The sequence below is a fragment of the Apium graveolens genome, chromosome 6, assembly GCF_009905375.1.
Source record: "Apium graveolens cultivar Ventura chromosome 6, ASM990537v1, whole genome shotgun sequence".
NCBI lineage: Eukaryota > Viridiplantae > Streptophyta > Magnoliopsida > Apiales > Apiaceae > Apium > Apium graveolens.
Window position 1 is genome coordinate 7,550,431 of NC_133652.1, and position 72,089 is coordinate 7,622,519.

The 72,089-nt window shown below is 34.7% G+C and overlaps 3 protein-coding genes across 10 annotated transcripts in view; all 3 read left to right on the forward strand.

Moving 5' to 3' along the window:
• The first annotated feature begins 12,066 nt into the window (after positions 1-12,066).
• Positions 12,067-19,021, forward strand: LOC141666553 (uncharacterized). 4 transcript variants are annotated; one of them, XM_074472615.1, is made up of 10 exons: positions 12,067-12,477; positions 12,617-12,751; positions 13,667-13,871; positions 14,510-14,712; positions 15,017-15,262; positions 15,495-15,590; positions 15,679-15,756; positions 16,277-16,492; positions 17,290-17,358; positions 17,458-19,021. In XM_074472615.1, the coding sequence occupies exons 1-10, from the start codon at positions 12,361-12,363 to the stop codon at positions 17,620-17,622; spliced, it is 1,530 nt and encodes a 509-aa protein (XP_074328716.1). In that variant the 5' UTR covers positions 12,067-12,360; the 3' UTR covers positions 17,623-19,021. The 4 variants fall into 4 exon arrangements, with proteins under 4 accessions (XP_074328716.1, XP_074328718.1, XP_074328717.1 ...); XM_074472616.1 differs by having other exon boundaries at positions 12,068-12,477; positions 16,277-16,384; XM_074472617.1 differs by lacking the exon at positions 16,277-16,492.
• Positions 19,022-48,219: 29,198 nt separating this feature from the next.
• Positions 48,220-54,936, forward strand: LOC141667137 (uncharacterized). 3 transcript variants are annotated; one of them, XM_074473514.1, is made up of 11 exons: positions 48,226-48,609; positions 48,749-48,883; positions 49,764-49,968; positions 50,771-50,970; positions 51,273-51,518; positions 52,229-52,324; positions 52,413-52,490; positions 53,011-53,223; positions 54,020-54,088; positions 54,188-54,343; positions 54,857-54,936. In XM_074473514.1, the coding sequence occupies exons 1-11, from the start codon at positions 48,493-48,495 to the stop codon at positions 54,860-54,862; spliced, it is 1,521 nt and encodes a 506-aa protein (XP_074329615.1). In that variant the 5' UTR covers positions 48,226-48,492; the 3' UTR covers positions 54,863-54,936. The 3 variants fall into 3 exon arrangements, with proteins under 3 accessions (XP_074329617.1, XP_074329615.1, XP_074329614.1); XM_074473513.1 differs by lacking the exon at positions 54,857-54,936 and having other exon boundaries at positions 54,188-54,615; XM_074473516.1 differs by lacking the exons at positions 53,011-53,223; positions 54,857-54,936 and having other exon boundaries at positions 48,220-48,609; positions 54,188-54,615.
• A 17,030-nt stretch (positions 54,937-71,966) lies between these two features.
• Positions 71,967-72,089, forward strand: part of LOC141667114 (uncharacterized) — a 6,697-nt gene continuing 6,574 nt past the window's right edge. For all 3 annotated transcript variants that reach the window (XM_074473478.1, XM_074473477.1, XM_074473479.1), the window contains exon 1: positions 71,967-72,089. This exon is cut by the window's right edge and continues 248 nt beyond it. The gene's annotated coding sequence lies outside the window, so the exon portion shown is untranslated.

Here is a 72,089-nt window from a genome sequence, read left to right on the forward strand (position 1 = left end):
CCTACTTCTCCCCCTATGTCCAATGGCTCTTCTTCACTATCTTCACCTTCATCTCCAAAGAAATCTGCTGAACCACCAGTCTCATAATCAACATCACCAGCTGTAGAGGGCAAAGCTGTGATGGCATCCTTGGCTCTTAGTATTGACTGTGTGGTGTACACCAAATTGAGCATCCTTTATGCATTGTCATTGCCCTGTTCAGCTAGAAGTTAATAAGCTGGAATAGGGTGAGTAAATATCTCAACATCAAGGGAGGTGGAATCTATAACAGCTTGAGGTTGCTGAGATAGTCCATCCCTGTCTGCATCCTGGATATCCATTAACTCACTTGTAATGACATTCATCCTTATAGCTCCTGTACCTGCATTTCTCTCGTGTTCTCTCTTTTGTTGCATCAAGGTCTCACCTTGGCTCCCCACCCTCACACACTCACCTTCACCATCTAAGGTGGGACTCCTCTCACTTTCTTTTGCCAATCCTGAAGAACCGGATTGCTTATTTTCACTCTTTTCCTCTCTTTTTTCCTGGGAGCAACCCAGAATCTCACTCATAACACTCTTTTCCCTCAATCCTAAGAGTGACTGTACTACCACTAAGTCTTCTGTACTTGAGATAATTGATGAAATTTTAAGCTGTGCACAGACACTCGACGGATAAGGGATATCCGTCGGGTTAGCAGTTTGACTATCCGACGGATAACTGCTGTTAAGCTTATCCGTTGGGATACAATCATTACTCGACAGATGAGCAATCTCCATCGAGAGAGTAGATATGAGTGAACTTGGAATTGAAACTATTGTGGACTCTGTGCAAATTGATGAGATTTTGGGCACATATGTTTTAACAGTTCCTGAAAGAATTACCAAGTGAGCCAACAAATCATCTAAAAGATGATGCTCACTTACATTAGATTTTGGCTTCCCAAACAGAGTTAAAGAAGGGGAATCAGGAATTGATGTGTTGATCATATCCATATCCAAAGAGTTTGTGGGAGAATTTGGTGTGTGAGGTGCTTCTATAACTAAAGATTTTGGTTGTGACTCCACATTTATTGGAGCCACAACACACTGAATTTGAGAGAGTGCAAGGACTGTGTCTTTAGCACCAGTTTGCACAGTGTGTGAACCCTGTGCATCCCCAAAGGTTTTTGATTTCTTCTTTCTGGCATAAGTTTGAGGTGAGCTAGTGTCCCTTACCCTTTTGGCCTGTGCTCTTGGCTGAGAGCTTTGTTCAATAGCCACATCCTTTTGGGAGGATGCAGCTAGAAATGAGCTTTTGTCCTTTTTAAGCACGGCAGTTTGTTGGGAAACTGCAGTGTGGCTAGGCTGGGAAACACTCACCTCTCCAACCTTATTCTTAGGGTTTCTTTTATGTTCACCCTGTCCCTCACCTACCTTACCCACCTTCACACTTCCCTCTTTGGGTTGGGTGGATTTTACAACTGATATCTTTTGAGAAATACCAGAGGGGGCTTTCTTTGATTTGGATTTTGAAATTTTTGATGGTTTAGTAGCTTGGGTAGGCAACTGTTGGGTCATTGACATAGTTGCCATAACTACACTAGAATTCAAAGAAATCTGTGAGGTTGGAAGAGTCGGGACATATGAACTTACCTCACTTACCTGAGGTGCTTCCATTACAGGGAAATAGAAGAGTGACACCTCCTTGTGATGGTTTGCCCTGTTTAAATTTGCAATAATTCTTCTCTCTTGAACCCAACAATCTAATTTGTTGTTTGGGTTCTCAAGCACAATTTCCTCAAAGAGGTGGTTAGCTAGCATCTTAAAAAATCTAGCATAGTAAATATTTTTACCTTTTTTGTTTAACTCCCCTAATTTAAACCCCAACTCAAACAAAACAAGATCACTAAAATTAAAGAACTTATCTGTAACTAGCATGTAAAACATGTTAAGCATAGAAATATTGACATAATCAAAATTACTGATTTTACCAGAAAAGACCTTGGTAACTACATCACACATGAAACTCCATTCTTTCCTAAGACCCAACCTCCTAATATCACTTAACTTAGAAGTAGAGAGTGCATAGTTCATGGAATGAAGCATATTAACAATATCAGTATCTGTGTGTGGTGAGGTCACAGTATTATCATGAATTTTGAAACATGCTTTAATAACATCACTATTGATACAAAATTCCTTACCTTTAATAGTGAGTGTGATGGTCTTATCAGTAGAGTTGTATGTAGCAGTCGTCCACATCTCTTCAACAACCTCACAGAAGATGGTGGGTGATTCTAGCATTGCATAGCTGAGTCTGCAGTTCTTCACAAAGTCCATCATTATGTGGTAGTCACTTGAATGTTGAATCCCCTTGTTTACTAGAGCCATGAGGTTGTTCTTCTCATAGAGGTATCCAGTTTGTGACATGATCTTGACTACTGGTGCCATTGTTAGAGAGTGGAAATTGCAGAGATAGAGATGATAGTTGCTTTAGAGAAAGAGATAATTTAGAGTAGATGGTTTGAGAATGATAAAAGAAGAGCAATAAAAATGAATTAAGCTTTTATACTATCTCAAAAACAATTGTCAAGAATAATAAAGTAGAATAAAGTAACCAATGAAAATTGCCCAAAATAGCCGTTTTAAAATAAACTTTAAAAATTCCACCAATTATCCGTCGTGTTATGCTTATAAACTGTAAGTATACTCGATGTATAATATTCAGGAAATTAACGGCTAGAATTCAGACAATTCAACGGATGAGGATAAACTGTTATCCGTCGAGTCATAAAATATTCCAGAAGAATAATTGATTTTTATTAACAAATAGTATTCCGACGGATGATCAAACTCGATGGATAAAGATCATCCATCGAGATGTAAAATTTGACTTAGCCAAAATTCCATCTAAGACTGAAAAACAATTAAATTTCTGGCTGCAATTCAACTTGCAAATTATCTCATAAAGATTCAAGAGTAATATAGCATACCTAACTCACTTACCAACCTTGAAAAGGTGGATTCATCCAGTGGCTTGGTAAAAATATCTGCAAGTTGCTTCTCACTTGGAACAAAATGTAGTTCCACAGTACCATTCATTACATGCTCCCTTATGAAGTGGTACTTGATGTCTATGTGCTTTGTTCTTGAATGTTGTACTGGATTTTCAGTGATGGCAATTGCACTTGTGTTATCACATAAAATGGGAATCCTTTCAACTTAGAGACCATAGTCTAGTAATTGATTTTTCATCCACAAAATCTGTGCACAGCAACTTCCAGCAGCAATGTATTCAGCTTCAGTTTAGAAGTAGAAACTGAATTTTGCTTTTTACTGAACCAGGGCACAAGCTTGTTTCCTAGAAATTGACAAGTTCCTGTTGTACTTTTTCTATCAATTCTACAACCTGTATAATCTGCATCTGAATAACCAGTTAGATCAAAACCAGAATCTCTAGGGTACCAAATGCCAAGTTTTGGTGTTCCCTTGAGATATCTGAAAATTCTCTTAATAGCTACTAAGTGAGATTCTCTAGGATCAGCCTGAAATCTAGTACACAAACATGTAGCAAACATTATATCGGACCTACTAGCTGTTAAGTACAGAAGTGAGCCAACCATGCCCCTATAACTTGAAATATCCACATACTTTTCAGTAGTGTTTAATTCAAGCTTAGTTGCAGTGGCCATGTGAGTTTTTGCAGATGTGCAATCCATTAGATCAAACTAATTTAAAAGATCATAAATATATTTAGTTTGACTAATGAATATTCCATCACTAACTTGCTTTACTTGCAAACCAAGAAAGTAAGTTAGTTCTCCCATCATACTCATTTCATACTTACTTTGCATCAATTTGGCAAACTTTTTGCAAAGTTTTTCATCTGTAGAGCCAAAAATAATGTCAGCTACATAAATTTGAACAAGTATACTAGAGCCATTAACATTTCTAAAGAAAAGAGTTTTGTCTACAGTACCTCTAGTGAAGTGATTCTTTAAAAGAAACTTTGACAAAGTGTCATACCAGGCTCTAGGTGCTTGCTTCAGTCCATAAAGTGCTTTCAAAAGATAGTAAACATATTCTAGAAAGTTTGGATCTTCAAAACCAGGAGGCTGACTGACATAGACTTCCTCCTCCAAATCTCCATTCAGAAAGGCACTTTTGACATCCATTTGATAGACTTTGAAATTGACATGGGCTGCATAGGCTAAGAAGATTCTGATAGCTTCAAGTCTTGCAACATGATCAAATGTTTCATCAAAATCTATTCCTTCTTGTTGACAATAGCCCTTAACAACCAATCTAGCTTTGTTCCTGACTACTATGCCATTTTCATCCATCTTGTTTCTAAATACCCATTTGGTGTCTATTGGATTCTTTCATTTAGGCTTGGGTACCAGCTTCCATACCTTATTCCTCTCAAATTGGTTTAGCTCCTCCTGCATAGCTAAAATCCAATCAGGATCCAACAAAGCTTCTTCTACCTTCTTTGATTCTTTCTTGGAAAGAAAGCTGCTGTTTAGAAATTCTTCTTGAGTTGCTCTCCTTGTTTGAACTCTAGAAGAAAAATCAGCAATGATGAGCTCAAAGGGGTGATCCTTTGTCCATTTCCTTTGTTGAGGTAAATTAGCTCTAGATGAAGAGGCCTCATTGTTGTCTTGATGTGTGATTGAGTTTTGATTGTTAGAAACTCCCCCTGAGTTAATTGATCTTTGATTTGAGAAAAGGGAGCTTTCTATAAGTGATCTATTCTGACTTCCAGCTTCTTTTGATGACCCGACGGATGGTGAATTTTGAGTACCGACGGATGAGGCTGGTTGTCTCCCGACGGATAAGGCAGATTGTCTCCCGACGGATGAAGCATTATGCGACTCGACAAATGTTGAATTTTGTGCTTCATTGGTAGTAGACTTTTCTGCATTATCCTTTGATACCGTGTCTTGATCACTTTCATCATCACTGTCATCACTAACCATCTCCACATTTTCAAATTTGAGGCTCTCATGGTAATCTCCATCTTGCAGTCCTTCAATCTTTTTATCATCAAACACAACATGTATTGATTCCACAAAAATGTTGGTTCTCAGATTGTAGACTCTATATGCTTTACCAACAGCATATCCAACAAAAATTCCTTCATCTGTTTTAGCATCAAACTTCCCATTTTGGTCAGTTTGATTTCTCAAGATATAACATTTGCAGCCAAAGATGTTAAGAAAATTTAGAGTTGGCTTCTTGTTCTTGAACAATTGATAGGGAGTCATGCATTTTGCTTGATTAACCAGAGAAATATTCTGAGTGTAGCATGCAGTATTTACAGCTTCAGCCCAGAAATATGTTGGTAACTTAGATTCTTCAAGCATTGTCCTTGCAGCTTCAATAAGTGATTTGTTCTTCCTTTCTACTACTCCATTTTGTTGTGGAGTTCTTACTGCTGAAAACTCATGCAAAATCCCATTTTCTTCACAAAATGCTCTCATGACAGAATTCTTGAACTCAGTTCCATTATCACTCCTGATTCTTCTAACTTTGAAATCAGGATGATTATTGACTTGCCTTATGTGATTGATGATGATTTCAATAGCCTCATCTTTAGACTTTAGGAATTATGTCCAAGAGAACTTTGAGAAATCATCTACAATTACTAGGCAAAATCTTTTCCTTGAGATGGACAACACATTGACTGGTCCAAACAAATCCATGTGTAGCAGTTGCAAAGGTTCTTCAATTGTTGAATCAAGCTTCTTTCTGAATGATGCTTTAATTTGCTATCCCTTCTGGAAAGCATCACACAGTCCATCCTTAGAAAACTCCACTTGAGGAATGCCTTTAACCAGTTCTTTCTTTACTAGTTCATTCATGGTTTTGAAGTTTAGATGGGATAACTTCTTGTGCCATAACCAACTTTTATCTTGACTTGATTTGCTGAGAAGGCAAGTAACAGATTCTGTATTTGATGAGTTGAAGTCAGCTAGGTACACATTACCTTTTCTCACACCAGTGAGAACCACTTTGTTGCTTCTCTTGTTTGTCACAACACAGACTTCTGAATTGAAGGTTACTGAATTTCCTTTATCACAAAGCTGGATGATACTCGACAGATTATGCTTGAGATCATCCACTAAGGCAACCTCCTTAATGATGACATTGTCTTTTGAAATCAAGCCATATCCCACAGTATAACCCTTGATGTCATCTCCAAAAGTAATACTTAGGCCAGCTCTCTCCTTGAACTCTGTGAGCAGGGTAGAATCACCAGTCATGTGTCTTGAACAACCACTATCCAAGTACCATAGATTCTTTCTGTTTTCCTGCACACATCAAAATCAAATCAAGTTAATTTTGGTACCCAAGGAATGGCATGCTATTAGTAAACATGTTATTCCAATACGGCATGCTAAATGGCATTTGTGGCATACTAAATGCAGCATAATAAGGATTAGGTGCAAATGGCATATTAAAAAACTGTGCATTCATATTCTGTGTAGACACAGCATTCATAGGCATAGAAGGCATGACATTCATGTTGGGAAAATGAGGTGGCACAGATATGGAAGTGGGCATGACAGTTCTGCAATTAACAGACAAATGATTTACACTACCACACTTGACACCGATTTTTCTTGGAGCATATTTATCAGGTGTGTAGTTGTTATGCTTGTTAAGTCCTACTTTACCATTTATATTATTTTTCCTTTTAGCCTCTGTTTTAACCTCAATCTTTTCCAGTCTGTCACTCAATTGCTTGACAATCATATTACCAACAGTAGCCTTTTTCTCCTTCTTCACTTGACTGGATTCTCCTGGAACAAAATTCTTGGAAACTGATCCATATTTCTCATTTATTTGGCTTTACTGACAGGCTTGCTCACAGTTGACGGATGAGGATTTATATCACTCGACGGATAACCCTTTTTGTTATCCGGCGGATGACCCTCATCATCCGTCGAGTCTACATCTGTTAGCAATCCTTCCACCAAATTGGATTCCAGCTTCTTCTTGTTCTTCTTCCAGGCTGCATCACAAAAGGACTCAATACCTTGAACTTTGGTGATTTGAGCATGAACATCTCTAGATGTTTTCCATGCCTTAATTACCTCATGTTCTCGTTCAAGCTGCTTCTTCAAGATCTCTTCTTTCTTCAAGGACTCGGTTAATTCATTCTCAACAATTTTACACTCAATTCTTAATTTTTCAAATTCAATGAACTGAGACTCTAGCACATTATTCCTCTCACTTAAAAACAAATTATTTTCTTTGATTTTAGCATTTTCCTTAGTAAGAGACTTAAGTGTAACACGCAAATGATATAATTCTGTAGACATGTCATTTATTGCATCATTACACTCAGCTTTAGATAAATGTGCAAGGTTAGTGGTGATTACCTGATTGCTTGAAGAACTTGTCTTTGTTTCATCAGACTTGGCCATTAGGGCTAGATTGACACATCTGACATCCACATCCTCATCCAGACCATCTGCTGCCCAGTCATTTTCTTGTGTAATGAAAGCCCTTTCCTTTTGTTTGAGCAACTCAAAGTATTTCTGTTTATAATCCACAGGCTCAAACTTCTTTTTGCTGGAATCTGACTTTCTACACTCACTGGCAAAGTGCCCTGCCAAGCCATATTTGAAACACTTGAATTTTGATTTATCCACCATGTTTCTATTTGGCTTACCTGCTCCAAAGTTTTTCTTGAACTTGAGCTTGGCAAATCTTCTGGAAAGAAATGCTAGATGTTCATCAATATCTTCCATGTCATCTTGGCTCAAAGAGTCTTCATTTTCTGCTACCAGCCCCTTGCCCTTATTTTCACAGACCTTTGAAGTTGATTCAACAGATTCCATCTTCATCTCATTCTCTTTCTCTAACTCAACAACTAGTACAATGGATCCTCCTTTCTTCTTTCCTCTTTCCATCCTCTCATCTTGCACTATTTCAAGCTCATAAGTTTTCAGGATGCCTTACAGTCTCTCCAAAGTAAACTCCTTGTAATCTTGAGAGTTTCTCAACGAGACTGTCATAGGTTTCCATTCCTTTGGAAGAGATCTAAGGAACTTAAGATTGGAGTCTTTTGTCTGATAGACCCTTCCATGCAACTTCAGAGCATTTAGTAATTTTTGAAACCTATTAAAGTTGTCAGTGAGAGACTCACTTTCTTCACTATGAAAATGCTCATATTGCTGAATAAGTAGTTGCATCTTATTTTCCCTTACTTGCTCAGTGCCATCACAGATAATCTGTATAGTATCCCAAACTTCCTTGGCAGTTTTGCAATTGATGATGTTGTCAAACATGTCACCATCAACTCCATTGAACATAATATTCATGGCCTTCTTATCTTTCCTGACTTGTTCAATATCAGGATCAGACTATTCATGCCTTGGCTTGAGGACTAATGGCTCATTTCCAGTTGCAGCTCTCATTGGTACATGAGGGCCTCTCTCTATGCAATCTACAGAGGCCTCATCTTGAGAAAGTAAATGGAGATGCAATTTTACCTTCCAATGATGGTAATTATCTTTATCCAGAAAAGGAATCTTGACTCCAACATCCTTCTTGTTCATCTTACTGTTTTGTTGTGATCTTTAAACTCTTTGTTTATTAAGAGCTTGCTCTGATACCAATTGTTAGTCCCTAACAATGCAACAAGAATTACAGAAGGGGGTTGAATGGAATTTTTGAAACTTTTTCACAAAGATATAAAATGTTCTATCTTAATAATATATAACTGTGTGAATTGATTTGCAAACTGCGGAATAATAACTTGGAATGAATCAAGACACAAGTAATTAAAAACACAAGTCTTTAAAAACTTTCTGGTGGATTTGAATGTATCCACCAAAGATATATATTATATCAAGAGAATTTTGTGTAGCAATTAGCTCACAACTGCTTACAAATTTGAACAACTAAGTTTATAGAGAAATGCTAAGAATACAACTTACAAATATTTCTCTGAGAATAATAATCTTGCTTAATTTCTTGTTGTTCTATTTGCTGCTTCTTGGTTTATATATCAGCAAGATTACAAAGTAATAAGACAAGATAATAAAACAAAACCTATCAAGTCTAATACTATGCTGCTTCATTACTTTATTCCAGCATCTTTGAATATATTCATAATAGCATGAAAATGGCAATGCTTCTTTGTTCTCTAAAACCCAGTTGAATAGGCTTCCACATTTCATTTGCATACACTCGACGCATGTGACTGTGTTGTCACTATCAACAGATGTTTGAATTCTTTATCCGTCGGGTTCATGATCATCCGTCGGGTTCATGATCATCCGTCGGGTTGCCTTGTTGATCATCCGTCGAGTGGCATTGTTGTTTATCCGTCAGGTAGCTATCTGGCACTTGACTTCATTTCATTTATGCAGAATTACAAGACATCATTTATGTCCAATTAATCAATCTATTCTGCATATCTAGTTAAAGTCAACATGACTTGAGTACTACTACAAAATATAAACAATGTGTATGCAGAATTGTGCTACAGACTTATTGTTACACAAGCTACTCACTCGATGGATAATAAATCATCATCCGTCGGGACCATATTGAGTCATTCGTCGGGACTATAATCCTTATATGTCGAGTGCTGCATTTTTCACTAAGTAAAATCTACCAAGGTGTTTTGTTAATGAAATCATAAAGTTCACAACATTTCCACAACACTATTTTACCAAAATGGAACTAGAGGTATTTTGTTAGTCAAAATAATAATGTCGGAGTAAAAAAAAATCAATATATAATTTGGGCTACTAAAATTTATACAACTAATCCAGGATAACGCAAAATTAAAATCATAAAATAAATAAATTAACTAAAACTTAAAAATATTTATTTTTATCCGGGCTAACGTAAAATATTTAACATTGGTCAGGTCTTAAAAAAATTAAACTAAATTAAATGTAAACATAATCGATTGAATTTGGTAGGTATAACTGATCTTAAACTAATAAAAAGTATTGTATGCAATTGATCGAACTATTAGAACGAAACTAAATTACTCCATATAAGTCCAAACTAAATTTAGTTTTTAATTAAACATAATTATACTTTGTAAAGACATCTTAAAATATTAATAATATTATATATTCCAATTATTAAAATTATTTTTAAAAATTACTTATTTTAAAAAATTACTAACTTATATATGTGAGTATATATATATGACTATTGTCAAACAATATGTATTTATAATTTCAAATAAATAAATTGAAAATCTTAAAAATATCTTTTCAAATTAAATTCAAAATATTATAAATTATTAAAAACAATCTCCTATATCGGAATTTTAAACTAGTATATATATAATGGCCTTTTTAAAAAGAGAACTCTCTTATATAGATACTTGATTCTATTATTAAATTTCATCAAATTTATTACGAACAATCGAGTAACTTTGGATGTGCTTAGTCAAGGCCTTTAGAATTTAGAGCATTTCCAACTCATTACACTATTTTGGTGTAAGTGTAAAAACTAGAGAAATTACTAAAAATACTAAATTTTAAATTGTTTTTTTTGCAATTTTATTATCTTATGATTTTTTTTGCAAAAATACGGAATCAATCAAAATCAACTAAATATGCAACTAGTTAAATGAAGTTTTTGTTTTTTGTTACATTTGATGTTGCATGTAGTTGCGGAACTCGTCAAAGATTGCATCCGGTTGATTTCAATTGCGTAAAAGCGTATTTTTGCAAAGAAAATAGAAAATAGTATTTTTGCAAATTAAAAAGTATTTTTGCAAAATATTTTTAAAAAATGACAGTAATTTTGTAAAAATAATTTTAGATTTGGGTATTTTTCAAAAAACCCTAAAAACTACGCTATTTTCTAATTCAATTCCAATCCATCAACACAAAATTTACAACTATATGACTATTTTATCACTAAAGTATAAAAATAAAATTAAAAAGTAAAAAAGTGGTGTGATATGAATGGAACAAATTTGTTAGATATAATGCAGGCTTAAAAATGTGTAACGGATTCCAATCTTAATAATTCAATTTACACAATTTTAATAACCGGATCGTCCGTTTGGGTTTATGTATATTACGGGTTTTTTTCAAGTTCTACGGTGTCCTTACTATTTTACCAAAATGGAACTAGAGGTATTTTGTTAGTAAAAAAATAGTGTCAGAGTGAAACCAATCAATATATAATTTGGGCTACCAAAATTTATACAACTAATTCAGGATAAAACATAAATAACTAAAATGGATTATTGTCTTATCTATTTTTCTTTTTTTTTTGTTTAAAAATATATCTCATATATTTTTTATTATAAAAAATAACTAAAATGTACATATATATATATTTTAAAAATTACGATGATATATTAAATCGATTTATTTTTTATTTTTCACTTAACAAAACTAACTTTTTAAAAAGAATTGTTTCAGATAAGCAATATTCATTGATCAAGATAATATTGTACAAATATTTTGAATTATTCAAATAAAAAGTTACATCTATACTATATCGTAGCATTTGATTCAATGCATTTTATACTATTTAAAGAAAAAAATATATATTGTTTAATAATCTGTAGAAATTAACTAGTTGAACTAATATTTATAAACTTTATCTAATTAAAATTGATGCATAATGTGTCTCGCACGGGTTATTATGCTAGTTAAATTAAATTAAATGTGAACATAATCAGTTGAATTTGATCAATATAATTGATCTTAAACTAATAAAAAGTAATGTATGCAATTGATCCAGACTAAAATAAGATTAGAGCCGTATAAGTCCAAGCTAAAATTTAGCTTTTAATTAAACATATAATTATACTTTGTAAACACATCTTAAAATATTATTAAAATTATATATTTCAATCATTAATATTATTTTTTAAAATTACTTATTTCAAAAAAATCAATACTTATATACGTGTGTGTATATTTATGATTATTGTCAAATCATATATATTTAAAATTTCAAATAAATTTAATATTTTAAAAACATCTTTTCAAATTAAATTGAAAATATTATAAATTATTAAAAATAATTCGTGTATAGCACCGATTTTAAAATAATTCGCGTATCGCACCCCCGAAACTCAAAACTGCAATAGAATTTTACCTTCTCGCTGTATAACACCCCCACCCAGATTTCAATAAACCAAAACCCTTCGACCGGTGTATTGGGCGGGTAGAACGAGTGATAATGTGTTATTTATGTAATTTTTTCTCAAAATCACAATGGAAAGAGGGATTTTCCCCTTTTCATTGTTAAATTGGTGTACCCACATCTCTCCGTGTCTCTGTCTCTGTTTCTCTCTAAACTCTCTCTCTCTCTCTCTCTCCCTCCCTCCCTCTCTCTCCCTCTCTCTCTCTCTCTCTCCCATCTGGGATCGTTCTGTTTATTTGTTTACTAAGTTATGGATGCTAAATTAAAATTAAAGTTGTTGGAAAATCGCCGCCGTGTAGAGGAGGAATATAGGCAAAACCGTGTTCATTATCGTTTAAGGCAGAAAGCAGGTTCGTCGGGGAATAAGGTAAATTATTTATTGTGTTCTTTGTTTCTTGTGCTATTATTATTATTATTATTATTATAATTATAATTATTATTATTATTATTATTTGTAATTGGAATTTAGGGAATTGATAGCCACTTTAATGCTTTTGTCCGTTCAGATGAATGCTCCTGATATGGGAAAAAAGAGAAAAGTTGATGATGCACCAATATCTAGTGCTCCTCCTGCTCCGGGGAAAAAGAGAAAAGTAGATGATGCACCAACATCTAAACCAGGGACTTCCTTGTGCAATAAGGTAAATTATATCCAGGTTTTCTTTCTTTCTCATTCTAAGTAATAAGAGCATCTCCAAGAGTTAATTTAGCCCCCTCCTCAAAAATAAAATAAAATATTAACTCTTAACTATTTAAGAGTTTCAAATACTTGTCATATCCAACAATGAATCTATCTAGTCTCTTAAATTACTTGCTAGCATTTTTTAATTAGCTAATATACCCATGTTATTTAAATAATGAAAAGTGATGTAATGAAAGAGGAGAGGAGAGAGACTCCTAATATTGAGGAGCATAAAAGAGCTCCTAACAATTTGAAGAAAAGTTAGGAGTCTCTTGGAGCTTGATTTTCATGATTTTTCCTCAAAATTTAGGTTAGGAGCTTGAGTAGAGATGCCCTTGGGGTTGCTCCAAGGGGTTGCTTGGTTTCATAGATTTGCAAGTTTTATATTAATAAAAGAATCTTTTGTCCAAAAGAAGGCATATTGTTTTGTTAACAACCGGTGTCACAATTCATTTGGCTTAATTTTTAGACCATGGGTCAGATTTGGTTTTACATATAATAGTTTAGAACTTACACTATTGCATTTTTATAGTATGAGGTTGGATTTGATCTCAGGAATTGAATTGTGGTTGTTTTGGTTTGATTTCCAAATGAATCTATTTTCTATTTTTACTAAAAAAAATAATTTTGAGCCCTTACTCAAAAATATTTATTATAATGGTCATGTTTGGAAGTTAGCTTTTTGAACCAAATTAGAGGTTTGGCCAAATGAAACCTCTTATTATAATAGTGTTTGGTAGTTGGTACATTTTGTAGGATTTTTTTCCTTTTCAGAAATTAGTTTGCACAAACCCCTATAAGCACCAATTAACCTGTTTGCCACTTCTTGCAATGCAACTCACTTGTTTTTCTTTATTTTTTGTCTACTCTTCAGTATGGCCGCCATATTGCTTTTCTTTTTGAATTTGCCTCGGGATATGCTCTTTTTGATGCTCATGGAATGTATGAATATCCTGGATTTAGCACCACGTTCAAAATAGCTGAGAAGTACCTCATTAAAAACCCATTCACGCTCAGAGCTTTTTATCCTTTTTCATCTCTCTATGACTCTCTCCATCAAATGAAGGCTATAAGCAATTGTAAGTAGTAACTATATATATATATAGGGAGATGGTCATATAGAAACAACTTTTAAAATGAAAACTAGAAACAAATCTAAGGCACTAGATCAGTTTAATCTAATGGCCCCCCTACATGTACCACATAGAATTAAACTGCACCCTCCCACACAGAATCTTAGTTTTTCCCTTCCAAATTCAATTTGATTTTTCCCGTCAAACGGTAAGTTACTTCACTATATTTTTCTTCATCTCCCAACGATCAATTTGCATAACATATGTGATATATTTCGACGTGATATAGAATTTTTTTATTTTAGTTTCTAGTTTTTATTATAAGAGAGTTTCTATTGGGTTAGCCTTATATATATATAGATATATATATATATATAGTGAGGGTGACCTTAGGTCAGTACACGAGGTTATAACAAAAAATAATACAACATCATGGGTCGTTTTGGGTGGATTCTAATATTAAAAATTTGCCATCCAGATTTTTTATTTAAATAGCTTATAACCTTAGGTAACCCCCTGAGGTCACCCTCGCGCCTCTCTCTCTCTCTCTCTCTCTATATATATATATATATATACTTTTTTAAATTTTCTATTATTCTATTCCATGATTGTCTTACAAAAAAAAGTATGTATATTGTTTGTAGCAAATGTGACCAAGGAGCTGAAAAGTTTTTTAGTGGATAATATTCCACAACCAAGATCTGATTATCAAATTGCAGTTGCAAATCCAACGTTGGGACGTCATATATGTTTAGCAACGGGGATATTTGTGATAGTTGGTGAAATAATCGATCAGGTTATGCGTGGTTTGCGGGCAAAAATTGACAAATTCATCATCAACTTGGAGGTTTGTTTCCTTTCTGTTAAGTGATCATTTACAAGTACGAGTACAACTACGTGTATGTGTACTTTTCTGATAAAAGACTTATTCATGTGTACCTTTTTCTAGGAAATAAGTGATTTCTGCAAATAAGAAATGTTAAACCCCTATCGAACATTTAGATGTGAATTTTTTCCCTAAGATAAGGGAAACTTGAGAATGGCTCAACAAAAATAAGTCCTTATTTCCATCCTCATCAAGTAAGTCTGGCCAAACATTCCCGGTATATATGATTTCTTGCAAACTAATTTGTTGATTTTCTTTTATCTAGCCCGGGGACTTGAGAATGGCTCAACTGAATTTGGCACGCAGTTATCGTTGGCAAAGTTGTGCGTGCAAAGAAAGTTCCATAGTGCAAAGAAATTTTCACACTGGTATTGCAAACAAAGTTGTGGTTGTCCCACATAAATTTAAAGGACTTTTCCTCGCCAAGGGTTTGGGTAAAAAGAATTTTAACTGTACTAAAAATTTAGTACCCGGTAAAGTTCTTCATGGTGACAAATTAATATCTGTTCAGGTGAATCAATTTATTTAATATTAGTATTTGGCTCTTAATTGATTAATAATATTTATAATCCATAATTATTATTAACATTGCATTATTATCATTTACTCCTTTCATCCTTCCCTATTCTTTATATCTGTGTTTCATTTTTCGGTTCATGCTTAAGCTACCAGAGAGATCTTACGCTTCGTTGTGGTTTTTGCCTTTAAGTAACACTGAATGTATATAATTTTCCCTATTTCAGAAGGATGATGGAACTGAAGTTGAGTACAGATTATGGAATCCGCATATTTCAAAGTTGGCGGCTGCTATACTGGGCGGTCTTACTAATATATGGATCGTAAGTACTATCATATATACAATAGCAAATGAGTTATGCAATTTATTTATTTATTTTTGCTTCTTTTAATTCGGTTTATGTTTTTCAGAAACCCGGGTCTCACGTTTTATACCTGGGAGATGTATGTGGAATTACAGTTTTACAATTATCCGATCTTGTTGGCTCGGTAAGTTGTATAGTATGTGCTTGATCATGGCTTGTTTGTATTTTTATGCTATGTTACTCGTACGCGACACTTATTTAGTGTCGGATCATTTGACTTAAATGTGGACACTTTGACCAACTTAAAGATTAAATATGACTCGAACTTATGATTTAAAATCAATATGTGTGTGAGAAGGGAGAAATAAACAAGCATGAGATAAAAGTAGAGAAGATATCTAATTTCAAGGTCAATTACAAAATCATGTTTAATGTGAGTTTTGTTATTAATTTTTGTTAAGATGTTATACTTGATAATTTGATACACTTGTTCATCAATATATTATGCTGTGTCGCGGTGCCATGTCCAAAAATAGGTCATACCATGTTCAAAAATAGGACCATGTCACCGTGTCTCAAAATTTAGATTTTTCAAGTCCGACACTCGGATATGGGTCGTGTCCCACACTCCACACCCAAGTTGGAGTAACATAGTTTTTATGTTCCATATCATTTATGCATAGCTTGGATGTTTAAATATGCAGAATGGAATGGTGTATGTAATTGGGTTGTCAGATGTTGTTGCAAACACGGTGGAGGAGAGGTCGAATGTTGTTACATTTCCAGAAAATTTTTGTTTCCGTAAGGACATGGTTAGTAGCAAAGATTATCGCATGGTTAATGGTATGGATTACCGCATGGTTGTTGGCATGGTGGATGTCATCCTTGGTGATATCGTTTATCCAGATCCCTCTTTGCACGTTCTTTTTCACCCATAATTTAATGTCTTCTATTTTTAAGTAAATAAGGTATCATAACTGGATTATATATTAACTTTTCCAAAACATAAAAAATAAAAAAAAATGCCTTTTCTTAAAGAATGATTATGATTTTTTTTTAAAAAAATCAGTGTGATTGCAATCATTTAAAAAATAAAGACAGCAGCTACCTCTTGGTACAAATTATTAATATCGGAAAAAGGATTAAAAATGCGGCGGTATCTTTAAATATTTGTTTTTTTATTGATTTATAATATTTGAATTAAATGAACATGTCTTACTTTAAAATTAATTTAATTATAATCGCTCAAAAAAGGATTAAACATTAAAAAAATTGTACTTTTGCTACAATAATGCACAGTTTCCTGTTAAATGCTTTCTCAATACATTTAAAAAGGAAGGTTGTTCTATGGTTATGAAGTATTATTTTGAAATGCTTTATAATCTTTTGAATTGTTCATGATTCCAACATTATTTTAGTTATTCCCTCATCCCACCTATTTTAATTTGTAAATTACCATTTAAGACTTGATAGCTGGTAAAGTTTTTTGGTTTTAGAATCTTGGATTATTAGTTGAGTGTTTTTCTTTTTGTTTTTTTTTTCAGTTAAAAGATTATTAGTTTAGTTTTGAATGTACAATGGGAACTAAGATTTTATATTTGTGATGCTTTATAGTTTCTTCATGTATGACTTGGAGATATAGGTGGGTATTTTGTGGTATTTCTCTTAGATGTTTAGTTTTTAAATATAGTTGTGACCGTGCTTTTTTGTTGGGCAGGTGAATTATATAGCTAGGTATGCTCTATTACATCTTAAAACCGGCGGTCATTACTTGATCTGCACACGGGTATGTCTTCTTTTATGATATTTGTTGTATTTAGTCTACAAAGTGTGAATGTCCTTTGGAGTTCTGTTAAACCATGTTTCTAACTTGTGCGAATTGCAGGCAAAAAACATCAATTTCACTAGCCAAGTTAAAGATCCGTTTGCTGACCACGACAAACTTCCCTTCAGCGTGAGGATAGAGTTCAAGACCAACGAAATTGTCATGTTAGAACCAATAGGGAGGGGGCATGCCGTCGCTGTTGGCGGTTACCGCATGGTTCAGTAATAGATGGATGTTCGCTTAGTATATTGTCATCACTTGAACTCCCATTTTGTGCTGAACAAGAAATGAATTCTATTTGAACTTCTTTATCACTGGCACTCTGTGCTGCTTAACAAAGTTCTAATTTTCCATTTCCTATTTAGTCAGGGGTTGCTTGTTATTAGTGTTTCCTGCTATTATTGGAATTCTGGAATTCATCTGTTATTATTTTGTTATCACCTTTTAGTTATAGTTCAGCTTGCAATTGATATGTTATATTTTTGTTATCCCTTTTTAGTTATAGTTCAACTTGCAATCGATATGCCGTCCAAGTGCCAATGCTACCCAGCCGCTTATATAGCTGATTTTGTGCAAAGCTGAAATTTTGTCTCTTTTTATTTTGTTTTTGGGGGATTATGTGGCCCTCTAGCTAGCTTTATTTTCATAGCTTGGGAAGCTATTGCTTCTGCAAAGTGTCGTTACATTGTTTTGTTTGTATGGAATTTGTATGGAATTTGTATGGACTAGGATATTCTATGGTCATTATTCGCACACTGGATGGTTTATGCTGATTATGGGAGGAAAATGGTTAAGAGTTGTTTTGGCAACTCAAAACTCAATAGCCGGGCAATGGTCCAATTTTGTTGTTTTAGTCTTTGAGCTTGTTTGTTTGCTGCAGTTCTTTGAAGGTGGTTGACATATATTAGATATTTAGGGTTGGGGCAAGGCTTGGAAGAAATACGGAATACGGAATACGGAATCAGTCAAAATCAACCAGGTATGCAACTAGTTAAATCCTGTAGCCTTTTCTAAGTTATATATGTTTTATCTTCTACTGAACAATCTCAAGTGTTTTCTGTTCAGTCTTCCACTTCTAAACAATCTTTTACTGCTGGTTTGTAATTGTTTCAAAGGAGGGATCAGCCTTTTGTTTTTGGTTATTTATGTTTAAGTTGTCTAAAGGATGCATTGTTTCTCGTTATGTATATCTGGATTTGGACCATACAGATGTAACTGAAATTGGATTTGTATGGACACTAAAATGTCCTTTAGCATCATCAAATAAAGCTGAATCCTGATTACAATGTAAAGTTTACGCTCTTGGACTAGGATATTCTATGGTCGTTATTCGCACACTGGATGGTTTATGCTGATTATGGGAGGAAAATGGTTAAGAGTTGTTTTGGCAACTCAAAACTCAATAGCCGGGCAATGGTCCAATTTTGTTGTTTTAGTCTTTGAGCTTGTTTGTTTGCTGCAGTTCTTTGAAGGTGGTTGACATATATTAGATATTTAGGGTTGGGGCAAGGCTTGGAAGAAAGCTCCCCGTCCTATTCTGTGTGTGTATATAACAGTTCTCGCTGTTCTGTGGAACCCGAGGACCAGCATTAAACAAACAATCGAGCAAGTTTGGATGTGCTTAGTCAAGGCCTTTAGAATTTAAAGAATTTCCAACTCATTACACCATTTTGGTGTAAAGTGTAAAAACTAGAGAAATTACTAAAAATACTAAATTTTATAATTTATTTTTTTTGCGATTTTACTATCTTATGATTTTTTTTGCAAAAATACGGAATCAATCAAAATCAACCAGGTATGCAACTAGTTAAATGAAGTTTTTATTTTTTGTTACATTTGATGTTGCATGTAGTTGCAGAACTCGTCAAATATTCCATCCGGTTGATTTCAATTGTGTAAAAGCGTATTTTTGCAAAGAAAATAGAAAATAGTATTTTTGCTAATTAAAAAGTATTTTTGCAAAATATTTTTAAAAAATGACTGTAATTTTGTAAAAATAATTTTAGATTTGGGTATTTTTCAAAAAACCCTAAAAACTACGCTATTTTCTAATTCAATTCCAATCCATCAACACAAAGTTCACACTATTCTTGTACTATATGACTATTTTATCACTAAAGTATAAAAATAAAATTAAAAAGTAAAAAAGTGGTGTGATATGAATGGAACAAATTTTTAGATATAATGCAGACTTAAAAATGTGTAACAGATTCTAATCTTAATAATTCAATTAACACAATTTTAATAACTGGTCCGTTCGTACAATGTTTGGGTTTATGTATATTACAGGCTTTTTTCAAGTTCTATGGTGTCCTTACTATTTTACCAAAATGGAACTAGAGCTATTTTGTTAGTCTAAATAATAGTGTCTGAGTAAAACAAATCAATATATAATTTGGGCTACTAAAATTTATACAACTAATCCAGGATAACGCAAAATTAAAATCATAAAATAAATAGATTAGCTAAAACTTAAAAATATTTATTTTTATCCGGGCTAACGTAAAATATTTAACATTGGTCAGGTCTTAAAAAAATTAAACTAAATTAAATGTGACTGTGTTGTCACTGTCAACAGATGTTTGAATTCTTTATCCGTCGGGTTCATGATCATCCGTCGGGTTCATGATCATCCGTCGGGTTGCCTTGTTGATCATCCGTCGAGTGACATTGTTGTTTTTCCGTCGGGTAACTATCTGGCACTTGACTTCATTTCATTTATGTTAGTCCCTTAACAATATAGCAAGAATTACAGAAGGGGGGTTGAATGGAATTCTTGAACCTTTTTCTCGAAATAAAAATGTTCAACTCGAATATAGATATAAGTGTTTTGATTAGCACAAAGCGGAATAGAAACTTAATTGAATCAAAACATAAGTAATTAAAAACAAGAGTCTTTAAAAACTTTCTGGTGGATTTAAACAATTCCACCAGAGATATATATTTATATATCGAGAGGACTCTGTGTGCAAGAATGCTCACAGCTGCTTACAAATTGAACTGCTGAGAATACAGGGAAAGGCTAATGATTCTTCTTACAAAGATTTCTCTGTTTTTGTGTATCTCAACTTCTCATTTTTCTATTTGCTACGTTCTTGGTTTATATATTACCAAGATTACAAAGTCAAAAAGACTGAATAAATATAAAAACTATCAGTCTTAAGCTTTGCTGCTTTTCGTCCTCTATTACCCAGTTAATGGGCTTCCACAGTAGATTTGTATACATCTCGACGGCTGTGCTCAGCTTTCACTGTTCAACTGCTGTTTGAATTCTTTATATGATCATCCGTTGGATTCTATGAACATCCGTTGGATATATGATCATCCGTCGACTTTTTGAACATCCGTTGATGGCTTCATTGATCATCCGTCGACTGCTATTTTAAACATCCGTTGATAGTCATTTGATCATCCGTCGATGGCTTTGTTAATCATACGTTGGTAGCTATTTTGGCACTTGACTTCATTTCACTTATGCAGAATTACAAGACATCATTTATATGCAATTAATCAACCTACTATGCATATCTAGTTAAAGTCAACATGACTTATAGGCTACTACAGAATCTATACAAAGATGTATACAGAACTGTGCTACACACTTATTATTACATAAGCTACTCACTCGATGGATAATTAGTTAACATCAGTTGGGACTATAATGAGTTATCCGTCGGGACTATCATTCTTATCCGTCGAGTGCTACATTATTTCACTAAGTAAAATCTACTTAGATGTTTTGTTTATGAAATCATCAAGTACATAACATATGCACAACAATTTATGCAGAATTACAAGACATCATCTATGTACAATTAATCAACCTATTCTGCATATCTAGTTAAAGTCAACATGACTTGAGTACTACTACAGAATCTAAATAATGTGTATGCAGAAATGTGCTACAGACTTATTGTTACACAAGCTACTCACTCGATGGATAATAAATCATCATCTGTCGAGACTATATTGAGTCATCCGTCGGGACTATAATCCTTATATGTCGAGTGCTATATTTTTCACTAAGTAAAATCTACCAAGGTGTTTTGTTAATGAAATCATCAAGTTCACAACATTTCCACAACAATCTCCCTCAATTTATGTCTATTGGAATTGTAGCCAGAAATTAAGAGAAACTTGATGATAACAAAACACCCTAAAAATACAACTTTGAAAGTAAGTAGATAAAACTGTAAAGTGCTTCAATTAACAAAATGTACAAAGATTTGCTCACAGTCATTTTCAAGGTGCTCCTCTAGCCTGAGCAGATTAATCTATTTCCTTGAATATTTGGACCTCTTTCCAAGCTTTCTGTTGTTTTCTTCTATCTGATTTTGGAGTTGTCTGTGGAATTCCAGTTCATTAGATTCTGAGAGATTTAGCTTTTCTTGCATTTCCAAAAGAGTCTCATTGCTAGAGATGCTCAATTGGTCTTCTAATCTGAAAAATCTTCTCACTCCTTTGTCATCCATAAACTCCATCAGCCAGTAGGGCCTTAGATGCACCCGTCTCCCTGTGTAAGGAATAATTAGAGTCTTTGGGAGTGCATCTTTAGCTCTAATACTCCTCAGTTCTTCAATCTTCTTTAGAACCAGTTTTCTTGCAGTTACATTGAATCCAAAATTCTTCTTGAATGATGAATAAACCTTTATCTGTACAGTTTGGCTTTCTTGAAGGATCCTGTGAAGTGGCCATTGAATCTCCTTTCCTCCCTTGTACTTGAAAACTAACCTTTCAGGTAGATTCCTGTAGGCATCAATCCCTCTCACTTCTTCTAGTTCATCTAGATAGAGATTTAGATAAGAGAATTCCTTGATGTCACACAAGTACATGTAATCTCCCTTGTTGACTTTGGATTGTGCTTTAGTTAGAGATTTGGATTTGAGAGGTGACAACTTCACTTTCTTGACTGCTCTTGACTTTGTTCTTTTTGACTTGCTGAGGACTGGAAAATAAAAGTCGGGAATTGGTAGACTCTCTCAGTCTATTGGTTCATCCTTAGGCACAATAGGTTCACCATGAATGTTCCTGTAAGGATCCACCACTTTAATTTCTTCAAATACCACAGAAGGTTTTGATGCTTGAGTTGTAGTTGGAGTGGATTCCTTGGAAAACTGATCCTCCAATTCCTTATCAACAAAGTCCTATTTCCTTTTGGTTCTTTTGGCTAATTCCTTGTATCTTTGAGGTTTCTTTTGTTGTGGTTCACCTTGCTTCTTTGGATCTTGAGATTCAGTGATTTCAGATGGCTGAGCAGGAATTTGTTGTGTTGGTTTCACAGCTTGTAGCTTGGCCAAGATAACAACTTGCTCTTTCTATTGTTTAGCCTTTTTAGCATCTAGAGCAGCTTGCTTCTTTTCTTGCTTCAGTCTTGCCTTTTCTTCTCTCTTTGCTTGAGCAAATTGAGGATGTCCAGCCATCACACAAATTTCTTTCCCATTCCTGAAAACTTTAGCAATTCTCCTTTTTAAGGCTGAATCAGCTGGATCCTTGTAGAAGGCAATTGACCTTGACAACAATTTCTTCTCATCAGGTTTATGTGTCTCATACACCGTATCCAAAGGGTTCTTTAATAATGATTTTGGATAGTTCACCCTTGGCTTCAGAATCATTTCAGCCTTTGGAGATTTGATGCAGGATGGCTGTCCCCTTTCCAGATATTTCATGCTCAATTCATTCACAGAGATTTGCCTTACTTGAGAGTGATGAATGGATGACTTTTCTGGCTTCTTTACTATCCCAAACTTCTTTTGAATGTCCTCATCAACTTTCTCCCAGTTCATTGGACTCAACTGTTTCTTTTCAGCTGCTCTTATATTGGCTGCTGTTTCATTTATCAGATCAATACTGCCTGTAACTGGTGGCTTGGTGAAAGCAATTGTAGGCACAATTACTAGACTGATTTGAATGTTAAGCTGTTTCTCCCCCTCACTTGTTTCTTTCTCCCCCTTTTTGTTATCATCAAGTTAAGTAGAGGAGGAGGTTTGTGCAACCACCAGTTTCTAAAGCAAGTTTGTCTGTTGAGTTTGATGCAGATGAATTGCTGTAAGAGATGCTTCCATAGCTGTCATCCTTGTATCCAAGGCATCTATCTTTGTGGCAAGATCATAATTTTTCCTGAGCAGTCTCTTAATATCAAGCATTTTAGCTTCTGGAAGCTTAGAGTCCATTTTGTCAGAAACAACCTTCTTCATCTCATCAATATCTCCTTTGATGGTGTTGACATCTCTAGCATGTTGGAAGCCTTGAATTTGTTGTAGTTGTAGAGAAGCAAGATGTGCTTGAAGGAGCTTCTTGGTGTTGGCATTTGTGGTGGTTTGAAGAGCAGAATTTGTCTGATTTATGAGTTGAATCAGGGTTGTCTTGAAGTAGTGTTCATCACAATGCTTTAAAAATATCCATGATGGCATGCCTGATCTTGAGCTAGAACCTACTTCTCCCCCTATGTTCAATGGCTCTTCTTCACTATCTTCACCTTCATCTCCAAAGAAATCCGCTGAACCACCAGTCTCATAATCAACATCACCAGCTGTAGAGGGCAAAGCTGTGATGACATCCTTGGCTCTTAGCATTGACTGTGTTGTGTGCACCAAATTGAGCATCCTTTATGCATTGTCATTGCCCTATTCAGCTAGAAGTTGATAAGCTGGAACAGGGTGAGTAAATATCTCAGCATCAAGGGAGGTGGAATCTATAACAGCTTGAGGTTGCTGAGATAGTCCCTCCCTGTCTGCATCCTAGATATCCATTAACTCACTTGCAATGACATCCATCCTTATAGCTCCTGTACCTGCATTTCTCTCGTGTTCTCTCTTTTGTTGCATCAAGGTCTCACCTTGGCTCCCCACCCTCACACACTCACCTTTACCATCTAAGGTGGGACTCCTCTCACTTTCTTTTGCCAATTCTGAAGAACTGGATTGCTTATTTTTACTCTTTTCCTCTCCTTTTTCCTGGGATCAACCCAGACTCTCACTCATAACACTCTCTTCCCTCAATCCTAAGAGTGACTGTACTACCACTAAGTCTTCTGCACTTGAGATAATTGATGAAATTTTAAGCTGTGCACAGACACTCGACGCATAAGGGATATCCGTCGGGTTAGCAGTTTGACTATCCGACGGATAACTGCTGTTAAGCTTATCCTTCGGGATACAATCATTACTCGACGGATGAGCAATATCCATCGAGAGAGTAGAAATGAGTGAACTTGGAATTGAAACTATTGTGGACTCTGTGCAGATTGATGAGATTTTGGGCACAGATGTTTCAACAGTTCCTGAAAGAATTGCCAAGTGAGCCAACAAATCATCTAAAAGATGATGCTCACTTGCATTAGATTTTGGCTTCCCAAACAGAGTTAAAGAAGTGGAATCAGGAATTGATGTGTTGATCATATCCACATCCAAAGAGTTTGTGGGAGAATTTGGTGTGTGAAGTGCTTCTATAACTAAAGATTTTGGCTGTGACTCCATATTTATTGGAGCCACATCACACTGAATTTGAGAAGGTGTAGTGACTGTGTCTTTAGCACCAGTTTGCACAGTGTGTGAACCCTGTGCATCCCCAAAGGTTTTTGATTTCTTCTTTCTGGCATAAGTTTGGGGTGAGCTAGTGTCCCTTACCCTTTTGGCCTGTGCTCTTGGCTGAGAGCTTTGTTCAATAGCCACATCCTTTTGGGAGGATGCAGTTAGAAATGAGCTTTTGTCCTTTTAAGCACTGCAGTTTGTTGGGAAACTGCAGTGTGGCTAGGCTGGGAAACACTCACCTCTCCAACCTTATTCTTAGGGTTTCTTTTATGTTCACCCTGTCCCTCACCTACCTTACCCACCTTCACACTTCCCTCTTGGGGTTGGGTGGATTTTACAACTGACATCTTTTGAGAAATACCGGAGGGGGCTTTCTTTGATTTGGATTTTGAAATTTTTGATGGTTTAGTAGCTTGGGTAAGCAACTGTTGGGTCATTGACACAGTTGCCATAGCTACACTAGAATTCAAAGAAATCTGTGAGGTTGGAAGAGTAGGGACATATGAACTTACCTCACTTACCTGAGGTGCTTCCATTACAGGGAAATAGAAGAGTGACACCTCCTTGTGATGGTTTGCCCTGTTTAAATCTGCAATAATTCTTCTCTCTTGAACCCAACAATCTAATTTGTTGTTTGGGTTCTCAAGCACAATTTCCTCAGAGAGGTGGTTAGCTAGAATCTTGAAAAATCTAGCATAGTAAATATTTTTACCCCTTTTGTTTAACTCCCCTAATTTAAACCCCAACTCAAACAAAATAAGATCATTAAAATTAAAGAACTTATCTGTAACTAGCATGTAAAACATGTTAAGCATAGAAATATTGACATAATCAAAATTACTGATTTTACCAGAAAAGACCTTGGTAACTACATCACACATGAAACTCCATTCTTTCCTAAGACCCAACCTCCTAATATCACTTAACTTAGAAGTAGAGAGTGCATAGTTCATGGAATGAAGCATATTAACAATATCAGAATCTGTGTGTGGTGAGGTCACAGTATTATCATGAATTTTGAAACATGCTTTAATAACATCACTATTGATACAGAATTCCTTACCTTTAATAGTGAGTGTGATGGTCTTATCAGTAGAGTTGTATGTAGCAGTCGTCCACATCTCTTCAACAACCTCACAGAAGATGGTGGGTGATTCTAGCATTGCATAGCTGAGTTTGCAGTTCTTTACAAAGTCCATCATTTTATGGTAGTCACTTGAATGTTGAATCCCCTTGTTTACTAGAGCAATGAGGTTGTTCTTTTCATAGATGTATCCAGGTTGTGACATGATCTTGACTACTGGTGCCATTGTTAGAGAGTGGAAATTGCAGAGATAGAGATGATAGTTGCTTTAGAGAAAGAGAGAATTTAGAGCAGATGATTTGAGAATGATAAAAGAAGAGCAATGAAAATGAATTAAGCTTTTATACTATCTCAAAAACACTTGTCAAGAATAATAAAGTAGAATAAAGTAACCAATGAAAATTGCCCAAAATAGCCGTTTAAAAATAAACTGTAAAAATTCCACCAATTATCCGTCGTGTTATGCTTATAAACTGTAAGTATACTTGTGTTATCACAGAAAATGGGAATCCTTTCAACTTAGAGACCATAGTCTAGTAATTGATTTTTCATCCACAGAATCTGTGCACGGCAACTTCCAGCAGCAATGTATTCAGCTTCAGCTGTAGAAGTAGAAACTGAATTTTGCTTTTTACTGAACAAGGGCACAAGCTTGTTTCCTAGAAATTGACAAGTTCATGTTGTACTTTTTCTATCAATTCTACAACCTGTATAATCTGCATCTGAATAACCAGTTAGATCAAAACCAGAATCTCTAGGGTACCAAATGCCAAGTTTTGGTGTTCCCTTGAGATATCTGAAAATTCTCTTAATAGCTACTAAGTGAGATTCTCTAGGATTAGCCTGAAATATAGTACACAAACATGTAGCAAACATTATATCTGGCCTACTAGCTGTTAAACATTATATCTGGCCTACCATGCCCCTATAACTTGAAATATCCACATACTTTTCAGTAGTGTTTAATTCAAGCTTAGTTGCAGTGGCCATGGGAGTTTTTGCAGATGTGCAATCCATTAGATCAAGATTCTTTAAAAGATCATAAATATATTTAGTTTGACTAATGAATATTCCATCACTAACTTGCTTTACTTGCAAACCAAGAAAGTAAGTTAGTTCTCCCATCATACTCATTTCATACTTACTTTGCATCAATTTGGCAAACTTTTTGCAAAGTTTTTCATCTTTAGAGCCAAAAATAATGTCATCTACATAAATTTGAACAAGTATACTACAGCCATTAACATTTCTAAAGAAAATAGTTTTGTCTACAGTACCTCTAGTGAAGTGATTCTTTAAAAGGAACTTTGACAAAGTGTCATACCAGGCTCTAGGTGCTTGCTTCAGTCCATAAAGTGCTTTCAAAAGATAGTAAACATATTCTAGAAAGTTTGGATCTTCAAAACCAGGAGGCTGACTGACATAGACTTCCTCCTCCAAATCTCCATTCAGAAAGGCACTTTTGACATCCATTTTATAGACTTTGAAATTGACATGGGCTGCATAGGCTAAGAAGATTCTGATAGCTTCAAGTCTTGCAATAGGAGCAAATGTTTCATCAAAATCTATTCCTTCTTATTGACAATAGCCCTTAACAACCAATCTAGCTTTGTTCCTGACTACTATGCCATTTTCATCCATCTTGTTTCTGAATACCCATTTGGTGTCTATTGGATTCTTTCATTTAGGCTTAGGTACCAGCTTCCATACCTTATTCCTCTCAAATTGGTTTAGCTCCTCCTGCATAGCTAAAATCCAATCAGGATCCAACAAAGCTTCTTCTACCTTCTTTGATTCTTCCTTGGAAATAAAGCTGTTGTTTAGAAATTCTTCTTGAGTTGCTCTCCTTGTTTGAACTCTAGAAGAAACATCACCAATGATGAGCACAAAGGGGTGATCCTTTGTCCATTTCCTTTGTTGAGATAGATTAGCTCTAGATGAAGAGGCCTCATTGTTGTCTTGATGTGTGATTGAGTTTTGATTGTTAGAAACTCCCCCTGAGTTAATTGATCTTTGATTTGAGAAAAGGGGAGCTTTCTGTAAGTGATCTATTCTGACTCCCAGCTTCTTTTGATGACCCGAATGATGGTGTATTTTGAGTACCGACGGATGAGGCTGGTTGTCTCCCGACGGATAAGGCAGATTGTCTCCCGACGGATGAAGCATTATGCGACTCGACAGATGTTGAATTTTGTGCTTCATTGGTAGTAGACTTTTCTGCATTATCCTTTGATACCGTGTCTTGATCACTTTCATCATCACTGTCATCACTAACCATCTCCCCATTGTCAAATTTGAGGCTCTCATGGTAATCTCCATCTTGCAGTCCTTCAATCTTTTTATCATCAAACACAACATGTATTGATTCCACAACAATGTTGGTTCTCAGATTGTAGACTCTATATGCTTTACCAACAACATATCGAATAAAAATTCCTTCATCTGCTTTAGCATCAAACTTCCCATTTTGGTCAGTTTGATTTCTCAAGATATAACATTTGCAGCCAAAGATATAAAGAAAATTTAGAGTTGGCTTCTTGTTCTTGAACAATTGATAGGGAGTCATGCATTTGCTTGATTAACCAGAGAAATATTCTGAGTGTAGCATGCAGTATTTACAGCTTCAGCCCAGAAATATGTTGGTAACTTAGATTCTTCAAGCATTGTCCTTGCAGCTTCAATAAGTGATCTGTTCTTCCTTTCTACTACTCCATTTTGTTGTGGAGTTCTTGCTGCTGAAAACTCATGCAAAATCCCATTTTCTTCACAAAATGCTCTCATGACAGAATTCTTGAACTTAGTTCCATTGTCACTCCTGATTCTTCTAACTTTGAAATCAGGATGATTATTGACTTGCCTTATGTGATTGATGATGATTTCAATAGCCTCATCTTTAGACTTTAGGAAATATGTCCAAGAGAACTTTGAGAAATCATCTACAATTACTAGGCAAAATCTTTTCCTTGAGATGGACAACACATTGACTGGTCCAAACAAATCCATGTGTAGTAGTTGCAAAGGTTCTTCAATTGTTGAATCAAGCTTCTTTCTGAATAATGCTTTAATTTGCTATCCCTTCTGGCAAGCATCACACAGTCCATCCTTAGAAAACTCCACTTGAGGAATGCCTCTAACCAGTTCTTTCTTTACTAGTTCATTTATGGTTTTGAAGTTTAGATGGGATAGCTTCTTGTGTCATAACCAACTTTCATCTTGACTTGCTTTGCTGAGAAGGCAAGTAACAGATTCTGTATTTGATGAGTTAAAGTCAGCTAGGTACACATTACCTTTTCTCACACCAGTGAGAGCCACTTTGTTGCTTCTATTGTTCGTCACAACACAGGCTTCTGAATTAATGGTTACTGAATTTCCTTTATCACAAAGCTGGCTGATACTCAACAGATTATGCTTGAGATCATCCACTAAGACAACCTCCTCAATGATGACATTGTCTTTTGAAATCAAGCCATATCCGACAGTATAACCCTTGCTGTCATCTCCAAAAGTAATACTTAGGCCAGCTGTTATTCCTAGTGGACTAACAATGAGATTTACAGAAGGGGGGTTGAATGTAAATCTCAAAACTTTTTCAAGTTTTGAGCAGTTTATGAAAGTTGTGTGTTCAAGAAGAACAAGTGTGTGAATTGCTTTAAGCTAATACAGACAGATATATATTCAAGCACAAATGTAAAGAACACAACAGACCTTAAAAACTTTTCTGGTGGATTTGTTGTTCCACCAGAGATGGTATTTTAGAAAATCTGTGATTAAACAATGTTGATCACAGCTGCATCCTAGTACAAACTAGATGAATTTTCTCTCAATATTTTTCTAAACAGCTCTGGAAAATCTCTCTTCTAATTACTAGCTTCTACTTGGTTTATATATTACCAAGTGTACAAGTGAAGAACAATATAAAATACAGTAATAAAATAAGATCTTCACTTGCTTCTTTTCCTGTTCACTCCAGTACTTTGTTGACTATTGCATCTTTGTACTAAAGAAGAACGGCTGCTTTTTCTGTTATTCCTGAAATTCGGCTACCACATCTCAGTTGTCTCTATCAACCCATGTGCCTCTGCTTGAAGGTACAACTACCCCTTATCAACGGCTAATCATCAGAACATCAGTTGAAGCTTTCATCCGTTGATGCACTCATCCGTTGAAGGATGTTATCCGTTGAAGCTTTCATCCGTTGATGCACTCATCCGTTGAAGGATGTTATCCGTTGATGACTTTATCCGTTGAAGCTTTAGAGACATCCGTTGAAGCTTAGCTTCTCATCCGTTGAAGGTCTTTAAGTCATCCGTTGATACCACTTCACTTATACAAAATTACAAGGCATGAAGTATTTACAATTGGCCTTCCTATCTGCATATCATCTAGTAGTCAACATGACTCATAGTTTCTCTCAACTTCCAAGAATTACATTTTAAATACAGAGACTGAAATATGCTACAACACTAGACTTATTTCTAAGTAAAGCTACACCATCAACGGATAGCCAAAGTGGTCTTATCCGTTGAGGCTACAGACACTAAATTTCTACTTAAGTATTTTGTTAAACATATCATCAAACTAATGCACATACATTCCTAACAATCTCCCCCTATTTATGTCTATAAGAATTGTAGGCATAAATTCAGGGTTAACTTGATGATAACAAAACACTTAACAGATATATGAATTGAAACTAAGTAGAAATTTAAAAATGCTGCAAAAGTGTATGTACTAGGAGATAATTGAAGATTTACAGTGTTTCCAAGGACACTCCTTTAGTCTGAGCAAATCATCTTTTTCTTCTTTGTTCCCTGGTTTTCTTTCCTAGCCTTTTGTCATTTTCCTCAATTTGGAGTTGGAGTTGTCTGAAGAATTCAGCTTCATCTTCAACACTGACATCCAACTTAGATTGCATTTCTTTGAGAGTTTCATTGCTGGCAATCTTGAGTTGGTCTTCAAGTCTGAAAAATCTTCTGACTCCTTTATCATCTCTAAATTCCATCAACCAATGAGGTGATTTGTGAATTTTCATTTCCCTTTCTTGAATGAGTAAAGTCCTTGGTAAAGCATTGGGCTCCCTCCAAGTTTTCCTTATATTGGCTATCTTGTTGAGAATTTCAGTCTTGGCAGTTCTGGTAAAGCCAGAATCCTTTTGTATAGCTGAATAGACTCTAATCAAGGTAGAGTAGCCTTCATCCAGAATCCTGTGGAGAGGCCATGTTCTTTCCCCAGCTCCTTTATATCTGAACACTAATCTCTCTGGTAGCTGTCTGTAGGCAGCTATTCCCCTTACATCCTCCAGCTCATCCAGATAGAGTTCAATGTCTGAAATTTCTTTTATGTCACAGATGTGAACATAATCATCTTTAGAAATGGGTGACTTAGGCTTAGGTTTTTGTTTTTGAGTGAATTTCTTAGAGGTTATGGGAGGTGTAGATTTTGGTTTTCTTTTCTGTTTCTTTGGCAGTGGAAGAGTGGTTAGAAAGGTAGGCAATTTGATAGTGTCCCAATCAATAGGTTCCTCTTTTGGAATGATTGGTTCACCATGGATGTTTATTGTGGGATCAGCAACAAGGGGTTCAGGTATGGAAGGTAGTGGTTTAGATATAGATTTGGTTACTTCAGTGTTATCTCCACTCCTTCTATGTGCCTTGGCCTTTCTTCTGTTTCCCTTCTGCCATTCCTCTCTTTCTTCCACACTCTCACCAAATATACTCCCTAAAACCTCATCTAGGTTTGTAGTCTTGTCTTCACCCCTGACTTCAATCCCTTTTTCTTTTTCAACTAGACTTGACTTTAGCTGTTGTTCAAGCTTTGCTTGTGCTCTTTTGTCAGCCTTTAATTGCTTGTCTTCTTCCTTCTTGGATATTGAGAATTTGGGATGTCCTTGCATCACACATATGCTCTTTCCCTCTCTAATGATAATAGCTCTATTTCTCCTTACAGCCTCATCCATGGTCTTTTTGAGATAAGCAATACTCCTGCCTAAAATCTTGTTCTCATCAGCTTTTGGAGGAGGAAAGTCCACTTCTTTTAAAGGATTCTTTGTTGAGTCCTTATTGGATCTTTTATTGGGCTTGAGAATTATAGCTTGTAGTTCTTTGGAAGAAGCTTCTCCATCCTTATGACTCCCTACTGGCATGAGCTCCATGTTGATTGGTTCAATTTTTGTGCTGTATTTCACAGATGTTGATTTGTCTTGTGTAGAACCAAACAACAGTTGCAACCTTTCATCAATTCTCCTCCTTTGTTCTTTCACTTGAATTTCAGCTGCTGCTAGCTGAATCAAATCAATTCCATCAGGCTTGCCCTTGATTTGAATGATTGGAGAAGTAGTGATGGCAGGAACTAGCACTTTAGATATGTTAACTTTTGTAGATGGCTCTCCTTCCCCTTCCCTTTTACTCTCCCCTTTTTGTTATCATCAAGGAGAGGGGTCAAGCCTTGTGCTTTTGCCAGCTGCATTAGGAGACTGGTTTGAGATTGTTGATTGTGAAGAATGGTGGCCACAGAATCTTCAATAACTTGAACTCTGTCTTCTAACTTGGCCAACCGTTTTTCAGTAACAGATTCTTTCTTCAATCTCAAAACCAAGTCCTGCAATGTACCATAGGGCATGACTGAATCCAATTTTTCTGAAGTATAGGTTTTCAAGTCAGCAATATCCTTCCTGAGATCATCCATACTCAGATTCTGCTTCACTTGCTGCAGCTTCATGAGATGCAGTGAGTCCAGGTGAGCTTGAAGGATAGCCTTGGTACTTGCATGTGAAGTATTCTGAATGGCCTGTTGAATAGTGTTGATTTGTTTGACTAAAGAGACATTGAATTCCCCTGATCTATACTCCTTAGTCAAGGCCCATTCAGGTAGATTTGGAATTGAACTAGGGCCTTCATCTCACCCTAAGTTCATGCTTCCATCAAAAGAAATAGAGTCATCATCATCAGAATTTGCTCCAAATTCCTCAGATGGCTCACCAGCTGTAGAAGGCATTTTGTGAATGGCAGCTTTATCCCTTTGAAGAGATTGTGTTGTGTGCACTAGATGTAGTGACCTTTCTGCCTCCTCATTGCCCTGAGCAGCCAACAGTTGATAGGCTGTCACAGGATGAGTAAAAGTGTCAGCATCCAAGGAAATGTTATCAATTACAGCTTTGTAATGTTGCTGAAATTGTCTTTCCTTTTCAGCATCATCCACAATCATTGACTCATTAGCAATGGCTGGTTCCACCCTTGTATCTACTGTACCTGCTTTTCTCTCTTTTTCTCTATGTTCTTGCATCAGGGGCTCCCCCTGGCTCACACAACTCACTCCCTCACCTTCACCTACTAAGGTGGTACTCCACTCACTTACTTTTGCCATGCTGGAAGAAATAGCATGCACTTTTGAGCTCTCAATCTCTCCTTTTGCCTGGGAGCAACCCAACCTCTCACTCAAATTGTCACTCCCTTCCCTCAATCCTAAGAGTGATTGCACAGTATTCATGTCTTCTACACTTGGAATTAATTCAGTTATTTGTGTAGAGACTGTCAACGGATGTGGAATATCCGTTGAAGATGAAACTGATGTTATCAACGGATAACTGCTGTTAAGCTTATCCGTTGAAGAACAACCACTTGTCAACGGATGAGTGATATCCGTTGAAGAAGGAAAAGAAGTTGAAATTGAAAGTGATATAACTGTTGAATCTGTGTAGATTGATTTGAGATGTGGTGACACAGATCCTTCAATTATATCTGAAAGAATTTGCGGGTGATCCAACAAATCATCTAAGAGATGATGATCACCTGTATTTGAGTGGGGCTTCTCCCTGAGTTGTAAAGAGGGAGAATCAGGAATTGATGGGAATAACATATCCACATCCAGAGATGGTGATGAAGTGTTTGGTGATTGATGTGTGATTATTGTGAGAGAATGGGGCTGTGACTCCACATTTATTGGAGTCACATCAAACTGAGTTTGAGAAGGCATAGATACAGATGGATGTATCTGTGCAGTGTGTGCACCCTGTGTAGAAGATTGGGTTCTGGCCTTCTTTCTTCTTATAAAGGCTTTTGTTGGTGAGTGTTTGGCTTTAGTGTCCCTCCCTCTTTTGTTCTGTGTTCCTGGTTTGGAACTATTTTCAATAGTAACATCCTTTTGGGAGGATGCTACTAGGGATGTGCTAGATACCTTTTCAATCACCACAGCTTTTTGAGAAACTGTGGCTTGGCTAGCTTGGGAAGCACTCAACTTTCCTTCCTTATCCTGGGGGTTTCTTTGATGTTCACCCCTCCCCTCACCACTCACACCCTGTTCACTCACCTCAGGGTTAATAGTTGGTGTTACAACTGTTGTCTTTTGAGAAACAACAGAGGTGGATTTCTTTGTCTTGGATTTTGAAAGTTTAGTTTTGGTGACCTTGGTAGAAATCTGTTGGGGCATCACAGATTTCATGGCCACACTAGAAGATAAAGAAATAGAGAGGTTGGAAGAAGTAGGAGTTGTAGAAGCAATTACCTCACCTACCTGAGGTGCATTCATGATTGGTAAATACACCAATGGCACACTGCTGTTAAGATCCATTCTCTTCAAGTCTGCAAGAACTCTTTTCTCTTGTGCCCAGCACTTGAGTTTATTATTCTCATTGATTATGACTAAACCTTCAGCAACATGGTTAGCCAATAACATAAAGAATCTAGCATAATAGATGTTATTAGGTCTATTAGCTTTGTTACCCAATCTAGTACCTAATTCTAGCATCACATAGTTGCTAAAGTTAAAATACCTATCAGAAACAAGCATATAGAGCATATTAACCAGAGATGAAGTTATGGCATCAAAATTACTAATTTTCCCAGAGAAAACCTTTATAAAGGCATCCCCAAGGAAACTCCATTCTTTCCTAAGGCCTTTTCTTCTAATACTCCCTAAATTAGCAGAGTTAAGAGAATAACCTATGGAATCTAACATGCTGGATACATCACTATCAGTGTGTGGTGTCATGGCATTGTTCTCAGGCAATTTAAAACATGCTTGTAAATCATCACAGTTAATACAGTGAGTTTTACCTTTGAGAGTGAAGGAGATAGTCATATCCATGGAGTTGAACTCAGCAGTTGTCCAAATCTCCTCAACTACTTCACAGAAAATTGTTGGGGCTTCCAGCATTGCATAGCTAAGTTTACAGTTTTTGATGAAGTCCATCATTTTGTGATAGTCTGAGTGGGCTTCATTCTTTTCTACCAAAGCTATGAAATTGTTCTTTTCATAGATGAACCCAGATTGAGACATAATCTTCACGAATGGTGCCATTTTTGTGAGTAGAAATTGCAGAGAATAACTTGAAGTTTTTGCAGAGAGAAAATGGTAAATGCTTGAAATTTCAAGAAAGCGTAAAGTAAAAATGAACAATCAGAAGGACTTATATGCTTTCTCAATTTAATAAACAAAAATATAAAAGAAAGATTTATCAATAAATATACGTTAGTGAATTTCAGCCGTTTAAGAATAAACTGTAAGTATTCTAAAAACTACCTTTAAAACCAATACATACAGATGTATGTATGAGTATCAACGGTTAAGAGAATAGAATCAACGGCTGTTAAACACCTGAATCGATTGATGTGACATTTCAACGGATAAGGCAAATTATCATTCGTTGAAAGGTACTTCAGTTTTATCCGTTGACGGATAAAAATTCCAGAAATGTATTTGTCTTTCAACGGATAATGACTATCCGTTAATAGAGCAATTTTGACTTTCAACGGATAAGGAACATCCGTTGATGGAATAAACTATGTTAAAAGTCAAATTTGTTCTTGGCAACTAATATATTTCAGGCTTCAATTCAAATTGCAATAAAGACATGAATTTTAAGAGTAATTAAGCATACCTAGCTCACTTACCAATCTTGTGAATGTTGATTCATCAAGTGGCTTGGTAAATATGTCAGCAATTTGTTGTTCACTTGGAACAAAATGTAGTTCCACTGTACCATTCATGACATGCTCCCTAATGAAGTGGTACTTGATATCAATGTGCTTGGTCCTTGAGTGCTGCACAGGATTCTCTGTTATGGCTATGACACTTGTGTTGTCACAAAAGATAGGAATTCTATCAACATGAAGTCCATAGTCAAGGAGTTGGTTCCTCATCCATAACACTTGAGAACAGCAACTTCCAGCAGCAATGTATTCAGCCTCAGCTGTAGAAGTAGAGACTGAATTTTGCTTTTTGCTAAACCATGATACAAGCTTGTTTCCCAGGAATTGGCAGGAGCCTGTTGTACTTTTCCTATCTATTTTGCAACCTGCATAGTCTGCATCTGAATAACCAATTAGATCAAAGCCAGATTCTCTAGGATACCAAATACCTAAATTTGGTGTACCCTTGAGATATCTGAAAATCCTTTTGATAGCAATTAAGTGAGACTCCCTAGGATCAGCTTGGAATCTAGCACATAGACATGTAGCAAACATTATATCTGGTCTGCTAGCAGTTAAATATAAAAGTGAACCAACCATGCCTCTATAACTTGTAATATCCACAGACCTTTCAGTCTTATTTAATTCAAGTTTGGTGGCAGTGGCCATGGGAGTTTTTACAGATGAACATTCCATTAAGTCAAACTTCTTTAAAAGATCATAAATATATTTAGTTTGACTAATGAAAATTCCATCACTAACTTGTTTAACTTGTAAACCAAGAAAATAGGTTAGTTCTCCCATTAGGCTCATTTCATATTTACTTTGCATTAGCTTGGCAAACTTTTTGCAAAGTTTATCATCTATAGAGCCAAATATTATGTCATCTACATAAATTTGAACAAGTATACTAGAGCCATTAACATCCCTAAAGAAGAGAGTTTTATCAACAGTACCTCTAGTGAAGTGATTCTCCAAAAGAAATTTTGATAAGGTTTCATACCAGGCTCTAGGTGCTTGCTTCAGTCCATAGAGTGCTTTCAACAGATAATACACATAGTCTGGAAAATTTGGATCTTCAAATCCTGGAGGTTGACTTACATAGACTTCTTCCTCTAATTTCCCATTTAGAAATGCACTCTTGACATCCATTTGATAGACTTTGAAATTGGCATGGGCTGCATGGGCTAGAAATATTCTGATGGCTTCAAGTCTTGCAACAGGAGCATATGTTTCATCAAAATCTATTCCCTCTTGCTGAGAATAGCCTTTAGCAACCAGTCTGGCTTTATTCCTTATGATAATGCCATTTTCATCCATCTTGTTTCTGAATACCCACTTTGTGTCAATAGGACTCTTGTTCTTTGGTTTGGGTACCAGCTTCCATACTTGGTTTCTCTCAAATTGGTCCAGCTCTTCCTGCATAGCTAATATCCAATCTGGATCCAATAGAGCTTCTTCCACTTTCTTAGGTTCCTCCTGAGACAGAAAACTACTATACAGACATTCATCTTGAATGGCTTTTCTTGTTTGTACTTTAGATGATGCATCACCAATGATCAGTTCAAAGGGATGATTCTTGGTCCATTTCCTTTGTGGTGGAAGATGTGCTCTAGATGAGGTGGCCTCAGTATTGTCATGATGTGAGACAGAGTGTTGACTAGTTGAAACTCCCCCTGAGTTGTTGGTCCTTTGCAGGGAACTTGGAGTTCTATCAACTGATGATGTAAATCGATTATCCGTTGATGAACTATGATCAACGGATGCTTCATTTTGTACTTCAACGGATGATGCACTATGTCTTTCAACGGATACTGCATTGCCTCTATCAACGGATGCAGTATTTTGTGCATTATCCAGGGGCATGTTTTGAATCCCTTTTGAAGTGTCATCTCCATCAGTCTCCTCTTCACTATCATCACAATATATCTCAATGTTGTCAAATTTGAGTCTCTCATTATGTCCCTCATCTGTTAGTCCATCAATCTTTTTATCATCAAACACAACATGCACAGATTCCATAACAATGTTGGTTCTTAGATTGTAGACCCTATAAGATTTTCCAGCTGAGTAACCAACAAATATCCCTTCATCAGCCTTTGCATCAAACTTCCCTTTATGGTCAGATTGATTCCTCAGTATAAAGCATTTACATCCAAAGACATGAAGAAAGTTTAGAGTTGGTTTTTTTCTCTTGAACAACTGATAAGGAGTCATGCCTTTAGCTTGATTGATCAAAGAAATATTCTGAGTGAAGCAGGCACAATTAACAGCTTCAGCCCAGAAATATGTTGGTAACTTTGATTCTTCAAGCATTGTTCTGGCAGCTTCAACTAAAGATCTGTTCTTTCTTTCAACAACCCCATTTTGCTGAGGTGTTCTTGGAGCTGAGAACTCATGCATGATTCCATTTTCTTCACAGAACAGCCTTAATGTCAAATTCTTGAACTCAGTTCCATTGTCACTCCTGATATTTCTAACCTTCAAGTCAGGATGATTGTTGACTTGCCTGATGTGATTGATAATGATTTCACTTGCTTCATCCTTTGATCCAAGAAAATAGACCCATGAGAACTTTGAGAAATCATCTACAATCACTAAGCAATATCTTTTTCTTGCAATAGACAATACATTGACTGGTCCAAACAAATCCATATGTAGCAGCTGTAATGGTTCATCAATTGTTGTTTCAAGCTTCTTTTTGAATGATGCTTTCCTTTGTTTGCCTTTCTGACAAGCATCACACAAACCATCCCTTGAGAATTCAACTAGAGGGATTCCTCTAACTAAGTCCTTTTTGACTAGATCATTCATTGTCTTGAAATTCAAGTGAGATAGCTTCTTGTGCCATAGCCAACTTTCAACTGAGCTTGCTTTGCTGAAGAGACAAGTAATGGATTCTGCATCTGTAGAGTTGAAGTCAGCTATGTACACATTTCCTTTTCTAACTCCAGTTAGAACCACTTTGTTGTCTTTCTTACTAGTGACAACACAGGCTTCAGAATTGAAGGAAACTGTATTCCCTCTATCACATAGTTGACTGATGCTCAGTAAATTGTGCTTGAGACCATCAACTAATGCAACTTCATTAATGATGACATTCCTTGTTGAAATCAAGCCATATCCCATAGTAAACCCTTTGCTGTCATCTCCAAAGGTTATGCTAGGGCCAGCTCTTTCCTTGAACTCTGTGAGCAGGGAGAAATCTCCTGTCATGTGTCTTGAACAACCACTGTCCAAGTACCATAGATTTCTTCCATTTCCCTGCACACCATAAAATCAATCAATTTGATTTTGGTACCCAAGTTTCCTTGGGTCCATCCTTGTTAGCCTTTCTCCTAGACTTCATTCCTCCTGCATCTTTAGACTTAGGTAAGTTTGAGTCAACCTTGGTCTTAGATGTAGTTGGTTGAGGTGTAGGGTTAGTCACAGAATCATTTAGCACATTTGTAAAATTATTAGGCATTGATTGTGCAAACATGTTATTCCACATGGGCATATTGTATGGCATTTGAGGCATACTAAATGCAGCAAGATAAGGATTGTTAAAATATGGCATGTTTACAAAATGTGCATAAGGATTTTGTTGAGACATAACAGGCATAGCATGCAGAGGTGATGCAGACATATTAGGCATAGAAGAGGGTACAGTTATGGGAGTCTTCTTAATGGATTTACAATTAGCAGATAGATGATTAACACTACTACAATGCACACAGCTTTTTCTAGGAGCATACCTATCAGGTGTGTAATTGTTGTGTTTATTAACTCCTACCTTCCCATTTCTGTTGGATTTTCTTTTAGATTCCTTTTTATCCTCAACCATCTTGAGCCTATTATTTAACTGTTCTAAGGTCATGTGCCCTACATTCACCTTACTGACATCTTTGGATGTGCTTGCTTCTTCTTTGACAAAGTTCTTTGAAGTTGAACCAAACTTTTTGTTGAGTTTCTTTAGATTCTCTCTTTTAGAAACATCTGCCTGTTTTGATTGAGGAACCTTCAACGGATGCTCCTTTTCTTCCTTCAACGGATAACTTTCATCATCCGTTGATTCCACATCCGTTGACAGCCCATCAATTAATTCCAGTTTCTTTTTATTTTTATCCCAGGCAGTTTCACAGAATGATTCAATTCCTTGGACCTTAGCAATTTGAGCACTTACATCCCTAGATGTCTTCCAGGCTTTAATCACCTCTTGCTCTTTCTCTAATTGATTGGAAAGTATTTCTACTTTCTTAACAGATTCAGCTAGTTCATTTTCAACAGATATACAATGCAACTTTGTTTTCTCTAGGTCAATCATCTTATCTTCTAACAAAGCATTTCTATTACTTAAAAACAGATTGTTCTCTCTAATCCTACTATTTTCTTTAGCAAGAGATTTAAGAGACACACGCAAATGATATAATTCAGTAGACATGTCATTAAAAGCATCATTGCACTCTTCTTTAGTAAGCTGTGTTAAGTCAGTAGTGATTACCTGATTGCTTGATGAACTAACTTCATTTTCTTCAGAATCAGCCATGAGAGCAAGGTTGACATACTCCACATCTTCATCCTCTTCATCTCCATTAGTTGCCCAGTCCCTTTCTTGAGTAATGAAATCCCTCTCCTTTTGCTTGAGTAGATCAAAATATTTCTTTTTGTAATCTACTTGTTCAAATTTCTTCTTTTCAGAAGTTGGCTTTCTGCACTCACCTGCAAAGTGTCCACTTATACCACAATTGAAACACTTGAACTTGGATTTGTCCACAGTGTTTTTGTGAGGTTTAGTGGCTCTAGTGTTTTTCTTGAATTTCATCTTTGCAAATCTTCTGGACAGAAATGCAAGATGCTCATCAATACCATCTGAGTCATCTTGGCTGGAGTTGTCTTCATTTTCAGCAACTTGCTCTTTCCCCTTGCTTGATTCCTGATTTCTTATACCATCTTTGGAGTTTGATGTAGATCTCGCAGTTTCTTGTCTGCATTTCCTCTCATCTTCAGCTACCAATGCAACTGAACTTCCTTTCTTTCTCCCCTTCTCCAATACCTCATCTTGTTCCAGCTCTAGTTCATAAGTCTTCAAGATTCCATACAATCTTTCAAGAGTGAAGTCCTTATAATCTTGAGAGTTTCTTAAGGAGACAGTCATGGGTTTCCATTCCTTTGGCAAGGATCTTAAAAATTTAAGATTTGAATCCTTCACCTGGTACACTCTTCCATACAGCTTCAGTCCATTCAACAGCTTTTGGAACCTATTGAATGTTTCATTTAAAGATTCATTTTCTTCAAAATGAAAGTATTCATACTGTTGAATGAGAAGCTGCATTTTGTTTTCTTTCACTTGTTCTGTACCTTCACACAGTAGTTGAACTGTGTCCCAAACCTCTTTGGCAGTTGTGCAATTTATCACATTATCAAACATATCCATGTTAAGACCATTAAACAAAATGTTCATAGCCTTCTTATCCTTGTGGACTTCTTCTGTGTCTTCCATTGTCCATTCTGCTCTAGGTTTTGGAATGGATTGACCAACAGCAACTGTGGCTGTAGCAACTGTTGCTACTTTGTGGGGAATGTGAGGACCATTCTCAATGCAGTTTACATAACCTTCATCTTGGGAGAGTAGATGAAGGTGCATTTTCACCTTCCAATGGTGATAACTGTCTTTGTCAAGAACTGGGATTTTTACTCCAATATCCTTCTTACTCATCTTTGTTAGATTCCAAGATCTTTAAACTCTTTGTATGTCAAGAGCCTGCTCTGATACCAATTGTTATTCCTAGTGGACTAACAATGAGATTTACAGAAGGGGGGTTGAATGTAAATCTCAAAACTTTTTCAAGTTTTGAGCAGTTTATGAAAGTTGTGTGTTCAAGAAGAACAAGTGTGTGAATTGCTTTAAGCTAATACAGACAGATATATATTCAAGCACAAATGTAAAGAACACAACAGACCTTAAAAACTTTTCTGGTGGATTTGTTGTTCCACCAGAGATGGTATTTTAGAAAATCTGTGATTAAACAATGTTGATCACAGCTGCATCCTAGTACAAACTAGATGAATTTTCTCTCAATATTTTTCTAAACAGCTCTGGAAAATCTCTCTTCTAATTACTAGCTTCTACTTGGTTTATATATTACCAAGTGTACAAGTGAAGAACAATATAAAATACAGTAATAAAATAAGATCTTCACTTGCTTCTTTTCCTGTTCACTCCAGTACTTTGTTGACTATTGCATCTTTGTACTAAAGAAGAACGGCTGCTTTTTCTGTTGTTCCTGAAATTCGGCTACCACATCTCAGTTGTCTCTATCAACCCATGTGCCTCTGCTTGAAGGTACAACTACCCCTTATCAACGGTTAATCATCAGAACATCAGTTGAAGCTTTCATCCGTTGATGCACTCATCCGTTGAAGGATGTTATCCGTTGAAGCTTTCATCCGTTGATGCACTCATCCGTTGAAGGATGTTATCCGTTGATGACTTTATCCGTTGAAGCTTTAGAGACATCCGTTGAAGCTTAGCTTCTCATCCGTTGAAGGTCTTTAAGTCATCCGTTGATACCACTTCACTTATACAAAATTACAAGGCATGAAGTATTTACAATTGGCCTTCCTATCTGCATATCGTCTAGTAGTCAACATGACTCATAGTTTCTCTCAACTTCCAAGAATTACATTTTAAATACAGAGACTGAAATATGCTACAACACTAGACTTATTTCTAAGTAAAGCTACACCATCAACGGATAGCCAAAGTGGTCTTATCCGTTGAGGCTACAGACACTAAATTTCTACTTAAGTATTTTGTTAAACATATCATCAAACTAATGCACATACATTCCTAACACCAGCTCTCTCCTTGAACTCTGTGAGCAGGGTAGAATCACCAGTCATGTGTCTTGAACAACCACTATCCAAGTACCATAGATTCTTTCTGTTTCCCTGCACACATCAAAATCAAATCAAGTTAATTTTGGTACCCAAGTTTCCTTGGGTCCTGCCTTGTTAGCTTTCTTTTTCTGTTTCTTAGGTTTGATCTTATTTGACTTGGGGATATCAGATTCATCCTTAGTCATTTGAGTTGGACCTTTGAAACCATTCATTACAGCAGAATTATCATGCATATTTTGATTAACAGGGAATGGCATGCTATTAGTAAACATGTTATTCCAGTACGGCATGCTAAATGACATTTGTGGCATACTAAATGCAGCATAATAAGGATTAGGTGCAAATGGCATATTAGAAAACTGTGCATTTATATTCTGTGTAGACATAGCATTCATAGGCATAGAAGGCATGGCATTCATATTGGGAAAATGAGGTGGCACAGATATGGAAGTAGGCATGACAGTTTTGCAATTAACAGACAAATGATTTACACTACCACACTTGACACAGATGTTTCTTGGAGCATATTTATCAGGTGTGTAGTTGTTATGCTTGTTAAGTCCTACTTTACCATTTCTATTATTTTTCCTTTTAGCCTCTGTTTTAACATCAATCTTTTCCAGTCTATCACTCAATTGCTTGACAATCATATTACCAACAGTAGCCTTTTTCTCCTTCTTCACTTGACTGGATTCTCCTGGAACAAATTTCTTGGAAACTGATCCATATTTCTCATTTAACTTGACAAGTTTGGCTTTACTGACAGGCTTGCTCACAGTCGACGGATGAGGATTTATATCACTCAACGGATAACCCTTTTTGTTATCCGGCGGATGACCCTCATCATCCGTCGAGTCTACATCTGTTAGCAATCCTTCCACCAAATTGGATTCCAGCTTCTCCTTGTTCTTCTTCCAGGCTGCATCACAAAAGGACTCAATACCTTGAACTTTGGTGATTTGAGCATGAACATCTCTAGATGTTTTTCATGCCTTAATTACCTCATGTTCTCGTTCAAGCTGCTTCTTCAAGATCTCTTCTTTCTTCAAGGACTCAGTTAATTCATCCTTAGAAAATGCTCATATTGCTGAATGAGTGGCTGCATCTTATTTTCCCTTACTTGCTCAGTGCCATCAAAGATAATCTGTATAGTATCCCAAACTTCCTTGGCAGTTTTGCAATTGATGATGTTGTCAAACATGTCACCATCAACTCCATTGAATAGAATATTCATGGCCTTCTTATCTTTCCTGACTTGTTCAATATCAGGATCAGACCATTCATTCCTTGGCTTGGGGACTGATGGATCATTTCCAGTTGCAACTCTCATTGGTACATTAGGGCCTCTCTCTATGTAATCTACACATGCCTCATCTTGAGAAAGTAAATGGAGATGCATTTTTACCTTCCAATGATGGTAATTATCTTTATCCAGAAAAGAAATCTTGACTCCAACATCCTTCTTGTTCATCTTGCTATTTTGTTGTGATCTTTAAACTCTTTGTTTATTAAGAGCTTGCTCTAATACCAATTGCTAGTCCCTAACAATGCAACAAGAATTACATAAGGGGGTCGAATGGAATTCTTGAAACTTTTTCACAAAGATATAAAATGTTTTATCTTAATAATATATAACTGTGTGAATTGATTTGCAAACTGCGGAATAATAACTTGGAATGAATCAAGACACAAGTAATTAAAAACACAAGTCTTTAACAACTTTCTGTTGGATTTGAATGTATCCACCAGATATATATATTATATCAAGAGAACTCTGTGTAGCAATTAGCTCACAACTGCTTACAAATTTGAACAACTAAGTTTATAGAGAAATGCTAAGAATACAGCTTACAAATGTTTCTCTGAGAATAATAATCTTGCTTAGTTTCTTTTTGTTCTATTTGCTGCTTCTTGGTTTATATATCACCAAGATTACAAAGTAATAAGACAAGATAATAAAACAAAACCTATCAAGTCTAATACTATGCTGATTCATTACTTTATTCCAGCATCTTTGAATATCTTCATAATAGCATGAAAATGGCAATGCTTCTTTGTTCTCTAAAACCCAGTTGAATAGGCTTCCACATTTCATTTGCATACACTCGACGCATGTGACTGTGTTGTCACTGTCAACAAATGTTTGAATTCTTTATCCGTCGGGTTCATGATCATCCGTCGGGTTCATGATCATTCGCCGGGTTCATGATCATCCGTCGGGTTGCCTTGTTGATCATCCGTCGGGTTGCCTTGTTGATCATCCGTCGAGTGGCATTGTTGTTTATCCGTCAGATAGCTATCTGGCACTTGACTTCATTTCATTTATGCAGAATTACAAGCTAAATTTAGTTTTGAATTAAACATAATTATATTTTGTAAAGACATTTTAAAATATTAATAAAATTATATATTCCAATTATTAATATTATTTTTAAAAATTACTTATTTTAAAAAAAATCAATAACTTATATATGTGAATATATATATATGATTATTGTCAAACAATATGTATTTATAATTTCAAATAAATAAATTAAAAATCTTAAAAATATCTTTTCAAATTAAATTCAAAATATTATAAATTATTAAAAACAATCTCCTATATATAATTACCCTCCATACACCTCAATTCTCGTTAGGAGGTCGAGAGTCGTTGAGACTCTCTTTCTCAAGCCAACCAGAGTGACCCTGTGGCAAATCAATATAATTAATTTATTGATATCATCCGGCCCAGCATAAAAAACACAAACAATCACAAAGGAAAGAGGGATTTCCTCATAACAACCCCTGTAAACATTTGTCGTGAAACAAAACCTAAATTCATTCGTGTATTTCAAATCCCAAAAAATATCTTATTCGTCTACTAACAATCGTAATAATTACTTAACTGCATATAAATAACTTAATTACAAATAACATAAAATATAAAGTCATATTCAAAAATTATTTTTATATATAAAATTTTATTGTTTAAAATTAATTATTATACTATATTGTAATCTATCTATACTATATTATATTAAAGGCCGAAAAGGTTGAAATTTTGTTGGTAGTCGTTCTGGCGACTTGTAACTATCGTAATATTTAAAATAAAACATTCTTTTAAAATAAGTATAATCATATAAATGTAAATAGAATTTTAAATGTGTAATGGTCTCGGGTTTAAATAAGATAATATATGTTATTCACTCGGACTAAACAAAATTATACAATTGATCCGATCTTATATAAAAATAAAAGTAACTAAACAAAGTTATTTGGATTTGTTGTTTCGGGTTAAAATAAAATAGCAAATATTGATGATTCGGCTAAAAAATATATTATTGAACCGAGTCAAATAAAATTAAATTTTTGAAAAGTAATTTGTTAGTACGGGCTACAATAAAATTAAATTCTACCTGACTGGTTGTTAGATATAATGCAAGCTTAAAAATGTGTAATAGAATCTGCCCTTAATAATTTAATTAACACAATTTTAATAGTCGGTCCGTCTGTACAATGTTTGAGTTTATATAAATTACGGGCTTTTTTCAAGTTCTATGGTATCCATACTATTTTACGAAAATGAAACTAGAGATATTTTGTTAGTCAAAATAATAGTGTCAGAGTAAAACAAATTAATATATAACGTGGGCTACCAAAATTTATACAACTAATCCAGAATAAAGCAAAATTAAAATAATAAAATAATTAGATTAGCTAAAACTTAAAAAAATATATTATTATCCGGGCTAACGTAAAATATTTAACATTGATCAGGATTAAAACAGATCTCTTCTATATATAATAGGAGAACAATAGATAATATTAGTGAGATTAAAAAGTCTCATTGAAAAGACTAAACTACTATTGTTTTTAATATCGAACTTGAGATATTTTATTTACCCATACAACCTCATACCACTACGCCATATTGTCACATCTATTTTTTATCATACACATATTATATAAGTGTGTTAAATGAATATTTTATTTAAATTTAAAAATAGTTACTTGAATTTTGCAAAAAAAAGGGAAAGTTACTTGAATATTTGTACAGTTAATTTTAAAGAATTGAATTACAGATACAAAATTAGACATAGTACATAAATGGATTGTCTTATATATTTTTCTTTTTTTTTAGTTTGAAAATATATCTCATATATTTTTTATTATAAAAAACAACTAAAATGTACATATATATATTTTAAAAATTATTGAAAATATGGTCTCTTATATATAAATAATCTATATTGGTATTACAAATTTAGATAAGTTCAGATTAGAATGAGTCAATGCATTTTTAGTTTATTTCGAATTTGAAATAAGAACTTGGTTCATTGTTAAAAAAATATTCGAAATTTGACTTCATGACTCGGACGAAAAATATCGTCACAATCTACGTTTAGTAAATTTAAATTACAAGATTGGCGAGAATATCTTACCAATAGTGTAATTTTTTTTAATATCTTATGTTAATATAATTTAATGTGTTTGAGGTGTTTATACGATCAAGTTAATTGCTTATTTGTAATAAAATTATTAACTTCACATATAGTGCATTATTGTTTTTGGGACTTGACTCGATTTAAAAAAAACGAAATTTGATATGAGATCTCACGAGATTTGTTAAAACTACGATGATATATTAAATCGATTTTTTTTATTTTTCACTTTAAAAAACAAACTTTTTAAAAAAAATTCTTTTAGATAACCAATATTCATTGATCAGGATAATATTGTACAAATATTTTGAATTATTCAAATAAAAGTTACATCTAAACTATATCGTAACATTTGATTCAATGCATTTTATACTATTTAAAGAAAAAATATATATTGTTTAATAATCCGTAGAAATTAACTAGTTGAACTGATATTTATAAACTTTATTTAATTAAAATTGATGCATAATTTTTTTTTAGAAAATGAAATGTGTCTCGCAGTGGTTATTATGCTAGTTAAACTAAATTAAATGTGAACATAATCAGTTGAATTTGATCAATATAATTGATCTTAAACTAATAAAAAGTAATGTATGCAATTGATACAGACTAAAATAAGATTAGAGCCATATAAATCCAAGCTAAAATTTAGCTTTTAATTAAACATATAATTATACTTTGTAAACACATCTTAAAATATTATTAAAATTATATATTTCAATCATTAATATTATTTTTTAAAAATTACTTATTTCAAAAAAATCAATACTTATATACGTGTGTGTATATTTATGATTATTGTCAAATCATATATATTTAAAATTTCAAAAAAATTTAATATTTTAAAAACATCTTTTCAAATTAAATTGAAAATATTATAAATTATTAAAAATAATTCGTGTATAGCACCGATTTTAAAATAATTCGCGTATCGCACCCCCGAAACTCAAAACTGCAATAGAATTTTACCTTCACGCTGTATAACACCCCCACCCAGATTTCAATAAACCAAAACCCTTCGACCGGTGTATTGGGCGGGTAGAACGAGTGATAATGTGTTATTTATGTAATTTTTTCTCAAAATCACAATGGAAAGAGGGATTTTCCCCTTTTCATTGTTAAATTGGTGTACCCACATCTCTCCGTGTCTCTGTCTCTGTTTCTCTCTAAACTCTCTCTCTCTCTCTCTCTCTCCCTCCCTCCCTCCCTCTCTCTCCCTCTCTCTCTCTCTCTCCCATCTGGGATCGTTCTGTTTATTTGTTTACTAAGTTATGGATGCTAAATTAAAATTAAAGTTGTTGGAAAATCGCCGCCGTGTAGAGGAGGAATATAGGCAAAACCGTGTTCATTATCGTTTAAGGCAGAAAGCAGGTTCGTCGGGGAATAAGGTAAATTATTTATTGTGTTCTTTGTTTCTTGTGCTATTATTATTATTATTATTATTATAATTATAATTATTATTATTATTATTATTTGTAATTGGAATTTAGGGAATTGATAGCCACTTTAATGCTTTTGTCCGTTCAGATGAATGCTCCTGATATGGGAAAAAAGAGAAAAGTTGATGATGCACCAATATCTAGTGCTCCTCCTGCTCCGGGGAAAAAGAGAAAAGTAGATGATGCACCAACATCTAAACCAGGGACTTCCTTGTGCAATAAGGTAAATTATATCCAGGTTTTCTTTCTTTCTCATTCTAAGTAATAAGAGCATCTCCAAGAGTTAATTTAGCCCCCTCCTCAAAAATAAAATAAAATATTAACTCTTAACTATTTAAGAGTTTCAAATACTTGTCATATCCAACAATGAATCTATCTAGTCTCTTAAATTACTTGCTAGCATTTTTTAATTAGCTAATATACCCATGTTATTTAAATAATGAAAAGTGATGTAATGAAAGAGGAGAGGAGAGAGACTCCTAATATTGAGGAGCATAAAAGAGCTCCTAACAATTTGAAGAAAAGTTAGGAGTCTCTTGGAGCTTGATTTTCATGATTTTTCCTCAAAATTTAGGTTAGGAGCTTGAGTTGAGATGCCCTTAGGGTTGCTCCAAGGGGTTGCTTGGTTTCATAGATTTGCAAGTTTTATATTATTGTTTTGTTAAGAACCGGTGTCACAGTTCATTTGGCTTAATTTTTAGACTATGGGTCAGATTTGGTTTTACACATAATAGTTTAAAACTTACACAATTGTAGTTTTATAGTATGAAGTTGGATTTGATCTCAGGAATTGAATTGTGGTTGTTGTTTTTTGATTTCCAAATGAATCTATTTTCTATTTTTACTAAAAAAATAATTTTGAGCCCTTACTCAAATATATTTATTATAATGATCATGTTTGGTAGTTAAATTTTTGAACCAAATTAGAGGTTGGCCAAATGAAACCTCTTATACTAGTGTTTGGTAGTTGGTACATTTTGGAGGATTTTTTTTCTTTCCAGAAATTAGTTTGCACATACACCCCTACAAGCACCAATTAACCTGCTTGCCACTTCTTGCAATGCAACTCACTTGTTTTTCTTTATTTTTTGTCTACTCTTCAGTATGGCCGCCATATTGCTTTTCTTTTTGAATTTGCCTCGGGATATGCTCTTTTTGATGCTCATGGAATGTATGAATATCCTGGATTTAGCACCACATTCAAAATAGCTGAGAAGTACCTCAATAACAACCCATTCACGCTCAGAGCTTTTTATCCCTTTTCATCTCTCCGTGACGCTCTCCGTCAAATGAAGGCTATATGCAATTGTAAGTAGTAACTATATATATATAGGAAGATGATCATATAGAAACAACTTTTAAAATGTAGAAACTAATCTAAGCCACTAGATCAGTCTAATCTAATGCCCCCTACATGCACCACATAGAATTAAACTGCACCCTCCCACACAGAATCTCAACTTTTCCCCTCCATTTTCAATTTGATTTTTCCCGTCAGATAAAATTTGACTTCACTATATTTTTCTCCATCTCCCAATGATCAATTTGCATACCATATGTGATATATTTCGATGTGATTTAGAATTTTTATACTTTAGTTTCTAGTTTTTATTATAAAGAAGTTTCTATTGGATTAGCCATATATATATATATAGGGACCTAATGAGAACCCAATTAAAATGAGAACTGATAACCAAATACATGCAATAAATTTTTGTAATGACTATTATAATATTAATGAATAATTATTTTAAGCTAAAAAATAATTGGAATCTTATTTTATATGAAAGGTTCTCTCATTCCCTTTTTAAGAGTGTTCCCCCGGAACCTTACTCTCTCTCTATATATATATATATTGAGGGTGACCTTAGGTCAGTACATGAGGTTATAACAAAAAATAATACAACATCATTGGTCATTTTGGGTGGATTCTGATATTAAAAATTTGCCATCCAGATTTTTTATTCAAATAGCTTATAACCTTAGGTAACTCCCTGAGGTCATCCTCGCCTCTCTCTCTCTCCCCTATATATATATTTGTTTTTTTTAAATTTTCTATAATTCTATTCCATGTTTGTCTTATAAAAAAAATTATGTATTTTGTTTGTAGCCAATGTGACCAAGGAGCTGAAAAGTTTTTTAGTGGATAATATTCCACAACCAAGATCTGATTATCAAATTGCAGTTGCAAATGCACTGTTGGGACGTAATATATGTTTAGCAACAGGGATATTTGTGATAGTTGGTCAAATAATCGATCAGGTTATGCGTGGTTTGCGGGCAAAAATTGACAAATTCATCGACTTGGAGGTTTGTTTCCTTTCTGTTAAGTAATCATTTACATGTACGAGTACAAGTACGTGTATGTGTACTTTTCTGATAAAAGACTTATTCATGTGTACCTTTTTCTAGAAATAAGTGATTTCTGCAAATAAGAAATGTTAAACCCCTATCAAACATTTAGATGTGAATTTTTTCCCTAAGATAAGGAAACTTGAGAATGGCTCAACAAAAATAAGTCCTTATTTCCATCCTCATCAAATAAGTCTGGCCAAACATACCCAGTATATATGATTTCTTGCAAACTAATTTGTTGATTTTCTTTTATCTAGCCCGGAGACTTGAGAATGGCTCAACTGAATTTGGCACGCAGTTATCGTTGGCAAAGTTGTGCGTGCAAAGAAAGTTCCATAGTGCAAAGAAATTTTCACACTGGTTTTGCAAACAAAGTTGTGGTTGTCCCACATAAATTTAAAGGACTTTTCATCGCCAAGGGTTTGGGTAAAAAGAATTTTATCTGTACTAAAAATTTAGTACCTGGTAAAGTTCTTCACGGTGACAAATTAATATCTGTTCAGGTGAATTAATTTATTTTATAGTAGTATTTGGCTCTTCATTAATTAATAATCTTTATAATCCATGATTATTATTAACATTGCATTATTATCATTTACTCCCTTCATCCTTCCCAATTCTTTATATTTGGGTTTTCTTTTCGGAGGAGCAGAGTAAAATATAAAGATTCCCGTTTATGTGTTAAGCTGAAGCGTAGAAACACTATAAAAAAGGCATTTTTGTATAAGTGGGTGTTTATATTAGATCTGGACATAATTTTAAAAGGTGGTTCTTTTTTTTTTGTTGGGCTTGTTTTAAAAACGAGTACGTTATATATACTGGACTTTCAGTCATTGACACACTCTAAACATCCAATCAACATCCAAGCTGCCTCCCTCATCCTCCACAAATCCTCAACAAACCACCACTGATTGTGATTATTTTGAAAGCGGAGAATATGATGATGTACAAATATAACTTTTTATCCACTTTTTTAATATATTTTAGTATTATGACATATGGGCCTACACTTCTCTTTTGAGTTTGCAGATAGTAATTAGCATGTCATTTCTCTTTATATGTGTAAGTATATACTAATCAATGTAGTGCGCTTCATTTACCAAAACCCGAGCTTCATTTTTCGGTTTATGCTTAAGCTACCAGAGAGATCTTACGCTTCGTTGTGTTTTTTGCCTTAAGTAACACTGAATGTATATAATTTTCCCTATTTCAGAAGGATGATGGAACTGAAGTTGAGTACAGATTATGGAATCCGCATATGTCAAAGTTGGCGGCTGCTATACTGGGCGGTCTTACTAATATATGGATCGTAAGTATTATCATATATACAATAGCAAATGAGTTATACAATTTATTTATTTATTTTTGCTTCATTTAATTCGGTTTATGTTTTTCAGAAACCCGGGTCTCACGTTTTATACCTGGGAGATGTATGTGGAATTACAGTTTTACAATTATCCGATCTTGTTGGCTCGGTAAGTTATATAGTATGTGCTTGATCATGGCTTGTTTGTATTTTTATGCTATGTTACTCATACGCGACACTTATTTAGTGTCGGATCATTTGACTTAAATGTGGACACTTTGACCAACTTAGAGATTAAATATGACTAGAACTTATGATTTAAAATCAATATGTGTGTGAGAAGGGAGAAATAAACAAGCATGAGATAAAAGTAGAGAAGATATCTAATTTCAAGGTCAATTACAAAATCATGTTTAATGTGAGTTTTGTTATTAATTTTTGTTAAGATGTCATACTTGATAATTTGATACACTTGTTCATCAATATATTATGCTGTGTCGCGGTGCCATGTCCAAAAATAGGTCATACCATGTTTAAAAATAGGACCATGTCCCCGTGTCTCAAAATTTAGATTTTTCAAGTCCGACACTCGGATATGGGTCGTGTCCCACACTCCACAACCAAGTTGGAGTAACATAGTTTTTATGTTCCATATCATTTATGCATAGCTTGGATGTTTAAATATGCAGGATGGAATGGTGTATGTAATTGGGTTGTCAGATGTTGTTGCAAACACGGTGGAGGAGAGGTCGAATGTTGTTACATTTCCAGAAAATTTTTGTTTCCGTAAGGACATGGTTAGTAGAGATTATCGCATGGTTAATGGTATGGATTACCGCATGGTTGTTGGCATGGTGGATGTCATCCTTGGTGATATCGTTTATCCAGATCCCTCTTTGCAGGTTATTTTCACCCATATTTTAATGTCTTCTATTTTTAAGTAAATAAGGTATCATAACTGGATTATATATTAACTTTTCCAAAACATAAAAAATAAAAAAATTTACCTTTTTTTTAAAGAATGGTTATGATTTTTTTTTTAAAAAAATCAGTGTGATTGCAATCATTTAAAAAATAAAGACAGCAGCTACCTCTTGGTACAAATTATTAATATCGGAATAAGGATTAAAAATGCGGTGGTATCTTTAAATATTTGTTTTTTTATTGATTTATAATATTTGAATTAAATGAACATGTCTCACTTTAAAATTAATTTAATTATAATCGCTCAAAAAAGGATTAAACATTAAAAAAATTGTACTTTTGCTACAATAATGCACAGTTTCCTGTTAAATGCTTTCTCAATACATTTAAAAAGGAAGGTTGTTCTATGGTTATGAAGTATTATTTTGAAATGCTTTATAATCTTTTGAATTGTTCATGATTCCAACATTATTTTAGTTATTCCCTCATCCCACCTATTTTAATTTGTAAATTACCCTTTAAGACTTGATAGCTGGTAAAGTTTTTTGGTTTTAGAATCTTGGATTATTAGTTGAGTGTTTTTCTTTTTGTTTTTTTTCAGTTAAAAGATTATAAGTTTAGTTTTGAATGTACAATGGGAACTAAGATTTTATATTTGTGATGCCTTATAGTTTCTTCATGTATGACTTGGAGATATAGGTGGGTATTTTGTGGTATTGCTCTTAGATGTTTAGTTTTTAAATATAGTTGTGACCGTGCTTTTTTGTTGGGCAGGTGAATTATATAGCTAGGTATGCTCTATTACATCTTAAAACCGGCGGTCATTACTTGATCTGCACACGGGTATGTCTTCTTTTATGATATTTGTTGTATTTAGTCTACAAAGTGTGAATGTCCTTTGGAGTTCTGTTAAACCATGTTTCTAACTTGTGCGAATTGCAGGCAAAAAACATCAATTTCACTAGCCAAGTTAAAGATCCGTTTGCTGACCACGACAAACTTCCCTTCAGCGTGAGGATAGAGTTCAAGACCAACGAAATTGTCACGTTAGAACCAATAGGGAGGGGGCATGCCGTCGCTGTTGGCGGTTACCGCATGGTACAGTAATAGATGGATGTTTGCTTAGTATATTGTCATCACTTGAACTCCCATTTTGTGCTGAACAAGAAATGAATTCTATTTGAACTTCGTTATCACTTGCACTCTGTGCTGCTTAACAAAGTTCTAATTTTCCATTTCCTATTTAGTCAGGGGTTACTTGTTATTAGTGTTTCCTGCTATTATTGGAATTCCGGAATTCATCTGTTATTATTTTGTTATCACTTTTTAGTTATAGTTCAGCTTGCAATTGATATGTTATATTTTTGTTATCCCTTTTTAGTTATAGTTCGACTTGCAATCGATATGCCGTCCAAGTGCCAATGCTACCGAGCCGCGTATATAGTTGATTTTGTGCAAAGCTGATTTTTTATGTCTCTTTTTATTTTCTTTTTGGGGGATTATGTGGCCCTCTAGCTAGCTTTATTTTCATAGCTTGGGACTCTATTGCTTCTGCAAAGTGTCGTTACATTGTTTTGTTTGTAACAAGGCTATATCCTCTTTGAATGCCAGGGTTAATACAAATCCATACATTTGTGGACTTGGAAATTATGGAGGTTTTCAGGGCCAGCATTATTTAAGTTATTATTGTGGACTTGGAAATCCTGTAGCATTTTTTAAGTTATATCTGTTTTATCTTCTACTGAACAATCTCAAGTGTTTTCTGTTCAGTCTTCCACTTCTAAACAATCTTTTACTGCTGGTTTGTAATTGTTTCAAAGGAGGGATCAGCCTTTTGTTTTTGGTTATTTATGTTTAAGTTGTCTAAAGGATGCATTGTTTCTCGTTATGTATATCTGGATTTGGACCATACAGATGTAACTGAAATTGGATTTGTATGGACACTAAAATGTCCTTTAGCATCATCAAATAAAGCTGAATCCTGATTACAATGTAAAGTTTACGCTCTTGGACTAGGATATTCTATGGTCGTTATTCGCACACTGGATGGTTTATGCTGATTATGGGAGGAAAATGGTTAAGAGTTGTTTTGGCAACTCAAAACTCAATAGCCGGGCAATGGTCCAATTTTGTTGTTTTAGTCTTTGAGCTTGTTTGTTTGCTGCAGTTCTTTGAAGGTGGTTGACATATATTAGATATTTAGGGTTGGGGCAAGGCTTGGAAGAAAGCTCCCCGTCCTATTCTGTGTGTGTATATAACAGTTCTCGCTGTTCTGTGGAACCCGAGGATCAGCATTAAACAAACAATCGAGCAAGTTTGGATGTGCTTAGTCAAGGCCTTTAGAATTTAAAGAATTTTCAACTCATTACACCATTTTGGTGTAAGTGTAAAAACTAGAGAAATTACTAAAAATACTAAATTTTATAATTTATTTTTTTTTCGATTTTACTATCTTATGATTTTTTTTGCAAAAATACGGAATCAATCAAAATCAACCAGGTATGCAACTAGTTAAATGAAGTTTTTATTTTTTGTTACATTTGATGTTGCATGTAGTTGCAGAACTCGTCAAATATTCCATCCGGTTGATTTCAATTGTGTAAAAGCGTATTTTTGCAAAGAAAATAGAAAATAGTATTTTTGCTAATTAAAAAGTATTTTTGCAAAATATTTTTAAAAAATGACTGTAATTTTGTAAAAATAATTTTAGATTTGGGTATTTTTCAAAAAACCCTAAAAACTACGCTATTTTCTAATTCAATTCCAATCCATCAACACAAAGTTCACACTATTCTTGTACTATATGACTATTTTATCACTAAAGTATAAAAATAAAATTAAAAAGTAAAAAAGTGGTATGATATGAATGGAACAAATTTTTAGATATAATGCAGACTTAAAAATGTGTAACAGATTCTAATCTTAATAATTCAATTAACACAATTTTAATAACTGGTCCGTTCGTACAATGTTTGGGTTTATGTATATTACAGGCTTTTTTCAAGTTCTATGGTGTCCTTACTATTTTACCAAAATGGAACTAGAGCTATTTTGTTAGTCTAAATAATAGTGTCTGAGTAAAACAAATCAATATATAATTTGGGCTACTAAAATTTATACAACTAATCCAGGATAACGAAAAATTAAAATCATAAAATAAATAGATTAGCTAAAACTTAAAAATATTTATTTTTATCCGGGCTAACGTAAAATATTTAACATTGGTCAGGTCTTAAAAAAATTAAACTAAATTAAATGTGACTGTGTTGTCACTGTCAACAGATGTTTGAATTCTTTATCCGTTGGGTTCATGATCATCCGTCGGGTTCATGATCATCCGTTGGGTTGCCTTGTTGATCATCCGTCGAGTGACATTGTTGTTTTTCCGTCGGGTAACTATCTGGCACTTGACTTCATTTCATTTATGTTAGTCCCTTAACAATATAGCAAGAATTACAGAAGGGGGGTTGAATGGAATTCTTGAACCTTTTTCTCGAAATAAAAATGTTCAACTCGAATATAGATATAAGTGTTTTGATTAGCACAAAGCGGAATAGAAACTTAATTGAATCAAAACATAAGTAATTAAAAACAAGAGTCTTTAAAAACTTTCTGGTGGATTTAAACAATTCCACCAGAGATATATATTTATATATCGAGAGGACTCTGTGTGCAAGAATGCTCACAGCTGCTTACAAATTGAACTGCTGAGAATACAGGGAAATGCTAATGATTCTTCTTACAAAGATTTCTCTGTTTTTGTGTATCTCAACTTCTCATTTTTCTATTTGCTACGTTCTTGGTTTATATATTACCAAGATTACAAAGTCAAAAAGACTGAATAAATATAAAAACTATCAGTCTTAAGCTTTGCTGCTTTTCGTCCTCTATTACCCAGTTAATGGGCTTCCACAGTAGATTTGTATACATCTCGACAGCTGTGCTCAGCTTTCACTGTTCAACTGCTGTTTGAATTCTTTATATGATCATCCGTTGGATTCTATGAACATCCGTTGGATATATGATCATCCGCCGACTTTTTGAACATCCGTTGATGGCTTCATTGATCATCCGTCGACTGCTATTTTAAACATCCGTTGATAGTCATTTGATCATCCGTCGATGGCTTTGTTAATCATACGTTGGTAGCTATTTTGGCACTTGACTTCATTTCACTTATGCAGAATTACAAGACATCATTTATATGCAATTAATCAACCTACTATGCATATCTAGTTAAAGTCAACATGACTTATAGGCTACTACAGAATCTATACAAAGATGTATACAGAACTGTGCTACACACTTATTATTACATAAGCTACTCACTCGATGGATAATTAGTTAACATCAGTTGGGACTATAATGAGTTATCCGTCGGGACTATCATTCTTATCCGTCGAGTGCTACATTATTTCACTAAGTAAAATCTACTTAGATGTTTTGTTTATGAAATCATCAAATACATAACATATGCACAATAATTTATGCAGAATTACAAGACATCATCTATGTACAATTAATCAACCTATTCTGCATATCTAGTTAAAGTCAACATGACTTGAGTACTACTACAGAATCTAAATAATGTGTATGCAGAAATGTGCTACAGACTTATTGTTACACAAGCTACTCACTCGATGGATAATAAATCATCATCTGTCGAGACTATATTGAGTCATCCGTCGGGACTATAATCCTTATCTGTCGAGTGCTATATTTTTCACTAAGTAAAATCTACCAAGGTGTTTTGTTAATGAAATCATCAAGTTCACAACATTTCCACAACAATCTCCCTCAATTTATGTCTATTGGAATCGTAGCCAGAAATTAAGAGAAACTTGATGATAACAAAACACCCTAAAAATACAACTTTGAAAGTAAGTAGATAAAACTGTAAAGTGCTTCAATTAACAAAATGTACAAAGATTTTCTCACAGTCATTTTCAAGGTGCTCCTCTAGCCTGAGCAGATTAATCTATTTCCTTGAATATTTGGACCTCTTTCCAAGCTTTCTGTTGTTTTCTTCTATCTGATTTTGGAGTTGTCTGTGGAATTCCAGTTCATTAGATTCTGAGAGATTTAGCTTTTCTTGCATTTCCAAAAGAGTCTCATTGCTAGAGATGCTCAATTGGTCTTCTAATCTGAAAAATCTTCTCACTCCTTTGTCATCCATAAACTCCATCAGCCAGTAGGGCCTTAGATGCACCCGTCTCCATGTGTAAGGAATAATTAGAGTCTTTGGGAGTGCATCTTTAGCTATAATACTCCTCAGTTCTTCAATCTTCTTTAGAACCAGTTTTCTTGCAGTTACATTGAATCCAAAATTCTTCTTGAACGATGAATAAACCTTTATCTGTACAGTTTGGCTTTCTTGAAGGATCCTGTGAAGTGGCCATTGAATCTCCTTTCCTCCCTTGTACTTGAAAACTAACCTTTCAGGTAGATTCCTGTAGGCATCAATCCCTCTCACTTCTTCTAGTTCATCTAGATAGAGATTTAGATAAGAGAATTCCTTGATGTCACACAAGTACATGTAATCTCCCTTGTTGACTTTGGATTGTGCTTTAGTTAGAGATTTGGATTTGAGAGGTGACAACTTCACTTTCTTGACTGCTCTTGACTTTGTTCTTTTTGGCTTGCTGAGGACTGGAAAATAAAAGTCGGGAATTGGTAGACTCTCTCAGTCTATTGGTTCATCCTTAGGCACAATAAGTTCACCATGAATGTTCCTGTAAGGATCCACCACTTTAATTTCTTCAAATACCACAGAAGGTTTTGATGCTTGAGTTGTAGTTGGAGTGGATTCCTTGGAAAACTGATCCTCCAATTCCTTATCAACAAAGTCCTATTTCCTTTTGGTTCTTTTGGCTAATTCCTTGTATCTTTGAGGTTTCTTTTGTTGTGGTTCACCTTGCTTCTTTGGATCTTGAGATTCAGTGATTTCAGATGGCTGAGCAGGAATTTGTTGTGTTGGTTTCACAGCTTGTAGCTTGGCCAAGATAACAACTTGCTCTTTCTATTGTTTAGCCTTTTTAGCATCTAGAGCAGCTTGCTTCTTTTCTTGCTTCAGTCTTGCCTTTTCTTCTCTCTTTGCTTGAGCAAATTGAGGATGTCCAGCCATCACACAAATTTCTTTCCCATTCCTGAAAACTTTAGCAATTCTCCTTTTTAAGGCTGAATCAGCTGGATCCTTGTAGAAGGCAATTGACCTTGACAACAATTTCTTCTCATCAGGTTTATGTGTCTCATACACCGTATCCAAAGGGTTCTTTAATAATGATTTTGGATAGTTCACCCTTGGCTTCAGAATCATTTCAGCCTTTGGAGATTTGATGCAGGATGGCTGTCCCCTTTCCAGATATTTCATGCTCAATTCATTCACAGAGATTTGCCTTACTTGAGAGTGATGAATGGATGACTTTTCTGGCTTCTTTACTATCCCAAACTTCTTTTGAATGTCCTCATCAACTTTCTCCCAGTTCATTGGACTCAACTGTTTCTTTTCAGCTGCTCTTATATTGGCTGCTGTTTCATTTATCAGATCAATACTGCCTGTAACTGGTGGCTTGGTGAAAGCAATTATAGGCACAATTACTAGACTGATTTGAATGTTAAGCTGTTTCTCCCCCTCACTTGTTTCTTTCTCCCCCTTTTTGTTATCATCAAGTTAAGTAGAGGAGGAGGTTTGTGCAGCCACCAGTTTCTAAAGCAAGTTTGTCTGTTGAGTTTGATGCAGATGAATTGCTGTAAGAGATGCTTCCATAGCTGTCATCCTTGTATCCAAGGCATCTATCTTTGTGGCAAGATCATAATTTTTCCTGAGCAGTCTCTTAATATCAAGCATTTTAGCTTTTGGAAGCTTAGAGTCCATTTTGTCAGAAACAACCTTCTTCATCTCATCAATATCTCCTTTGATGGTGTTGACATCTCTAGCATGTTGGAAGCCTTGAATTTGTTGTAGTTGTAGAGAAGCAAGATGTGCTTGAAGGAGCTTCTTGGTGTTGGCATTTGTGGTGGTTTGAAGAGCAGAATTTGTTTGATTTATGAGTTGAATCAGGGTTGTCTTGAAGTAGTGTTCATCACAATGCTTTAAAAATATCCATGATGGCATGCCTGATCTTGAGCTAGAACCTACTTCTCCCCCTATGTTCAATGGCTCTTCTTCACTATCTTCACCTTCATCTCTAGAGAAATCCGCTGAACCACCAGTCTCATAATCAACATCACCAGCTGTAGAGGGCAAAGCTGTGATGGCATCCTTGGCTCTTAGCATTGACTGTGTTGTGTGCACCAAATTGAGCATCCTTTATGCATTGTCATTGCCCTATTCAGCTAGAAGTTGATAAGCTGGAACAGGGTGAGTAAATATCTCAGCATCAAGGGAGGTGGAATCTATAACAGCTTGAGGTTGCTGAGTTAGTCCCTCCCTGTCTGCATCCTAGATATCCATTAACTCACTTGCAATGACATCCATCCTTATAGCTCCTGTACCTGCATTTCTCTCGTGTTCTCTCTTTTGTTGCATCAAGGTCTCACCTTGGCTCCCCACCCTCACACACTCACCTTTACCATCTAAGGTGGGACTCCTCTCACTTTCTTTTGCCAATTCTGAAGAACTGGATTGCTTATTTTTACTCTTTTCCTCTCCTTTTTCCTGGGATCAACCCAGACTCTCACTCATAACACTCTCTTCCCTCAATCCTAAGAGTGACTGTACTACCACTAAGTCTTCTGCACTTGAGATAATTGATGAAATTTTAAGCTGTGCACAGACACTCGACGCATAAGGGATATCCGTCGGGTTAGCAGTTTGACTATCCGACGGATAACTGCTGTTAAGCTTATCCTTCGGGATACAATCATTACTCGACGGATGAGCAATATCCATCGAGAGAGTAGAAATAAGTGAACTTGGAATTGAAACTATTGTGGACTCTGTGCAGATTGATGAGATTTTGGGCACAGATGTTTCAACGGTTCCTGAAAGAATTGCCAAGTGAGCCAACAAATCATCTAAAAGATGATGCTCACTTGCATTAGATTTTGGCTTCCCAAACAGAGTTAAAGAAGTGGAATCAGGAATTGATGTGTTGATCATATCCACATCCAAAGAGTTTGTGGGAGAATTTGGTGTGTGAAGTGCTTCTATAACTAAAGATTTTGGCTGTGACTCCATATTTATTGGAGCCACATCACACTGAATTTGAGAAGGTGCAGTGACTGTGTCTTTAGCACCAGTTTGCACAGTGTGTGAACCCTGTGCATCCCCAAAGGTTTTTGATTTCTTCTTTCTGGCATAAGTTTGGGGTGAGCTAGTGTCCCTTACCCTTTTGGCCTGTGCTCTTGGCTGAGAGCTTTGTTCAATAGCCACATCCTTTTGGGAGGATGCAGTTAGAAATGAGCTTTTGTCCTTTTAAGCACTGCAGTTTGTTGGGAAACTGCAGTGTGGCTAGGCTGGGAAACACTCACCTCTCCAACCTTATTCTTAGGGTTTCTTTTATGTTCACCCTGTCCCTCACCTACCTTACCCACCTTCACACTTCCCTCTTGGGGTTGGGTGGATTTTACAACTGACATCTTTTGAGAAATACCGGAGGGGGCTTTCTTTGATTTGGATTTTGAAATTTTTGATGGTTTAGTAGCTTGGGTAAGCAACTGTTGGGTCATTGACACAGTTGCCATAGCTACACTAGAATTCAAAGAAATCTGTGAGGTTGGAAGAGTAGGGACATATGAACTTACCTCACTTACCTGAGGTGCTTCCATTACAGGGAAATAGAAGAGTGACACCTCCTTGTGATGGTTTGCCCTGTTTAAATCTGCAATAATTCTTCTCTCTTGAACCCAACAATCTAATTTGTTGTTTGGGTTCTCAAGCACAATTTCCTCAGAGAGGTGGTTAGCTAGAATCTTGAAAAATCTAGCATAGTAAATATTTTTACCCCTTTTGTTTAACTCCCCTAATTTAAACCCCAACTCAAACAAAATAAGATCATTAAAATTAAAGAACTTATCTGTAACTAGCATGTAAAACATGTTAAGCATAGAAATATTGACATAATCAAAATTACTGATTTTACCAGAAAAGACCTTGGTAACTACATCACACATGAAACTCCATTCTTTCCTAAGACCCAACCTCGTAATATCACTTAACTTAGAAGTAGAGAGTGCATAGTTCATGGAATGAAGCATATTAACAATATCAGAATCTGTGTGTGGTGAGGTCACAGTATTATCATGAATTTTGAAACATGCTTTAATAACATCACTATTGATACAGAATTCCTTACCTTTAATAGTGAGTGTGATGGTCTTATCAGAAGAGTTGTATGTAGCAGTCGTCCACATCTCTTCAACAACCTCACAGAAGATGGTGGGTGATTCTAGCATTGCATAGCTGAGTTTGCAGTTCTTTACAAAGTCCATCATTTTATGGTAGTCACTTGAATGTTGAATCCCCTTGTTTACTAGAGCAATGAGGTTGTTCTTTTCATAGATGTATCCAGGTTGTGACATGATCTTGACTACTGGTGCCATTGTTAGAGAGTGGAAATTGCAGAGATAGAGATGATAGTTGCTTTAGAGAAAGAGAGAATTTAGAGCAGATGATTTGAGAATGATAAAAGAAGAGCAATGAAAATAAATTAAGCTTTTATACTACCTCAAAAACAATTGTCAAGAATAATAAAGTAGAATAAAGTAACCAATGAAAATTGCCCAAAATAGCCGTTTAAAAATAAACTGTAAAAATTCCACCAATTATCCGTCGTGTTATGCTTATAAACTGTAAGTATACTTGTGTTATCACAGAAAATGGGAATCCTTTCAACTTAGAGACCATAGTCTAGTAATTGATTTTTCATCCACAAAATCTGTGCACAGCAACTTCCAGCAGCAATGTATTCAGCTTCAGCTGTAGAAGTAGAAACTGAATTTTGCTTTTTACTGAACAAGGGCACAAGCTTGTTTCCTAGAAATTGACAAGTTCCTGTTGTACTTTTTCTATCAATTCTACAACCTGTATAATCTGCATCTGAATAACCAGTTAGATCAAAACCAGAATCTCTAGGATACCAAATGCCAAGTTTTGGTGTTCCCTTGAGATATCTGAAAATTTTCTTAATAGCTACTAAGTGAGATTCTCTAGGATTAGCCTGAAATATAGTACACAAATATGTAGCAAATATTATATCTGGCCTACTAGCTGTTAAACATTATATCTGGCCTACCATGCCCCTATAACTTGAAATATCCACATACTTTTCAGTAGTGTTTAATTCAAGCTTAGTTGCAGTGGCCATGGGAGTTTTTGCAGATGTGCAATCCATTAGATCAAGATTCTTTAAAAGATCATAAATATATTTAGTTTGACTAATGAATATTCCATCACTAACTTGCTTTACTTGCAAACCAAGAAAGTAAGTTAGTTCTCCCATCATACTCATTTCATACTTACTTTGCATCAATTTGGCAAACTTTTTGCAAAGTTTTTCATCTTTAGAGCCAAAAATAATGTCATCTACATAAATTTGAACAAGTATACTACAGCCATTAACATTTCTAAAGAAAATAGTTTTGTCTACAGTACCTCTAGTGAAGTGATTCTTTAAAAGGAACTTTGACAAAGTGTCATACCAGGCTCTAGGTGCTTGCTTCAGTCCATAAAGTGCTTTCAAAAGATAGTAAACATATTCTAGAAAGTTTGGATCTTCAAAACCAGGAGACTGACTGACATAGACTTCCTCCTCCAAATCTCCATTCAGAAAGGCACTTTTGACATCCATTTTATAGACTTTGAAATTGACATGGGCTGCATAGGCTAAGAAGATTCTGATAGCTTCAAGTCTTGCAATAGGAGCAAATGTTTCATCAAAATCTATTCCTTCTTATTGACAATAGCCCTTAACAACCAATCTAGCTTTGTTCCTGACTACTATGCCATTTTCATCCATCTTGTTTCTGAATACCCATTTGGTGTCTATTGGATTCTTTCATTTAGGCTTAGGTACCAGCTTCCATACCTTATTCCTCTCAAATTGGTTTAGCTCCTCCTGCATAGCTAAAATCCAATCAGGATCCAACAAAGCTTCTTCTACCTTCTTTGATTCTTCCTTGGAAATAAAGCTGTTGTTTAGAAATTCTTCTTGAGTTGCTCTCCTTGTTTGAACTCTAGAAGAAACATCACCAATGATGAGCTCAAAGGGGTGATCCTTTGTCCATTTCCTTTGTTGAGATAGATTAGCTCTAGATGAAGAGGCCTCATTGTTGTCTTGATGTGTGATTGAGTTTTGATTGTTAGAAACTCCCCCTGAGTTAATTGATCTTTGATTTGAGAAAAGGGGAGCTTTCTGTAAGTGATCTATTCTGACTCTCAGCTTCTTTTGATGACCCGAATGATGGTGTATTTTGAGTACCGACGGATGAGGCTGGTTGTCTCCCGACGGATAAGGCAGATTGTCTCCCGACGGATGAAGCATTATGCGACTCGACATATGTTGAATTTTGTGCTTCATTGGTAGTAGACTTTTCTGCATTATCCTTTGATACCGTGTCTTGATCACTTTCATCATCACTGTCATCACTAACCATCTCCCCATTGTCAAATTTGAGGCTCTCATGGTAATCTCCATCTTGCAATCCTTCAATCTTTTTATCATCAAACACAACATGTATTGATTCCACAACAATGTTGGTTCTCAGATTGTAGATTCTATATGCTTTACCAACAACATATCGAACAAAAATTCCTTCATCTGCTTTAGCATCAAACTTCCCATTTTGGTCAGTTTGATTTCTCAAGATATAACATTTGCAGCCAAAGATATAAAGAAAATTTAGAGTTGGCTTCTTGTTCTTGAACAATTGATAGGGAGTCATGCATTTGCTTGATTAACCAGAGAAATATTCTGAGTGTAGCATGCAGTATTTACAGCTTCAGCCCAGAAATATGTTGGTAACTTAGATTCTTCAAGCATTGTCCTTGCAGCTTCAATAAGTGATCTGTTCTTCCTTTCTACTACTCCATTTTGTTGTGGAGTTCTTGCTGCTGAAAACTCATGCAAAATCCCATTTTCTTCACAAAATGCTCTCATGACAGAATTCTTGAACTTAGTTCCATTGTCACTCCTGATTCTTCTAACTTTGAAATCAGGATGATTATTGACTTGCCTTATGTGATTGATGATGATTTCAATAGCCTCATCTTTAGACTTTAGGAAATATGTCCAAGAGAACTTTGAGAAATCATCTACAATTACTAGGCAAAATATTTTCCTTGAGATGGACAACACATTGACTGGTCCAAACAAATCCATGTGTAGTAGTTGCAAAGGTTCTTCAATTGTTGAATCAAGCTTCTTTCTGAATGATGCTTTAATTTGCTATCCCTTCTGGCAAGCATCACACAGTCCATCCTTAGAAAACTCCACTTGAGGAATGCCTCTAACCAGTTCTTTCTTTACTAGTTCATTTATGGTTTTGAAGTTTAGATGGGATAGCTTCTTGTGTCATAACCAACTTTCATCTTGACTTGCTTTGCTGAGAAGGCAAGTAACAGATTCTGTATTTGATGAGTTAAAGTCAGCTAGGTACACATTACCTTTTCTCACACCAGTGAGAGCCACTTTGTTGCTTCTATTGTTCGTCACAACACAGGCTTCTGAATTAATGGTTACTGAATTTCCTTTATCACAAAGCTGGCTGATACTCAACAGATTATGCTTGAGATCATCCACTAAGACAACCTCCTCAATGATGACATTGTCTTTTGAAATCAAGCCATATCCGACAGTATAACCCTTGCTGTCATCTCCAAAAGTAATACTTAGGCCAGCTCTCTCCTTGAACTCTGTGAGCAGGGTAGAATCACCAGTCATGTGTCTTGAACAACCACTATCCAAGTACCATAGATTCTTTCTGTTTCCCTGCACACATCAAAATCAAATCAAGTTAATTTTGGTACCCAAGTTTCCTTGGGTCCTGCCTTGTTAGCTTTCTTTTTCTGTTTCTTAGGTTTGATCTTATTTGACTTGGGGATATCAGATTCATCCTTAGTCATTTGAGTTGGACCTTTGAAACCATTCATTACAGCAGAATTATCATGCATATTTTGATTAACAGGGAATGACATGCTATTAGTAAACATGTTATTCCAGTACGGCATGCTAAATGACATTTGTGGCATACTAAATGCAGCATAATAAGGATTAGGTGCAAATGGCATATTAGAAAACTGTGCATTTATATTCTGTGTAGACATAGCATTCATAGGCATAGAAGGCATGGCATTCATATTGGGAAAATGAGGTGGCACAGATATGGAAGTAGGCATGACAGTTTTGCAATTAACAGACAAATGATTTACACTACCACACTTGACACAGATTTTTCTTGGAGCATATTTATCAGGTGTGTAGTTGTTATGCTTGTTAAGTCCTACTTTACCATTTCTATTATTTTTCCTTTTAGCCTCTGTTTTAACATCAATCTTTTCCAGTCTATCACTCAATTGCTTGACAATCATATTACCAACAGTAGCCTTTTTCTCCTTCTTCACTTGACTGGATTCTCCTGGAACAAATTTCTTGGAAACTGATCCATATTTCTCATTTAACTTGACAAGTTTGGCTTTACTGACAGGCTTGCTCACAGTCGACGGATGAGGATTTATATCACTCAACGGATAACCCTTTTTGTTATCCGGCGGATGACCCTCATCATCCGTCGAGTCTACATCTGTTAGCAATCCTTCCACCAAATTGGATTCCAGCTTCTCCTTGTTCTTCTTCCAGGCTGCATCACAAAAGGACTCAATACCTTGAACTTTGGTGATTTGAGCATGAACATCTCTAGATGTTTTTCATGCCTTAATTACCTCATGTTCTCGTTCAAGCTGCTTCTTCAAGATCTCTTCTTTCTTCAAGGACTCAGTTAATTCATCCTTAGAAAATTTACACTCAATTCTTAATTTTTCAAATTCAATGAACTGAGACTCTAGCACATTATTCCTCTCACTTAAAAACAAATTATTTTCTTTGATTTTAGCATTTTCCTTAGTAAGAGACTTAAGTGTAACACGCAAATGATATAATTCTGTAGGCATGTCATTTATTGCATCATTACACTCAGCTTTAGATAAATGGGCTAGATTGACACATCTGACATCCTCATCCTCATCCAGACCATCTGCTGCCCAGTCATTTTCTTGTGTAATGAAAGCCCTTTCCTTTTATTTGAACAACTCAAAGTATTTCTGTTTATAATCCACAGGCTCAAACTTCTTTTTGCTGGAATCCGACTTTCTACACTCACTGGCAAAGTGCCCTGCCAAGCCACATTTGAAACACTTGAATTTTGATTTATCCACCATGTTTCTATTTGGCTTAGCTGCTCCAAAGTTTTTCTTGAACTTGAGCTTGGCAAATCTTCTGGAAAGAAATGCTAAATGTTCATCAATATCTTCCATGTCATCTTGGCTCAAAGAGTCTTCATTTTCTGCTACCAGCCCCTTGCCTTTATTTTCACAGACCTTTGAAGTTGATTCAACAGCTTCCATCTTCATCTCCTTCTCTTCTCTAACTCAACAACTAGTGCAATGGATCCTCCTTTCTTCTTTCCTCTCTCCATCCTCTCATCTTGCACTATTTCAAGCTCATAAGTTTTCAGGATGCCATACAGTCTCTCCAAAGTAAACTCCTTGTAATCTTGAGAGTTTCTCAACGAGACTGTCATAGGTTTCCATTCCTTTGGAAGAGATCTAAGAAACTTAAGATTGGAGTCTTTTGTCTGATAGACCCTTCCGTGCAACTTCAGAGCATTTAGTAGTTTTTGAAACCTATTAAAGATGTCAGTGAGAGACTCATTTTCTTCACTATGAAAATGCTCATATTGCTGAATGAGTGGCTGCATCTTATTTTCCCTTACTTGCTCAGTGCCATCAAAGATAATCTGTATAGTATCCCAAACTTCCTTGGCAGTTTTGCAATTGATGATGTTGTCAAACATGTCACCATCAACTCCATTGAATAGAATATTCATGGCCTTCTTATCTTTCCTGACTTGTTCAATATCAGGATCAGACCATTCATTCCTTGGCTTGGGGACTGATGGCTCATTTCCAGTTGCAACTCTCATTGGTACATTAGGGCCTCTCTCTATGCAATCTACACATGCCTCATCTTGAGAAAGTAAATGGAGATGCATTTTTACCTTCCAATGATGGTAATTATCTTTATCCAGAAAAGAAATCTTGACTCCAACATCCTTCTTGTTCATCTTGCTATTTTGTTGTGATCTTTAAACTCTTTGTTTATTAAGAGCTTGCTCTAATACCAATTGCTAGTCCCTAACAATGCAACAAGAATTACATAAGGGGGTCGAATGGAATTCTTGAAACTTTTTCACAAAGATATAAAATGTTTTATCTTAATAATATATAACTGTGTGAATTGATTTGCAAACTGCGGAATAATAACTTGGAATGAATCAAGACACAAGTAATTAAAAACACAAGTCTTTAACAACTTTCTGTTGGATTTGAATGTATCCACCAGATATATATATTATATCAAGAGAACTCTGTGTAGCAATTAACTCACAACTGCTTACAAATTTCAACAACTAAGTTTATAGAGAAATGCTAAGAATACAGCTTACAAATGTTTCTCTGAGAATAATAATCTTGCTTAGTTTCTTTTTGTTCTATTTGCTGCTTCTTGGTTTATATATCACCAAGATTACAAAGTAATAAGACAAGATAATAAAACAAAACCTATCAAGTCTAATACTATGCTGATTCATTACTTTATTCCAGCATCTTTGAATATCTTCATAATAGCATGAAAATGGCAATGCTTCTTTGTTCTCTAAAACCCAGTTGAATAGGCTTCCACATTTCATTTGCATACACTCGACGCATGTGACTGTGTTGTCACTGTCAACAAATGTTTGAATTCTTTATCCGTCGGGTTCATGATCATCCGTCGGGTTCATGATCATTCGCCGGGTTCATGATCATCCGTCGGGTTGCCTTGTTGATCATCCGTCGGGTTGCCTTGTTGATCATCCGTCGAGTGGCATTGTTGTTTATCCGTCAGATAGCTATCTGGCACTTGACTTCATTTCATTTATGCAGAATTACAAGCTAAATTTAGTTTTGAATTAAACATAATTATACTTTGTAAAGACATTTTAAAATATTAATAAAATTATATATTCCAATTATTAATATTATTTTTAAAAATTATCTATTTTAAAAAAAATCAATAACTTATATATGTGAGTATATATATATGATTATTGTCAAACAATATGTATTTATAATTTCAAATAAATAAATTAAAAATCTTAAAAATATCTTTTCAAATTAAATTCAAAATATTATAAATTATTAAAAACAATCTCCTATATATAATTACCCTCCATACACCTCAATTCTCGTTAGGAGGTCGAGAGCCGTTGAGACTTTCTTTCTCAAGCCAACCAGAGTGACCCTGCGGCAAATCAATATAATTAATTTATTGATATCATTCGGCCCAGCATAAAAAACACAAACAATCACAAAGGAAAGAGGGATTTCCTCGTAACAACCCCTGTAAACATTTGTCGTGAAACAAAACCTAAATTCATTCGTGTATTTCAAATCCCAAAAAATATCTTATTCGTCTACTAACAATCGTAATAATTACTTAACTGCATATAAATAACTTAATTACAAATAACATAAAATATAAAGTCATATTCAAAAATTATTTTTATATATAAAATTTTATTGTTTAAAATTAATTATTATACTATATTGTAATCTATCTATACTATATTATATTAAAGGCCGAAAAGGTTGAAATTTTGTTGGTAGTCGTTCTGGCGACTTGTAACTATCGTAATATTTAAAATAAAACATTCTTTTAAAATAAGTATAATCATATAAATGTAAATAGAATTTTAAATGTGTAATGGTCTCGGGTTTAAATAAGATAATATATGTTTTTCACTCGGACTAAACAAAATTATACAATTGATCCGATCTTATATAAAAATAAAAGTAACTAAACAAAGTTATTTGGATTTGTTGTTTCGGGTTAAAATAAAATAGCAAATATTGATGATTCGGCTAAAAAATATATTATTGAACCGAGTCAAATAAAATTAAATTTTTGAAAAGTAATTTGTTAGTACGGGCTACAATAAAATTAAATTCTACCTGACTGGTTGTTAGATATAATGCAAGCTTAAAAATGTGTAATAGAATCTGCCCTTAATAATTTAATTAACACAATTTTAATAGTCGGTTCGTCTGTACAATGTTTGAGTTTATATAAATTACGGGCTTTTTTCAAGTTCTATGGTATCCATACTATTTTACGAAAATGAAACTAGAGATATTTTGTTAGTCAAAATAATAGTGTCAGAGTAAAACAAATCAATATATAACGTGGGCTACCAAAATTTATACAACTAATCCAGAATAAAGCAAAATTAAAATAATAAAATAATTAGATTAGCTAAAACTTAAAAAATATATTATTATCCGGGCTAACGTAAAATATTTAACATTGATCAGGATTAAAACAGATCTCTTCTATATATAATAGGAGAACAATAGATAATATTAGTGAGATTAAAAAGTCTCATTGAAAAGACTAAACTACTATTGTTTTTAATATCGAACTTGAGATATTTTATTTACCCATACAACCTCATACCACTACGCCATATTGTCACATCTATTTTTTATCATACACATATTATATAAGTGTGTTAAATGAATATTTTATTTAAATTTAAAAATAGTTACTTGAATTTTGCAAAAAAAAGGGAAAGTTACTTGAATATTTGTACAGTTAATTTTAAAGAATTGAATTACAGATACAAAATTAGACATAGTACATAAATGGATTGTCTTATATATTTTTCTTTTTTTTTAGTTTGAAAATATATCTCATATATTTTTTATTATAAAAAACAACTAAAATGTACATATATATATATTTTAAAAATTATTGAAAATATGGTCTCTTATATATAAATAATCTATATTGGTATTACAAATTTAGATAAGTTCAGATTAGAATGAGTCAATGCATTTTTAGTTTATTTCGAATTTGAAATAAGAACTTGGTTCATTGTTCAAAAAAGACTCGAAATTTGACTTCATGACTCGGACGAAAAATATCGTCACAATCTACGTTTAGTAAATTTAAATTACAAGATTGGCGAGAATATCTTACCAATAGTGTAATTTTTTTTAATATCTTATGTTAATATAATTTAATGTGTTTGAGGTGTTTATACGATCAAGTTAATTGCTTATTTGTAATAAAATTATTAACTTCACATATAGTGCATTATTGTTTTTGGGACTTGACTCGATTTAAAAAAAAACGAAATTTGATATGAGATCTCACGAGATTTGTTAAAACTACGATGATATATTAAATCGATTTTTTTTATTTTTCACTTTAAAAAACAAACTTTTTAAAAAGAATTCTTTTAGATAACCAATATTCATTGATCAGGATAATATTGTACAAATATTTTGAATTATTCAAATAAAAGTTACATCTAAACTATATCGTAACATTTGATTCAATGCATTTTATACTATTTAAAGAAAAAATATATATTGTTTAATAATCCGTAGAAATTAACTAGTTGAACTGATATTTATAAACTTTATTTAATTAAAATTGATGCATAATTTTTTTTTAGAACCAAAACCCTTCGACCGGTGTATTGGGCGGGTAGAACGAGTGATAATGTGTTATTTATGTAATTTTTTCTCAAAATCACAATGGAAAGAGGGATTTTCCCCTTTTCATTGTTAAATTGGTGTACCCAC

Excerpts from the sequence above, each read along its gene's own strand:
- LOC141666553 (XM_074472615.1), top strand. The coding sequence starts at position 12,361 with ATGGATGCTAAATTAAAATTAAAGTTGTTGGAAAATCGCCGCCGTGTA. Across the intron at positions 12,752-13,666 it reads GGACTTCCTTGTGCAATAAG|TATGGCCGCCATATTGCTTT; the intron begins GTAAATTATATC and ends TCTACTCTTCAG. Across the intron at positions 15,263-15,494 it reads ACAAATTAATATCTGTTCAG|AAGGATGATGGAACTGAAGT; the intron begins GTGAATCAATTT and ends TCCCTATTTCAG.
- LOC141667137 (XM_074473513.1), top strand. The coding sequence starts at position 48,493 with ATGGATGCTAAATTAAAATTAAAGTTGTTGGAAAATCGCCGCCGTGTA. Across the intron at positions 49,969-50,770 it reads AATGAAGGCTATATGCAATT|CCAATGTGACCAAGGAGCTG; the intron begins GTAAGTAGTAAC and ends TTTTGTTTGTAG. Across the intron at positions 54,089-54,187 it reads ATTACTTGATCTGCACACGG|GCAAAAAACATCAATTTCAC; the intron begins GTATGTCTTCTT and ends TGCGAATTGCAG.